This window comes from Manihot esculenta, chromosome 11 (assembly GCF_001659605.2).
Source record: "Manihot esculenta cultivar AM560-2 chromosome 11, M.esculenta_v8, whole genome shotgun sequence".
NCBI classification, from domain to species: Eukaryota; Viridiplantae; Streptophyta; class Magnoliopsida; order Malpighiales; family Euphorbiaceae; genus Manihot; species Manihot esculenta.
The window spans coordinates 10,126,416-10,196,410 of NC_035171.2; the positions used below are offsets into that span (position 1 = coordinate 10,126,416).

The window sequence follows — 69,995 nt, forward strand, 5'->3', positions numbered from 1 at the left end:
TCCCCTATGGGTCAGTGGACCCAAGTGTGACCCGTCAGTGGCAGAGGCAGTCTGCCAATGTAGTCCAGTTTTCATAGAGGGAAGATGCCTTTCCGCCGACCTCGTGGTTCTAGATTTGACAGATTTTGACGTCATTCTAGGGATGGATTGGTTATCGACCCATGGTGCTACCTTGGACTGTAGAGACAAGGTAGTCAGATTCAGAGATCAGGATGGGTCAGAGGTCGTCTTCAGAGGAGACAAGGGGGGTACACCTAGAGGTCTGATCTCAGCTCTTTAGGCTCGTAGGTTGCTTAGGAGGGGATGTCAGGGGTTTCTAGCTCATGTGAGGGAGTTAGATAGTCATGTCAGAGAGCCCGCCTCAGTGCCTGTGGTGAGTGAGTTCTTAGATGTTTTCCCAGACGAACTACCAGGGTTACCACCTGCTAGGGAGATAGAGTTCGAGATTGAGTTAATGCCTGGTACCAGACCGATCTCTATCCCTCCCTACAGGATGGCACCAGCTGAATTGAAAGAACTGAAGGAACAGTTGCAAGAGCTGGTAGATAAGGGTTTCATTCGACCGAGTACTTCACCTTGGGGTGCTCCGGTTTTGTTTGTGAGGAAGAAGGATGGATCCCTCAGACTTTGTATCGACTACAGACAGTTGAACAAGGTCACTACCAAGAACAAGTACCCTTTGCCGAGGATCGACGATCTATTCGACCAGCTAGCAGGAGCAGGTTGTTTCTCCAAAATAGATCTGAGATCAGGGTACCATCAGTTGAGGATAAGGAATGAAGATGTACCGAAGACAGCTTTCAGGACCAGGTATGAGCACTATGAGTTCCTTGTGATGCCGTTTGGGCTGACCAACGCCCCTGCAGCATTCATGGACCTCATGAACAGAGTATTCAGTCAGTATCTGGATCACTTCGTTATTGTCTTCATAGATGATATCTTAGTGTATTCCAGAAATGCAGAGGAGCATGCCCATCACCTGAGGACAGTTTTGCAGACCCTAAGAGAGCATGGCTTGTATGCCAAGTTCTCCAAGTGTGAGTTTTGGCTTAGGAGCATATCATTCTTGGGGCACATTGTGTCAGAACAGGGTATTGAAGTAGACCCCAAGAAGGTAGAGGCTGTAGCTAACTGGCCTAGACCCACCACAGTGACCGAGATCAAGAGTTTTCTGGGTTTAGCAGGTTACTACAGGAGGTTCGTTCAGGACTTCTCAAAGATTGCTGCTCCTATGACCAAATTGACAAAGAAGAATCAGAAGTTCATATGGACCGATCAGTGTGAGGAAAGCTTTGAGGAGCTTAAGAGGAGGTTGACTTCAGCACCGGTGTTAGCTCTGCCAAAAAGTGATGATGACTTCTCAGTATATTGTGATGCGTCCCGTGTGGGACTAGGTTGTGTGCTAATGCAAAATGAGAGGGTGATCGCTTATGCTTCTAGACAGCTGAAGAAGCATGAGCTGAATTACCCCACACATGACCTAGAGATGGCAGCAGTAATCTTTGCACTCAAGATGTGGAGGCATTACCTTTATGGGGTAAAGTGTGAGATCTTCACAGATCATAAGAGCCTGCAGTACATCCTGAGTCAGAGAGAACTGAACATGAGGCAGAGGAGATGGGTAGAGCTGTTGAGTGACTATGATTGCAAGATTCAGTACCATCCGGGTAAGGCGAATGTTGTGGCAGACGCCTTAAGCCGGAAATCACTCGGCAGTCTATCCCACATTTCAGCAGAGAGGAGGCCGGTGGTGAAGGAGTTCCACAGACTTATGAGTGAGGGATTACAGTTGGAGTTGTCTGGCACAGGTGCCTTAGTGGCTCAGATGAGAGTGGCACCCGTGTTTCTGGAGCAGGTAGCTCAGAAACAGCATGAGGACCCAGAGTTGGTCAGGATAGCCAGAACGGTTCAGTCAGGCCAGAGTAATGAGTTCAGGTTTGATGATAAGGGGATCCTCCGCTACGGGAACAGATTATGTGTGCCAGATGACATTGGTCTGAAGGGAGATATTATGGGGGAAGCCCATAATACCAGGTATAGTGTTCACCCTGGGGCCACCAAGATGTATCAGGATCTGAAGAGAGTGTATTGGTGGCCAGCTATGAAGAAGGACGTGGCACTGTTCGTGTCAGCCTGCGATGTGTGTCAGAGGGTGAAACTAGAGCATCAGAAGCCGGCTGGAATGTTGAATCCACTACCGATTCCAGAGTGGAAATGGGAGAATATAGCTATGGACTTCGTAGTGGGGTTACCGGCGACATCCAACAGATTGGACTCCATATGGGTGATTGTGGACAGACTCACCAAATCTGCTCACTTCATCCCTGTCAGGAGTGGTTACTCTGTGGACAAGTTGGCGCAGGTGTACGTAGATGAGATTGTCAGACTGCATGGGGTCCCGGTATCTATAGTGTCAGATAGAGGGCCCCAGTTCACCTCCAGGTTTTGGCGGAGTCTGCAGAACGCTATGGGTACCAGATTAGACTTCAGTACTGCCTTCCACCCACAGACAGACGGACAGTCAGAGAGGACCATCCAGACAATAGAGGATATGCTCAGAATGTGTGTGCTAGATTTTGGCGGTTCTTGGAGGCAGCATCTACCTTTGGTGGAGTTTGCCTACAATAACAGCTATCATGCTAGCATAGGGATGGCTCCATATGAAGCTTTGTACGGGAGGAAGTTCAGATCACCAATCTGCTGGGAGGAAGTAGGAGAGAGGACTCTTGCGGGTCCGGAGTTAGTAGAGCTTACCAGCAGGGTGGTACCCATAATCAGAGAAAGGATCAAGACTGCTGCAAGTCGGCAGAAGAGTTATGCAGATATCCGCAGAAGACAGCTAGAGTTTCAGGAGGGGGATTTGGTTTTGCTCAAGGTGTCTCCTATGAAAGGAGTGGTTCGGTTCGGGAAAAAGGGTAAGCTAGCTCCACGGTACATCGGTCCTTTCGAGGTGCTTCAGAGGGTCGGTAATGTGTCGTACAAGCTAGACTTGCCTGCTTCGATGGAGAGAATCCATCTGGTTTTCCATGTTTCTCTGTTACGGAAGTTCGTGTCGGATCCTGGAAAGGTTCTTAGTGAGCCTGATATGGAGATCCATGAGGATCTCACCTATGTAGAACAGCCAGTGCGGATCCTAGACACTCAGATCAGAAAGCTGAGGAACAAGGAAATCCCGATGGTGAAAGTCCTTTGGAACCACCACAATATTGAAGAATGCACCTGGGAGACACGGGAGTCCATGCTCCAGCAATACCCCCATCTGTTTTGAGGTGAGTGTTAGTTGTTCTATGTGTAGCATGTATGATATATTGTATGCTATGTTGTATGTTATGATTGATGCCATGCTTTGTATGTTAGTTGAGGAACATTCGGGGACGAATGTTCTTAAGGGGGGGAGAATGTAATACCCGGCTAGACTCCGGTATCGGAATCCCTACCGTCCGGTGGGACCTCGGATGTCGGAAACCTCTAGAAGGGTAAAACTATGATTTTATGAAATGTTTTCATGAATTTCATGTTTTTAAGTAAGTAATTAAATGAGTTTTTGCATGAAAAATCTTTGGAGGAAAACCCAGGTTCGGCCGCCGAACTTCGAAGTTCGGCCGCCGAACATGCATGCTTTCGGAGGGACTTTAGGCGCCCGAAAGCATGAGTAAGGGAAGTCCAGGTTCGGCCGCCGAACCTCATGTTCGGCCGCCGAACCTTGCATGCATGCGGAGGCACTTTCGGCCCCCGAACGTAGCCTGGCCAGCCACCTATAAAAGGGGCACTTAGCCGAAATGAGAGAGTTTTCTCCCATTTTCAGCCGCAGCAAGCTTCCGACCTCCCTCTCCCAAATCTTGTGTTTTTCCTTCAATCCCCACCATTTTCTTTGAGTTTTAAGATTCCACAAAGGTTTTTGAGTGTTTTTAAGCAAGTTTGGAGCTTGGAAGTCTTGGAGCTAAATCCCTCCATTTTCCGAGCTAGGGTCGTTCTTCCTCTCGATCTTCAAGAGGTAAGCTTCGATCTATGCTTCTTTTATGTTTTATGAAAGTTTTATGCAAGTTGATGGGGTAGAATGCATGTTTAGGCTTGTTGTTAGGTTTATGGGTTTATGTTGTGATTTGAACAATGTATGTTGGAAATGTGTTGTTTGAAGTGTTGTAGTTGGGGTATATTATAGTTTGAGACCCCTAGGTGTGATGTATGATGTGTATGCATGTGTAGAAACAAGTTTATGCATGTTTTGAGGCGTTTTGGAGGCTGTGGACACAAGGGAGCCAAGTTTCTGCCCTTCGGCAGAAACACAGGTTCGGCCGCCGAAGTGACTTTCGGCCGCCGAACCCCCTTGTGGAGGCAGTTTCGGCTGCCGAAGCCTGCCCCCGAAACTCAAGTTTCGTCTCTGTCTGGGAGGTTCGGCCGCCGAAAGTGCCGCCGAACCTGCATGACTTTCGGCTGCAGAGGGACTTTCGGCCGCCGAACCTGCCGCCGAAAGTGCCCTGTTCAGCCATTTCTTGCATGTTTTCATGTGATGTTTTCAGGATGTTTTAGGGGGTTTTTGGGGAGTATTTTAGAGTCATATTCAGGTATGTTTGGTCCCTCATTTGAGTCCACCTGTGTAGGTTCGGACCCGAGGAACCGAGACCCCCAGCAGTGAGCCAGCTGCTTCAGAGTCTCTTCAGAGCTAGCCAGAGGTGAGTGGAATAAACTTTAAGTTTTAAAGCAAATTAATGAAATATTTTAGCATGATTCACGCATCATGAATGCCATGAGATATATCAGGTTGATTGCATTAGAATTCACGAATATGTTGCATTGCATACTTTGTTGTTGATGTGGATGAATGTTGAATGATCCATTAGCCCTTTTATGTCATGATAGCCTATGTGAGTCCAGGTGTGCCTGCTACGGCTCTACGCCCCTGGCACTATGACTGATTATGGAAGTCCGGGTGTACCTGCTACGGCTCTACGCCCCCGGCATGTATAAGTAAGAAAGATAGGGGCTAAATGGTGACAAGTTCATCCTTGTTGTGAAATGTTTGTGTTATGGCGCATACATGAAAGCATGATTTAAATTGATGTTTTATTATTCTGCTCACTGGGCTCTAGTAGCTCACCCCACTCCCTTTATCCCCAGAGTTGCAGGTACAGGATAGATCGGGAAGTCGGCTAGAGTGAAGTTAAGTCATGTATGTTGTAATAGATAGTAGTGGACATGAATATGATGTAATGAGTAATTATGACCATGTAATGTAATGAATAATTTGATGATGTATTGAGGATTATAGTAGTGCTTGACCTAGAGGTGTGTGAATCCCCATTATGTTCAGAGTGTTTAATGAGTAATGATGTTAATGACCATGATTATCCAAGCTGATATGTATGATGATGATACCCCATTGGAGTATTTGATGAGGACTCCAGTGTGGGGTTTATGTATGATTTTGTGCATGCACAGGTTTTGCTTGGATAAGAGAAAAGAAAATTTTTTACAGATCATGTATATGTTGTTATGTATGGGATTCCACAGGTTTACAGGAGGTATGTAGGCTTGCTACGGGTCCCGGCGGCCTTAAGCCGATCTGGATCCTAGCGCCGGTAACGGGTCGGATTTCCGGGTCGTTACACCGGCTTCGCATATCATCAACCAATCCACGAAATTGTACCTGAGATACTCTACCATGAAGAGATGGTACACCCAAATAACGCCCAAGGTCAGAGACCAAAGGAATTCCTGATTTAGAGGATAAACGAGAGGTTGTAGATGTACTCACATTCGGAGAAACAAAAAGGCTTGACTTTAAAAAATTCACCTTTTGTCCAGAAGCATTACAAAAGACAGTTAAACAATTAATAATAACATCCAGCTGTTCTTCCGTAGCTTCAGCAAACAATACCATATCGTCGGCGAACATGAGATGTGAAATCAATGGACCATTGTTGGAAATAGGAAGTGGATGCCACTCCCCTTGTTCCACCGAATGTTTAATAATATTGAAAAGTTGCTCCACACAAAGCACAAAAAGATAGGATGATAAAGGGTCGCCTTGCCGAACCCCACGAGTGGGCAAAAAAGACTCCAACTTCTCATTGTTCCAAAGAACTGACATAGTAGCAGAATGAACACAATGTCTCACATTCGTTCTCCATAAACTGGAAAAATTAGCTTTCTCCAAGCTCCAATCAATAAAGCTCCATTCCAGCCTATCATAGGCTTTTTCTAAATCAATTTTCAAAGCCATAAATCCATTGCCACCGTTCATTTTCCCCATAGTGTGAAGAGCCTCTTGGTAAATGACTACATTATCCGTGATTTGCCGACCCGGAACAAAACTATTCTGCTCTGGTCCAATTAATGAAGTAAGGACTTGTTGTAACCTGTTCACCAAGACCTTCGTAATAAGCTTATAAAGCACATTACAGAGGCTAATTGGCCGAAATTGAGTAATAAATTCAGGGGTAGCCACCTTCGGTATCAATACCAAAACCGTCTCATTAATCATGCTTGGGAGCTCATTGCCTTGTAAACAAAAAAGAACAAAATCAATCACCTGAGTCCCAACTATTGGCCAAGCCTTCTTATAAAATTCAACAGTAAAACCATCGTCGCTAGCCGCTTTACCACTCGCCATCTGGTCCAATGCTAGCTTAACCTCCTCTGGAGAAAATGGTCTATCAAGTTCTGTAATTTGTGTCGTGGAGAGTATAGGATGGGCATACTGGAAAGGAATATCCAAAAGCCCACCCAAATCAGAAGTATACAAATTGCGGAAAAAATTGATGGCCATACCTTTAAGAACCGACGGATCAGTAACAACCTCCCCCAAATCATTCTTTAAAGCAGAAATACAGAATTTTTTCCGTTTGATAGTAGCTGCTAGATGATAGAAATGAGTATTCCGTTCGCCGTTCGCTATCCATTCCTCTTTTGATTTCTGAAACCAGTACATCTCCTCTTGGCGTAGAATCTCTTCCAATCTGCGTTTCAATTTAAATTCAAGCTTTACAAGGCTCCTTGTCCGGCTTTCAGCAAGATCTCTCTGAACACCACCTAACCTGCGTAAAAGCCTTCTCTTGTTAGCAAAGATATTACCGAACTGAGTCCTATTCCACTCTCCAAGCTGAATTTTTAATGTGCTCAGATTATGAATTAGGGAACGATTTGGATCCCAAGAGCATGCAACTACTTGATCAAACTGAGCATGTAGTGTCCAAGCTGTTAAAAACCGAAAAGGACGAACTCCAAAAGCTAGAACCCCTTGACATTTAATCACAATTGGGACATGATCTGAATGCAATTTAGGTGGATGTTCAACAATAGCATCAACATAATCCAGTCTCCAATCAGTAGATACAAAACATCGATCTAACCGAGCAGCTTGATAGGGGACATTTTCGCCACTTCTCTGCCATGTGAAACCACTCCCAACAAACCCCAGATCAATAAGAGAGTGCTTGAAAATCTAGTCTGAAAAATCCTGAGCTTCTGGAGGATTAGAAGAAGAATATCCACTTTGTTCAGATGAGTCCACTACAGAATTAAAATCACCCGCGACAATCCATTTAGAAATGGATAGACTATTTTCTCCAGAAAGAGATTGCCAAAGCTTCCTCCTTAAATAAATATCAGGGCTTGCATAAACTACACTAAACAACCATTTCTCTCCAGTAGAAAAATTAATTGCTACCGTAATGAATTGAGGATCGGTAACAACTAATTCAATTTGAAAACCATCTTCTGACCAAAGCAACCAAATACCACCACTAAATCCGACTGCCTCAACACGGATCCAATTTTCATACCCCAACAAACCACAAACTTCATCAGCCGCTTCTCCAGAAATACGAGGTTCCACTAAACAAAAGATGTTAGGATGATATAGCCTCTTGTATTCCTGAAAAGCGTTGCGAAAAGTAGATGATGCTGCACCATGACAATTCCAGGTTATAATTATCATTAAAATAAATATTAAAAAGAGCATCATCAGATTAATCTCACAAGGGTATCACATACGCTGTTGGTGCTCCAAAGGAGCAACCAAACTAGCAGAAGTCGCCTTATTCAACTCATTCAAAATTGTCCCAGCCACAATCAACGTGACATCATCCTCACTCCCATTGACTGTCTTCTGTCCAGGGACAATATTCGGGCTAGACGGATGAGGGAAAGATGGGTTACGAAAACCTGGTGGATTTGGAGGCACATGATTCAAGACACTCAACCCCACCTGATCTTCAGAAGAAACAACCCAAGATTCTACCCTCTCCTTCCCATTACCAACAACTACAGTATGCTCAACCTCTGCCGCTGCTTTCCTTGATAATCCAATTCTAGTATTAGGTTGTACTTCCCTAGAAGTCGTAGCAGAGGATGGAGTTATCTCGACATTAGCATTATTAGCCACAGCCTGACCTCCTCGTCCTCCATGAAATAGCCCTCTACCACCACGACTCCCTCTCTGGATTCCACCTCCCCTAGATACTACATTATTTGCCCGGTTGCTAGGACGCTCATCATGGACAGCCATGTGAATCTCCTGAGTGCCCAAACTACCATTATTCTGCTTCTCTGGTATGACCTCATCCTCTAAATTAAGTAAAGAGTCAAAACGATTTCCCATAGACCCATCTGCAACTACCCTTCGAACCTCATCTCTGTCAACTCTCTTAGGCTCAGGCCTGATACTTTGACGATTATCCCTACGTCGATCCCTCCGAACCAACATCCAATCCCCAAAATCCTCAGTAGCAGCGGGATTGATAGGCAAACTCTCAGGCATTTTGTAAGTCTCACGGTTCAGCTCATGACCAACAACAGCACCTTGCTGATTAACAGAATAAGGCTGATTAACCTGCATTGGTTTTATACTAGGACAATTTTCCTTCATATGCCCATACTTACCACACTCAAAGCACACCATATGCAAACCCTCATATTCAATCCGGCGAACTCTACGGTGTAGCTTGAATTTAGATAGAAGGGGCTTAGTCAAATCCAATTCCACACAAACTCTGGCAAAATGTCCTCGAGTCACAAGGTTAGTATTAGAGTCAACTTTAACAGGCTCACCTATTTTACGGGCAATGCGTAACAAAAGTTCCTCATCATAATATTCAATAGGCAAGCAAGGGAAACGAACCCATACAGTTAAACGTTCTAACACATCCTGAAAAGGGTCAAACTCCGGGCACCATTGACGAATAGTCAAGTAGTGGTCAGCAATAATCCAGGGTCCCTCCGATCTAGCAAAGTCCAAGTCCCCAGAATTAGCGAAACGGACCAAAAAGAAATTGTTATCCAAAGCAATAACATCCATTGGAGCAGAAGGTTTCCAGAGTTCTTTCAATCGTCTACACAAATATGTATAGCCTATTGAACTTCCAAAAAGTTTCACAATAAGGGAATTTTTCCAAGGTCGACACAATCGACGTTTATCCACACTCGAAAGTCTAATCACAGAGCAACGATCATCCTCATCATCCTCCTCACCATCCGAAACAAAATGAAACTCATCGTCTTCAGGAGCCATGTCACTCCCAGAAGCTCCCTGCAGTCCTGGACCGTTTCTATTCGTCACTACATCCTTAAAAGAAGGTCCATTAACAAAACCAAGGTTCACAGGATTATTCTCAGTCTCTATCATCGGATGGTCAGCTGAAGAATCAGGATCATCACAAATCTCATTCAATGAAACACCCATCTCACCATCTTTACGTTTCCTGCGTACACTACGCTGGAGAAGATCATCATCTTCCATCGAAGTCATTATCCTCTAGCTCGTGAACGACAGAGCAGCAGCAAGCGGTTGCGGCTGGGTGCGGCGTGCGGCGTCTCTAAACAAAAGACTTTTTCTAAATGATAATGATTTTGGATCTCCATTTAATTTTTATAATATAAAACATTTTGATCCTCAATTTTATAAAAAAATTTATTAATTAGCTCTTTGTATGGAGACATTTGAAATTTTTTATAATATTATTTAAAGGCTCAAAATGACAAATTAATTAATTAATAAATTTTAAAAATTTTAAAAATATTTTAATATATTTTTTAAAATTAAAAAATTAATTAATGAATTTTTACTAACATAACTAAATACTAATTTTCTAATCCGCTATGGTATTAATTTCAAATTCAAATCCGTTCGCTAAGTCTCGATTACTTAGCATTCTAACAGGTCATAATAAGATTCGGATGGGATATCCGTAAATTCCCGCGTTGCCATCCCTGTCTGCCGGCCAAATATAAATATTTGCAAGAATAGTTCTTGGATTTTGACTCGTTCATCTATTACCAATAATTTTAAACACATACTGCCGCTAATGCTACTTCATTAGCAGCAATCTGTTGATGCAAAATATTCCTTTTACCAGTAATCATTCTCTGCAAAACAACAAAATTCCGAAGAAATAAATCGAAAACTAATCCTCTACAAAGAACATAACGACCTGAATCATAACTATTCAAATCGAAAGCTTTGGTCCTCGAAAGCAACGATTATCTTAGATAATCTTCTTTACTGCATTATTCGTCTATAAAACTATGTATACTTTCCATTGAAGTAGCAGCCAAATGGGAAGAGGATTGTCTCTGCAATGGGCGTCTCTGCTCACTTTCTTGCTGCCGCAAATGTTATCAGAATCATCAGGTTTACCAATGAAGAGCTGTGAATCTAAATGCGGCGACATTGATATCGAATACCCATTTGGTATTGGAGCCAACTGTTCCATGAACGACTGGTTTGTGGTCGTTTGCAATGGAACTGCCGATAATCGGAGAGCTTTCATAAGCAGCATCAACCTGGAGGTGACAGACTTTTTATATGAAAGAAGCCGATTGCGAGTTAAAAGCCCAGTAGTTTCATTCAACTGCGACGAGAATCACTCAAACAGTGTAGTGGATTTAAGAAGGACTCCATTCACAGTCGCAAGCTACAACAGATTCACCGTTGTAGGATGCAAAGCTCGAGCTTTGCTGACCTCTGCTGAGCCAGACATTATAGGTTGCCAGCCGACCTGTAACAAAAAGCTTAAACCTCAGGGAAGAAACCCTCCATGCTCCGGCAACAGATGCTGTCAGACATCAATTCCTTATTATCTGCAAGTGTTTAAACCCAGTTTTCAGAAGGAGAATGGTAAGGAAGGCAAAAGGGTATGCAAGCTAGCGTTCATAGTGGAAAGCACCTGGTTCAAATCTAACATAAAAGATCCACATAAGGTGCAAGAGAGGGAGTATGTTCCAATGCTGGTGGATTGGAAGATCAATGCAACAGACATGGAATCTCTTGGAATTAATAAGGAAACAACGAATTGGTCTTTTAGGTATTATAATGGATTTGGTTTCCCGTATCCCAACAACAGCATGTTAATGTGCCGGCGAGGTTATGCCGGCAACCCTTATCTTCCCGATGGATGCCAAGGTACCTTAAAAATCTTTCTTTCTTTCTATATTCTTGGCAGAAAATATTTGTGGTGATACAAAATTGTCCTCTGGCAAACGCCTATAGCATAGAATAGAACTTTAAGAAAAGATCCATTAAATATCTAGGCTAAAAATTTCATTGCTATTAGGCTTTCTTTTGGGAAAAATAACTTCCTACTTGAAAATTGTTTTTTTAAGTAATTGTAAATCCTATACTTCAAATTAAGGAAAAACTTAATGAAAAAATGATATGGACTCACATTCATGTTGTTGGATCCAGATGTTGATGAATGCATGGATTTTGAAGTAAGAAGTCGGTGCAGTGGAAAGTGCATAAACACTCGTGGTTCATACAGATGCGAGGCCCAAAAATCATGGATTTTCATTTTAGGCAAGTCTTTTCTCTTCAAAATTATTTTCCTTTTCTATATAAAATTTGATTATTTGTTAGATTATAAAAAAGAAAATGTTTATACTAATAATAAAATCCTCTTGAAATCTGTGATATCTAGATTCTAGGCCGACTAACAAGCATATTGGTCGCCATTTTTGAACAGGTAGCAGCATGGGTTTTGGCTTATTAAGCCTGCTTCTTACTTCATGGTGGTTATCTAAATTCATCAAGAAACGAAAACGCAGCCAACGTAAGAAAAAATTCTTCAAGAAGAATGGTGGTTTGTTGTTAAAACAGCAAGTATGTTCAAGCAAAGACAATGTTGAGAAGACGACAATATGCAGTTTAAAGGAATTAGAAAAGGCAACAGATCGCTTCAACGTGAATAGAATTCTCGGCAAAGGTGGCCAAGGAACTGTTTACAAAGGAATGTTAGCAGATGGAAAAATCGTCGCAGTTAAAAAATCCGAGAAAGTAGACCAAACAAGAGTCGAACAATTCATTAACGAGGTTGTCATTCTGTCTCAAATTAATCATAGAAATGTCGTAAAGCTTCTTGGGTGTTGTTTGGAGACTGATGTTCCTTTACTTGTCTATGAATTCATCCCCAACGGAACTCTTTTTCATTATCTTCATCACCCAACTGAGGAGTTCCAATTATCGTGGAAAATGAGATTGCAGATAGCTATAGAAGTTGCCGGAGCACTTTCCTACTTGCACTCAGCTGCTTCAATACCGATTTATCACCGAGATATTAAGTCCACTAACATTCTCTTGGACGAGAAGTATAGAGCAAAAGTATCAGATTTTGGAACTTCAAGGTCAATTCCTCTTGATCACACTCATCTCACTACTCGTGTATTAGGAACTTTTGGATATTTAGATCCTGAGTATTTTCAGTCGAGCCAATTTACAGAGAAGAGTGATGTTTATAGTTTCGGAGTAGTTCTTGTCGAGCTTTTGACCGGACAACAACCGCTTTCTTCAGCAAGCTTACGAGATGGCGTAGGTTTAGCTGCACATTTCATTATGTCAGTGGAAGAAGATAAACTCTTTGATGTGCTTGATTCTCGAATTGTGGAGCAATGTGATAAAGAAGAAGTGATGGTGGTTGCTAGTGTAGCAAAAAGATGCTTGAACTTGAACGGAAAGCAACGACCTACAATGAAAGAAGTGATAATGGAATTGGAAGGGATTCAATTTCCTCAAAAAGATCATTTGAGTATTCTAAGAAAAAGTGATGAATTTGAATCCAATCTCTGGGATGGCTGCTCTTTCACCACTTTCTCTAGTTCTGATTGTTGTACAGATTTGCCTGTAGAAATCTAAGCATTCACATCAACAAAAATAATCCCTTATACAAAAGGGAGTAAAAATATTTGGTGAGGTCGAGTGTTCAATATTGTAAATTAAAATATTCGTTAAAAGTATTTTATCTCTTAAAATTATTATTTAGATAATTGTCATCAATCATATTTAAATTAATAAAAAAAATTGTGATCAGAATATTACAAAATTGAGGGGTGGAATAATATTATGATGTAATATATACAAATGACTCTTGTAAATGCTTATTGGATTATTATTTAGGTAAATTTTTTTTTCAAATTTTTTTTATCTATATTACTATAGGATGAAATTTTATTAAATTAAATATAAATATGAAGCATGCAATAATTTTTATTATTGTATTATTTGTTTATTGATTAGATATATATCTTAATACATGTAAGAAATATCATTAAATTCTCCGTTTGTTTAAAAAAATAATTTATATTTAAAAAATATTTTTTTAAAATGTTTTTTATAATAAATATTTTTATTTGTAATTTATTTTTTATTACTTAATTTTAATTTAAAAATAAATTTTTTAAATAAATTTATATATAAATATCTTCATAAAGAAAATATTTTTTTTCTCTTCAAAATAGGAAGTCATTTTTTTTAATAATTTACCTTTCTTGATTAAAAAATTATTTTCTATTAATTAAATTTTTTAAATATTCAAAACCCTAGAAAATATGAAAAATATTTTTTGCGAAACAAACGGAAACTAATATTTAAAATTTAAATTTAAATTATGCTTAAGTTGACAAATAGGGTGACTAAAATTGTTTAATTGTTATTAAATTACCATTTTTTTTTTGAAATCTATTAAATTACCATTATTAGTATGTTCTATTTCTTTGTAATTATTTAAATTAAGTTATTTTTAAGAGCGTTTGGTAAAGATTATCAAATAGTAATTATTATTTTTGCAATTTTTAACTTTTTATTAATGTTGTTTGGATATTAATAAAAGGAGAAGTTAATTTGTTATTATTTTAGTAATTTTTTTTCTTTTTAAATTATTCGGAAGTTATAAAGAGGGAAATTTTTTAAAGAATTTTATTAAAATTTTTATATAAATTTATTAATAAAGTTTATTTTTTAAATTAAAATTAAATAATAAAACATAAATTATTTGATTGAAAAAATATTTTCCAAAAATATTTTTCAATTTTTTACAAACAAACTAGATATTGGAAGTTCTGCAACAGTAAATTAATGGACTTTAATTACTGGCTCTGACATAAGCACAGAAGAAGCCCAGAAGCTGGTCTAAATCAAACTGAATCAAAGAATTTTATTCATTTGATTTCATTCAAATTGGTTGAATTTTAAACTTAAGCCATCAATTTCTCGACTAGGACTGGCAAAGAACAAACGGATACAGACATACATATATATCTCTCGGTGCATTGATTTCAGTGGCTTTGGCTTGCATAATACAACTGCAACATTTCTAAGCTCCGGTGATCCCCAAAGGCGGCGATAAAATCAATAAAAATACTTGGAGCTACGTCAATGGCTTTAATCCCCATAACCCAAATAAAGCAAGAGTTTCTTTAGCATCATTGCTGAACTGAAAGACAACTAATAATTAATCTTAAGAAGCAGAAGAAGAATGGCGTTGCAATTGGAGACCCTACTCATTGTCGGCTCACTGCTGTTACCGACAGCAGCTGCCACAACAGCCAAAGGAAGGCGGAACTGTGGAGGCAGATGTGGAGACATTGAAATCCAATACCCATTTGGTATTAGAGCTGATTGCTCCATGGACAATTGGTTTGTGATCGATTGCATTCAAACTGCAAACTCTACTACACCTTTCATAAGCAGTATCAACTTGGAGCTGCTAAATATCGACTATGCACAAAGCCACGTAATAGTAAAGGGTCCAATATTCTCCTACAAGTGTAGCCACCCCAACACTGGCCAAGCAGTGAATTTAACGAACACATCATTCGCCTTTTCAGTTTTCAACATCTTCGCCGTTGTGGGCTGCAACAACCGTGCTGTGCTATCATCTTCTCAGCTAGACTGTGTAGGATGCCAACCGACCTGCGAAGAGAATGTCAAGCCTCAAGGGTGCTATGGAAACAGATGCTGCCAAGCCCCAATCCCTCATTATCAACAGATATTTGCGCCTAGTTTTGAAGATTTGGATGATGAACAATGCAGGATGGCCTTCGTAGCGAGAAGACAATGGTTCAAGTATAACGTGCAAGATCCCTATAAGGTGCAAGAATTGGAATATGTTCCAATTCTTCTGGATTGGAAAATGAATGCAAAAGCCTTAGGATCGTTTATAATTGATGAGGATTCTTCCTACTATGATCCCATTGCTTACTATGACAAATCTGATTTCCCTTACCCCTACAACACAGCTTTAAGGTGTCGTGATGGCTTCACAGGCAATCCTTATCTACCTCATGGATGCCAAGGTAAGATTTTTTTTTTTTTTTTTTTTAAAACCAACGAAATAAATGAACAAAATAAAGTTCTTTTATTGTTTTTCCAATTTGTCAGAAAGTAATGAATGCAAGGATCCAATGGTGCGAAGTCGCTGTCATGGATTATGCATAAATACAAAAGGCTCTCACAAATGCGTGCTCAAGAGATCTTGGATCATTATTCTAAGTAAGCGTTTCGCTCTCCTCAATTTTTCTGGGCTTTTTAATTATAATTTCTTGCTTATGTCCAAAAAAGAAAACGTTTTCTTTCAGGTATCAGTGTGGCCATTGGAACATTGATTCTCCTGCTTAGTACATGGTGGTTATATGAATTTATTAAGAAAAGAAAACAGATAAAGCGTCGAAGAAAATTCTTTGAGCAGAATGGTGGTTTGTTATTGCGCCAACAACTCCGTCCAAGTCATGGCAACGTTGAAAGGACCAAAATCTTTAGTTGTAAGGAGCTGGACAAAGCCACAGATCACTTTAACGTAAGCAGAATTCTAGGTCAAGGAGGACAAGGCACCGTTTATAAAGGAATGTTGGTTGATGGAAGAATAGTTGCAATAAAAAAATCCATGAAAGCAAACAAAGCAAAAGTTGAAGAATTCATTAACGAGTGCGTCATTTTATCACAAATTAATCACAGAAATATTGTAAAACTTCTTGGGTGTTGCTTAGAGACTGAGGTTCCTCTTCTTGTCTATGAGTTCATCCCTAATGGAACCCTTTATCAGTATCTTCATCATCAAAACAACGAGTTTCAATTAACATGGGAAATGCGATTACAAATTGCTACCCAAGTTTCTAGAGCAATTTCATATCTGCACTCAGAAGTATGCATCCCGATTTATCATCGAGATATTAAGTCTACAAATATATTGTTGGATGAAAAATATACAGCAAAAGTTTCAGATTTTGGAGCTTCAAGGTATATTCAAATTGATAGAAGTCATCTGACTACTCATGTAAAGGGAACCTTTGGATATGTAGATCCAGAGTACTTTCAATCAAGCATGCTTACTGAAAAGAGCGATGTCTATAGTTTTGGTGTTGTCCTCGTCGAGCTCTTGACTGGACAGAAACCTGTTTCTTCAGAAAGAGTACAAGAAGGAATTGGTTTGGCCGCTTGTTTCATTCTTTCAATGGAAGATGATAAACTCTTTGATATAATTGATACGCAAATTGTGAACAAATGTGATAGAGAAGAGATTATTGCAGTGGCTAATCTTGCAAAAAGATGTCTGAACTTGAACGGCAAGCTGCGACCCACTATGAAAGAAGTGTCGATAGAGTTGGAAGGGATTCGATTATCTCATAAAGATAGAAATGTTCAACATAACGTTGGTAATGAAATTGAACCAAACCCTTCTAATACTTCATCTGCTTCGTCTGCTTCAAGTTCTAAGAGTCAAGTTTCAAACATATCATCTTTAAAGCAGCGACAGTGAAGGGCTAAGGAAGATATTTTAAAGATGTATAATATTCATTTTGTATATTATGTAATAAAGAATAACTTCATATTTTCTATATTTTTAATATTTTTTATATATTAATATTAATTTTTAAATTTAAAAATCAACAATTTTTTTTAAAGAAAAATCTATTGAATGAAATATTTGTGCAAATTATCGTAAAGAAATTTGTTAATTATTTTTTAATTGCTTGCTAAAATTTCATTTATTTATTTATTTTATTAAATTTAATTTAATTATTATAAAGATATTTCTACTCGTAGATTTAATTTGATAGTAAATGCATTTGAGTAAAGAGATTTGATATTTTACTCTCCAATTCTCAATCTCCAATTCTGATTTTAAAAAATATATATATAGTAAAAATAATTGTTTAGCAAAAAGATAGTAATAGACCACATCACAATGGAAATATCATAATTTAATTTAAAATGTCAAAAGTAAAATTATAATTTTGTAAATAAAATTAAAATGTAATTAGTTTATTGATGAAATTAAGAATACCTGAAATAAAAGCAACAGCAAATAGAACAAAAAGAAATAAGATATATAAGTTTTTTGTCACAAGTAAAAGATCTAAAAGCTATTCCACTAATTTAATATATCATATAATTCTCATCCTTGCATTTAATTTGACTGGTTTTGTTTAAAATCAGTGAATTCTATTGTAATTTGTTTGTTATGACAATTTATTTTATATTTGATTTTTTTTTAAAAAAATATGTATATAAAAAATAGCTTGTCATTTACTATTATCGCTTTAAATTCTATAGATTAATTTATATTAAAATAATATCAATAAATAATAATAATTTTTTATGTCATTAAAAATTATTAATATATAATTAAAATATAATTATTAATTAAAAAATAAATATATAAAAAATATATTAAACCTTCATTCATTTTTATTTTAATGTTTATAATTTTTATATTAATATTTTTGTATGGTGTCTAAAATTTTTATTTTTTGATAATCGCGCCATACTCTTTAATATAAATTAAATCATAAATTAAAAAGTTAATATATTTTTTATATTTTTATAAAAAAAAATCATAATCTTCCTATATTATTTATATCGAATTTATTTTTATAAAAAAAATTCTTTGTTAAAAATAATAAAAATATATATTTATTTGTGTTCGTGAAAGACAGCCTTTTCAATTATGAATTTTTTGGAATTTATAATAATTTTTTTAAATGAATAAAGTTTTTTTTTTAACTTAAAAAATTTTTATTTCAAAATAAACAAGAATTTTTTTATTTAAAAAGGATTGTGTCAAATAGAAGGAATATGTTTTATTTATTTAAAAAAAGTTTTTGTTGAATGGATATGGACGTATGGTCACCTTCAGTAGGGTTCAACATTTTTTGGAAATAATTATATTAAATTTTTCTTTGTTGGACAATGGAGTTGGAGTTACTACAAGGCTACGCCAGGTGGAGAGAGGCGATTGGAAAAAAATAATAATTTTAAAATAATAAACATATTTTTTTCTCACTTGTGAATCGCAGTTCAGCCGAATTGGCAACGTCCAGCTGCCAAGAACAAACCAATACCAAACATATATATTTTCTCCCCTCTAATCCACAATGCATCGATTTTAATGGCTTTATTTAGTTATTCTTCACAATACAGAATGCAAGATTCCTAAGGCCGGAGATCTTCAGCTGGCGATAAAATCAAGAGTTTTATCAAGGGCTTCAATACACAGACACTGTATAAAACCAGAGTTGCTTTAGCATTGCTGAACTGTAAGAGATTAATAATTAATCTGTTAAAACAGAAGAATGGTAGGCACTGTCGTTTTAGTGCTGCAAATAATGCTGGAATTAGCGAGAGCAGCTGCAACAACAGCTATACTAGGGCAGGGCTGTGGAGGCAGATGTGGAGACATTGAAATTCAATACCCATTTGGTTTTAGAGCTGATTGTGCCATGGACAAATGGTTTGTGATTGATTGCATTCAAACTGCGAACTCCACTTCACCTTTCATAAGCAGCATCAACTTGGAAGTGCTAAATATCAATTATACATACAGCCGCTTACTAGTCAAGGGTCCAATATTCTCCTACAATTGTAGCCATCCCAAAGCCGGCCAAGCTGTGGATTTAATTCGGACATCATTAACCTTTTCTGGGTACAATAACTTCACCGTTGTAGGTTGCAACAACCGTGCCGTGCTATCCTCTTCTGAGGCAGACGGCAATGGATGCCAACCAACCTGCGACGAGAATGTTAAACCTCAAGGGTGCTCTGGAAACAGATGCTGCCAAACCTCAATCCCTTATTTTCAACAGCTATTTGCACCCAGTTTTCAAGATGTGGATAATGATCAATGCAGGATGGCCTTCACGGCGGAAACACAATGGTTCGAGGCTAACGTAACAGATCCATACAAGGTGCAAGAATTGGACTACGTCCCAGTTCTTCTGGACTGGAAAATCAATGCAACAGCCTTGGAATCGCTTGTTATTGATGAGAAATCCACATACAATGATCCCATTGTTTACTATGACAAATTCGATTTCCCTTACCCCTACAACACTGTCTTAAAGTGTCGTGAAGGCTTCATAGGCAACCCTTATCTACCTATTGGATGCCAAGGTAAAGTGGCATCATTCTTCAGAAATATCAACTTTTGAAATCTTTTTAATCTTCCATGCTGAGAATATTCCTTAATTTTTTTTCCATTTTATTGTTCAAAATTTTCAGATATTAATGAATGCGAGGATCCAAAGGTGAGAAGTCACTGCCATGGATTATGCGTAAATACACAAGGCTCTTATAAATGCGTACACAGTAGATCCTGGATTACTATTCTTGGTAAGCCTTCTCTCTCCTTTGGTTGTTTTTGTAAGGGAAAATGAAGAACATGTTTAGTTTAATATGTTCTTAATGGCAAAAAAAAAAAAAATCCTAATTTGATTTTTTTTCTATATAAGCAGGTATTAGTGTAGCATTTGGAGCATTGATTCTCCTAATTAGTACGTGGTGGTTATATAAATTTATTAGGAAAAGCAAACAGATAAAGCTTAAAAGAAAATTTTTCAACAAGAATGGTGGTTTGTTGTTGCGACAACTCAGTTCAAGTCGAGAGAGGACCAAAATATTCAGTTGTAAGGAGTTAGACGATGCAACAGATCATTTTAGTGTGAACAGAATTATTGGTCAAGGTGGCCAAGGCGCTGTGTATAAAGGAACATTGTTGGATGGAAGAGTTGTTGCAATTAAAAAGTCCATGAAAGTAGACGAAGCAAAAGTTGAAGAATTTATTAATGAGTGTGTCATTTTGTCACAAATTAATCACAGAAATGTTGTAAAGCTACTTGGTTGTAGCTTGGAGACTGAGGTTCCTCTTCTTGTCTATGAGTTCATCCCAAATGGAACCCTTTATCAGTATCTCCATCATCAGAACGACGAGTTTCAGTTAACATGGGAAATGCGATTACGAATTGCTACCCAAGTTTCTAGGGCAATTTCGTATCTGCACTCAGAGGTATGCATGCCGATTTATCATCGAGATATTAAGACTACAAATATTCTGTTGGATGAAAAGTATACAGCAAAAGTTTCAGATTTTGGAGTTTCAAGATCTATCCAGATTGATAGAAGTCATCTGACTACTCATGTAAAGGGAACTTTTGGATATGTAGATCCAGAATACTTTCAATCAAGCTTGCTTACTGAAAAGAGTGATGTTTACAGTTTTGGTGTAGTCCTTGTTGAGCTCTTAACTGGACAAAAACCAATTTCTTCAGAAAGAGTAGAAGAAGGTGTTGGATTAGCTGCATGTTTCATTCTTTCAATGGAAGATGACAAACTCTTTGATATGCTTGATCCACGAATTGTGGACCAATGTGACATAGAAGAAGTTATTGCAGTTGCTAATCTTGCAAGAAGATGCTTGAACTTGAATGGCAAGCTACGGCCTACTATGAAAGAAGTATTGACAGAGTTGGAAGGGATTCGATTATCTCAGAAAGAAACAAGTATTCAACAAAATGCTTTCAATGAAGTTGAACCAAACCCTTCAGATGTTTCATCAACTTCCACAAGCTCATGTTGTGACAGTCCTCAAATTTCCATAAACATTTTCAAAGCCAACACAGTCTTTGAGCCAGTGAAAGAAGATAAAGCATTAACTGTTTAAGGTGTTAAGCCCGTATACCATTCATATATTTTACCTTCCTTTATTTTTGAGAACAACATAATTCTAATTTGTTTGAACTAGAAAGAAAATTTCAGAAAAAAATTTTTTTTCCAAAGATAGAGCTGCTACAACAACAAACCAAATCACAATGGAAATATCACAATTTAATATTGAAATGTCAAAAATAAAAATATGTTAAATTTATAACTTTGTAAAAAAATAAAATAAAATATTAGCTTATTGATGAAATTTAAAAATACCTGAAATAAAAACCACAGCAAATAGAACAAAAAGAAAAAAAAAAGATAAGTATTAGGCCCAATGTAAAAAGCTATTATACTATTTTGAGGGTGACTTTATCATATTATACTCATCTTTCCTTTTATTTTGATTGGATTTGTTTAAGATGAACCAACTGTATTCTATTATTATCTTAAAAAAAAAAAAAAACAAAAAACCAGATAAGTTTTTGTTGGAGGGTATGTCAGGTAAAAAATCTATGAAAAAAAAAATCAAACACAATAAATTGGATAAACAACACCATAAATAGGACACTTTAATTAAAAAATTTTCTAATGCTATCTCCGTAACACCATTTTTCTTTCGACTCAATTTTTATTCAATTAAAAATAAAAAATAAATATAAAATAAATTTTTATATAATACTCCTCATTTTTTAAGATTTATTCCAACAAATCTATAATTAACCAATAATTTACGAACACACTAAATAACATGTTATATAAAAAAAAATAATCAACTGATGCAATTAAAAAAATAAAAATAACAGTAAATAATCTAGCACAGCAATAAAATTAAAAACACCAAATTCACCATCCTAATTTTATTGCGGTTGCTTGACGTTATTGATTCCGATCTTGAGCCGTAGTTCTTCCATCTCTAGGCGATCAAGAGGTTTCATAAGAATATTAGCCAATTGTTCATGTATCTTCACATACTCCACTTCTATATCTCCACCTCTATATCTCCACGTTGCACATAGTCACATATAAAATGTTGTATCAATGTGCTTGCTTCTCTCATGATAAATTGGGTTTTTGGTGAGTGCAATGACAGACTTGTTATCAATTTTTAACACCACACTGTCCTGCTTCTCCCATTGTATTTCACTCAATAGTCTTGCTAGCCATACTCTTTGACACGTACTAGCACTTTCGGCCACATTCTCAGCTTCGCAAGACGATAAAGCCACCACTTTTTATTTTTGCAATACCCATGTAATTGGATTATTCTCAAGAAAATAAATTACACCTGTGATGCTCTTCGTATCATCAACATCACCTGCAAAATCACTATCATCGTATCCTGTGAGTTTCAAATCTGAATCCTTCCTATGTGTATAGTGGCATCCATAATTGATTAGGCCCTTCACATATCTCAGAATCTGTTTAACAGCAGTTATGTGAGTTGTAACGGTTAACAACACCAACTGAATATGCCAAGTCAGGTCTTACATTTATCAAGTATCTCAGGCTGCCTATTACACTCTTGTACAGAGTTGCATCAACCGGTGGACTATTATTAATTTTGCTCAATTTCAATCAAGCTTCCATTGGAACCTGGTGAGGTTTGCAATTGGCCAAACCCATCTTCTCAAGAATCTTCACCACATAACTTGCTTGACAAAGAATAATACCTTGTCGTTCTTGCGATACTTCGATCCTTTGATAATAGCTTAACAACCAAAGATTACTCATCTCAAACAGACTCTTCATTTGATCCTTGAAGTATGCGATATCATCTGTTCTTGAACCCGTGATGATGAGATCATCCATATAGACACCAACCAGAATGATCGCACCTTCCATGAATCTTGTATATACAGCATATTCAATTGGACATCTCACAAATGCAAGCTCATGTAAGCTCTTATCAAGCTTTGCATTCCATGCTCTGGGAGCTTGACGCAGACCATATAAAGCCTTGTTCATTTTTAACACTTTTTCTTCTAGACCCTTCTCTATAAACCCGGCCGGTTGCGCTACATATATATCTTCTTCAAGTTCACTATTTAAAAATGTCGACTTTACATCCATGTGATGTACCTGCCACCCATTATGCGTTGCAAGTGCCAAAAACAATCTCACTGTTTCTAATCTCACGACCGGGACAAAAACTTCATTGAAGTCTATGCGTTGCTTATGTACATAGCCCTTTACAACCAACCGAGCCTTATGCCTTACAATGTCTCCAAATGGATATTTCTTAATTTTGAAAATCCACTTCAAATCTATGGCTTTATGTCCCTTCAACGATTCTGTGAGCTCCCAAGTCCCATTCTTCTTAATGGCCGACACTTCCTCTATCATAGCTTGTCGCCAGTTTTCATTGTAAGCTGCTTCCTCATATGTTGTAGGTTCTTCCAATGACAAGAAATAGAGCCCAGCCTCATCTTCTATCTCCTTTGTTTCATCATAAATTTCTTATAATAATCGGTATCGCCGGACATCTCTTGAACTGGAATGGAATTCTAGGAAGACGACATTAGTGGTACATAGCTTGCAGGATCGCTCCACGCCAACATCGGATCGCAGCTGCCTGGCAATCACAACATGCTCCTTTCCGGATTGTAGCTCACTAACGTCTGCGGCACACTCCTTGTTAGGCTTGCGTTTTCTTCAGATCGCGTATCAGGATGAGCGATGCAATTAGCTTCATTTCCTACACCTTCTCCAAACTCATTATATATAGTTAGTTTTTCACTTGAACTGAATACAGTATCATTTGGAGTGGACTCCCAGCTCCATTGTTTGTCTTCTTCAAATAGGATATCTCTACTCACATGCACCCTTCCTATCTTTGGATTATAAACTCTGTAGGCCTTAAACCCGAGTTCATAACCAATAAAGACCATTGTATTACTTCTGTCTTCCAGTTTCTTGAGATGTAGAGAGGCGTCTTTCACGTGCCAGGCATCCAAACACACGCAGATGTTGTACATTGGGCTTTTGTCTCGTCCAGGCTTGATACAGAAGATAGACTGTTATTCGTGCCGCCTCCGCCCAGAATATGGCAGGCATCTCTTTGCTCTTCAAGAGACTCCTTGTCATCACCATGATCGTTTGATTTCGATGCTCAGTGACATCATTTTTTTAGGAGAGTATGGTGCTGTCAAATATCGTTTGATCCCAAGCTTCTCACAGTGTTTAATGAAAGCTTTTGACATAAACTCACTACCCCGATCGCTGCGAAATACTTTCAACTTGTGCTCTACTTCCCTTTCTGCACTTGCCATTAGCTTCTTGAATGCCCCAAATGCTTCATCTTTGCTCTTAAGCATCTCAATCCACATGTACCTACTGAAATCATGAACCAGTAATAAAAAATACTTGTTATCTCCCAGTGTTGTGGGCGTGATTGGCCCACACAGATCACCATGCATGAGCTCTAATGGTCTGTTGGCTCAATAATTAGCTGACTGAGGAAACGGGACATGCTGCTGCTTAGCAAGTACACACCCGTTATACAACTGGTTCACTTGTTCAATGTGCGGCATTCCATCCACCATTTTTGTATTAGTAAGGCTCCTGATAAGACACACTGGCTATACATATATGATGTTTACCACATACAACATGTAACGGTGACCTGCTTGACGGATTTGCGGTGCAAATCCGTCCCACATCGGGAAATGATAAGGAATTGAAATTGAATATAATAGCTAGCACGAAACTACTAAATAACTTGGGTTAACCATTTTGGGCCTAGTGGAAAGTGGGTCCAAAAGTTATTTGGGTCAGTTCGGGCCCGACTGTTTCAATTGGTATCAGAGCCACCCTGGGTCAAAAAAATTGTGCGGAGCTAGTGGGCCTGCGAGGAAAGGGCTACCCGTGAGAGACGAGACGAGAGTGACATCATTTTTTTAGGAGAGTATGGTGCTGTCAAATATCGTTTGATCCCAAGCTTCTCACAGTGTTTAATGAAAACTTTTGACATAAACTCACTACCCCGATCGCTGCGAAATACTTTCAACTTGTGCTCTACTTCCCTTTCTGCACTTGCCATTAGCTTCTTGAATGCCCCAAATGCTTCATCTTTGCTCTTAAGCATCTCAATCCACATGTACCTACTGAAATCATGAACCAGTAATAAAAAATACTTGTTATCTCCCAGTGTTGTGGGCGTGATTGGCCCACACAGATCACCATGCATGAGCTCTAATGGTCTGTTGGCTCAATAATTAGCTGACTGAGGAAACGGGACATGCTGCTGCTTAGCAAGTACACACCCGTTATACAACTGGTTCACTTGTTCAATGTGCGGCATTCCATCCACCATTTTTGTATTAGTAAGGCTCCTGATAAGACACACTGGCTATACATATATGATGTTTACCACATACAACATGTAACGGTGACCTGCTTGACGGATTTGCGGTGCAAATCCGTCCCACATCGGGAAATGATAAGGAATTGAAATTGAATATAATAGCTAGCACGAAACTACTAAATAACTTGGGTTAACCATTTTGGGCCTAGTGGAAAGTGGGTCCAAAAGTTATTTGGGTCAGTTCGGGCCCGACTGTTTCAATTGGTATCAGAGCCACCCTGGGTCAAAAAAATTGTGCGGAGCTAGTGGGCCTGCGAGGAAAGGGCTACCCGTGAGAGACGAGACGAGGTGGAGCCGCCCGAGGTACTAGCGAACCACAATACCTAAGGGTTCGGTCCTGGTTAGCAATTGTAATCGATTCAGTTGCAACGAGGACGTTGCAAATTTAGCGGGACCGAATATAACGGTGACCTGCTTGACGGATTTGCGGTGCAAATCCGTCCCACATCGGGAAATGATAAGGAATTGAAATTGAATATAATAGCTAGCACGAAACTACTAAATAACTTGGGTTAACCATTTTGGGCCAAGTGAAAAGTGGGTCCAAAAGTTATTTAGGCCAGTTCGGGCCCGGCTGTTTCACAATATTTTCTTGGATCTCCTCACTTTTGCAACCAATCTTTTCTGCTTATTAAAGAGATGTAGAAAGCCTCCCTCTATTACTGTTTTTTCCTACGTATTCATCCAGCTACCCAATACTCACAATATTATCTTTTAATTTCAGTATATAATAAACATTTGTGAGTATCATATGTAACGGTCAGCTGCTTGCTTCCGTTGCGAAGCTGTCCTACATCGGGAGATTGTAGAAAATTGAAATTGTATATAATAGCTAGCACAAAACTACTAAATAACTTGGGTTAATCATTTTGGGCTAAGTGGAAAGTGGGTCCAAAAGTTATTTGGGCTAGTTTGGGCAATGGTTGTTTCAATTGGTATCAGAGCCACCCTGGATCAGATAAATTGTGCAGAGCTAGTGGGCTTGCAAGGAAAGGACTACTCATGTGAGACGAGGTGGAGCTGCCTGAGGTACTAGCGAACCACAATACCCAAGGTTCCGGTCCTGGTTAGCAATTGTATTCGATTCAGTTGCGACGAGAACATCGCAAATTTAGCGGGACCGAGTGTAACGTCAGCTGCTTGCTTCCGCTGCGGAAGCCGTCCCACATCGAGAGATTATAGAAAATCGAAATTGTATATAATAGCTAGCACGAAACTACTAAATAATTTGGATTAATTATTTTGGGCCAAGTGGAAAGTGGATCCAAAAGTTATTTGGGTCAGTTTGGGCCAGGTTGTTTCACCATGTATTCTCCATTTTTATAACATGGATCCGCGGCCACAAATGTTCATAACTGATCCATCACCAAACCTCACTTTGCCATGAACAGTTTCATCAAGTTCAGCAAAATTTTTCTTACAGCCTGTCATATGGTTGCTAGCTCCAGTATCAAGGTACCATACACTATTTTCATACTCATCACTCCACTCAGGTTTCACCTTCTCTTCATTCAACAGAACGTCAATCAATGTCGGGTTATGAGAATGCACTAAGTCACATGCATCAGCCATTAGAAGTGTAGGTTCAATGTCATCTTATTTTTCCACAAGATGAATTTTTTCGTCCTTCTTGTTTGCATTGCAGTTAGACGCAAAGTGCTAAAACTAATTACAATTGAAACACTATACCTTTTTCATATCAAATTTCTAAGATCTCCGATTCTCATTGTTGCCACGTCCTTGTCCACGGCCACGCTTTGAGCCATCACGGCCATGCCCACGACCACGTCCACAAGCACCACCATTATCATGCTATTCGGCATATTCTCTCGGTGAACCAGCTCTCGAGCTCACCTTCTTCTCGCGCACCTTCCATTCTGCGCATGTCAAGAGTACATACTCACCTCCTTTTACGTTGCGACTGTGTAGGTATTCTTCATGAGTCTTGAGTGAACTTATCACTTTCTCCATTGTCTTACTCTTCAGATAACTAAACTCCTCAATAGTAGAAGCAATCTGAATGAATTTCGATGACACTGCATATAACTTTTTCTTCACTGTATACTCTTCGTCTAATTTTTTACCAAGGTCGCGCAGCTTGTTGACGATGGTAGACACCCTACCGGCGAAATTATCGATGGCTTTGTCATCTGCCATGTGAAGACTCTCAAACTCCCATCTCACCTCCATCACCCGAGCCGCCCCGAGGTGCATGGTTTCTACTGAATTTCATGCTTCCTTCGCAGTCTTCTTCGCTCCAACCTGCAACAATGTCTCTTCAGTGATTCCTTAGTAGATAGCCGCCAACGTCATTTTATCTTTGCACAGTTCTACAAGATCATTGGATGCAATAGCCTCCCACACGCCCTGGACCTCCATATATACCTCCATTTTAATTGTCCATGCCAAATAGTTGCTCTTAGTGAGCAATGGGTACTGGAGAGTAACACTCCCTTCTCGCGACGTCATCTACAATGCCATCGTGTCGGTCAAATCGACACTGCTGGACCTAGCAGAGCTTAATGGTGAATTGCTTCTTCTTCTCGATATGTACTTAGGCATACAAGAGCGAGGCTCTAATACCAAATATCAGATCAAAAATCCATGCAACAAAAAAATTTTGAAACAATAATCAAACACAACAAATCAGGTGAAGAAGACGAAGAACAGAACACTTTAATTAAAATTTTTTTTTGGTGTTGTAACAGCAATACCGTGTTTCGTTCACCTCAATTTTTTTTCAATTAAAAATAAAAAATAAATACAAAATAAATTTTCATATAATACTCCACGATTATAAAAATTTACACCAACAAATTTATAACTAACCAACAACTAATAATACACTAAATAATGTACTATGCAACTAATAATACACTAAATAACGTACTATGCAAAAAAAATAACCAACTGATGCAATTAAAAAAAAATAACAGTAAACAACCAGCACAGCAATAAAATTAAAAACACCACAGGCTATGGACGATGTAACTTCAGTGGGTTCAATTTTTAAAAAATAATTATATTAAATTCTTCTTTGTTGGGCGATGGAGTTGGAAAAAACCATGTTCTTGACAGATGCAGTTGCTATCAGGCCATGACAGGTTAAGAAAGGAGATTGAGAATTAATTTTAAAATAATGAACATAATAGTTTCTCTCTTGTAAATGGTATATTTCAGCCGAACAGGCAAAGGTGCCAAGAACAAACCAATACCAAACACATATGTATTTTCTCCCCTCTAAAAGACCACCGATACATCGACTTAATGGCTTTACTTAGTTAGACAGCATAACGCAACATGCAAGATTCCTAAAGGCCGGTGATATACAGTTGGCGACAAAAAAAAAAAAAAAACGAGACACTGTATAAAAACGAGAGTTTCTTTAGCATTGCTGAACTGTAAGAGAACTACATAATTAATTGTTAAAGAAGAAGAAGAAGAAGAATGGAGTTGAAATTGGAGTCTCTACTCACAGTCGTCTCCCTGCTGCAAATAATGCTGGAATTAGCGACAGTAGCTGGAACAACAGCTATAGGAGGGCAGAGCTGTGGAGGCAGATGTGGAGACATTGAAATCCAATACCCATTTGGTTTTAGAGCTGATTGTGCCATGGACAAATGGTTTGTGATTGATTGCATTCAAACTGCAAACTATACTTCACCTTTCATAAGCAGCATCAAATTGGAGCTGCTAAATATCGACTATGCACACAGCCGCTTACAAGTTAAGAGTCCAATATTCTCCTACAATTGTAGCCATTCCAAAGCCGGCCAAGCTGTGGATTTAACTCGGACATCATTCACCTTTTCTGGGTACAATGACTTCACCGTTGTGGGCTGCAACAACCGTGCTGTGCTATCCTCTTTTGAGGCAGACGGCAATGGATGCCAACCAACCTGCGACGAGAATGTTAAACCTCAAGGGTGCTCTGGAAACAGATGCTGCCAAACTTCAATCCCTTATTTTCAACAGCTATTTGCACCCAGTTTTCAAGATGTGGATGATGATCAATGCAGGATGGCCTTCATGGCGGAAACACAATGGTTCGAGGCTAACGTAACAGATCCATACATGGTGCAAGAATTGGACTACGTCCCAGTTCTTCTGGACTGGAAAATCAATGCAACGGCCTTGGGATCGCTTGCTATTGATAAGAAATCCACCTACAATGATCCCATTGTTTACTATGACAAATACGATTTCCCTTACCCCTACAACACAGCCTTAATGTGTCGAAAAGGCTTTATAGGCAACCCTTATCTACCTGTTGGATGCAATGGTAAAGTGGTATCATTCATCAGCAATATCAACTTTTGATTTTTTTCTTTTTTTTTAATTTGTCAGTTTGTGGTTCAAAATTTTCAGATGTTAATATATGCGAGGATCCAACGGTGCGAAGTCAGTGTCATGGATTGTGCCTAAATACGCAACACTCTTATGTATGCTTACCCACTGTACGCAGATCTTGGAATCCTATTCTAGGTAAGCCTTTCTCTCCCTAGACAGTTTTGTTAAGGGAAAATGAAGAACATTTTTCATTTAATATATAGTTGTCTTCTCTTTCGTGATACTAAAAAATTATTAAATTTAAATTTTCGATCAATATTTTGCATTTTTTCGAATTTATCATATTCTTTTAATTCTTAAATTAAAATATGCATATGAAACCTATAAAACTACCTTAGCACGAAAAGAATAAAAAATTTTTCAAATTAGATAAAAAATTTAAAAATAATTAAAACTGATGCATAACCGAAATGTATTTTCGAATTTATATTTTCAAACAAATATGTTATAGTTGACCCTTTAAATATCAAATAAATATATTGTTCAATACTTAAAATGTCGAATAACTAGTTTACTGATGTGTCAGACTTATTTGACACTATAAATTTAAAATAATTAGTTCGGCACTGTATAATTAAAATAATTATTTAAAATAATTAGTTCGGTACTATATAATTAAATAATTAGTTCATGAATATTAATATATTATGTCAGAATTAAAAAATTAAAGATTAAAACAAATATAAAAGAAAATTGAAGTTTAGGATTTTTTCTTTTTTTTTTTTTTTTGTTATTTGGCCTATTCTAAATTCGCATGTTCTGATAATTATGTTTACTAAGTATTGTTTTGTTAAGCAGGTATTAGTGTAGCATTTGGAGCATCGATTTTCCTAATTATTATGTGGTGGTTGTCCAAATTTATAAAGAAAACAAAACGGATAAAAAGTAGAAGAAAATTCTTCGAGAAGAATGGTGGTTTATTGTTCCGACAACAACTCAATTCAAGTCAAGGTAATGTTGAGACAACAAAAATATTCAGTTGTAGGGAATTAGACGATGCAACAGATCATTTTAATGCGAACAGAATTCTTGGTCAAGGTGGCCAAGGCGCTGTTTACAAAGGAACGTTGGCTGATGGAAGAATTGTGGCAATTAAGAAGTCCATGAAAGTAGATGAAGCAAAAGTTGAAGAATTTATTAATGAGTGTGTCATTTTGTCACAAATTAATCACAGAAATGTTGTAAAGCTACTTGGGTGTTGCTTGGAGACTGAGGTTCCTCTTCTTGTCTATGAGTTCATCCCAAATGGAACCCTTTATCAGTATCTCCATCATCAGAACGACGAGTTTCAATTAACATGGGAAATGCGTTTACGAATTGCTATCCAAGTTTCTGGGGCAATTTCATATCTGCACTCAGAGGTATGCATGCCGATTTATCATCGAGATATTAAGTCTACAAATATTCTGTTGGATGAAAAGTTTACAGCAAAAGTTTCAGATTTTGGAGTTTCAAGATCTATCCAGATTGATAGAAGTCATCTGACTACTCATGTAAAGGGAACTTTTGGATATGTAGATCCAGAATACTTCCAATCAAGATTGCTTACTGAAAAGAGTGATGTTTATAGTTTTGGTGTTGTTCTCGTCGAGCTCTTGACTGGACAGAAACCAATTTCTTCAGAAAGAGTAGAAGAAGGTGTTGGATTGGCTGCATGTTTCATTCTTTCAATGGAAGATGACAAACTCTTTGATATGCTTGATCCTCGAATTATGGACCAACGTGACATAGAAGAAGTTATTGCAGTTGCTAACATTGCAAAACGATGCTTGAACTTGAATGGCAAGCTACGGCCTACTATGAAAGAAGTATTGACAGAGTTGGCAGGGATTCGATTATCTCAGAAAGAAACAAGTATTCAACAAAATGCTTTCAATGAAGTTGAACCAAACCCTTCAGATGCTTCATCAACTTCCACAAGCTCATGCTGTGAAAATCCTCAAGTTTCCATAAACATTTCCAGATCCAGCCCAATCATTCAACCACAGAAAGATGAGAACGCATTAAGCCTCAACAAATATATGGTCGAACCTTAGGAGTGAGGATATGGCGAGTTGAATTTTAAATCAAATTGAATTGAATAAATTGAAAATCAAAATTTAAATATTATGAAAATTAAATCAAATTGATTTTAATAAAAATCAATTTAAATCGAATCGATTTTATTCGATTTAATATAGTTTAAAAACTTTTAAAATTTAATTAAAATATTTTAATTATAATTATAATCTAATCTTTTTATATTATAAAAAATAAAACTAAATAATTTTCCATTTTGAAAAGGAATAACTTGAATTTAAATAATTCTTGACTTATGAAATCTAGAACTTTATTTCTATATGTTTAAAATCAAATAATTTAGTTTCTTATTTTTATTGTATATACACACATAAAATCGGTTCGGTTCGGTCGGTTTTTTCAGTTTAAACCGAATACTGCTCATCCCTATATCTTTCAAGCTCCAAATAAATTAGAATTTTCCAACTTATTGATATTTTATATATTATGAAATACTAATATTATAAATAAATAAATAAATAATGCGACCAATAGATAACAGGATTTAAACAGACAAGTTAAAAAAATTATTTTTAATTATCATAAAGACATTTGCTAATAAATAAACCAAACCAGACGTTAATTTAAAATATCAAAAATAAAATTCTGCTAAAATTATAATTTTGTAACAGAAAATTAAAATGCTAGTTTATAATGAAATTTAAAAATACATGAAATAAAAGCGACAGAAAATGGAACAGAGAAATAAAATAATTAAGGTTTTGTTGAATGGCTATGGACGTATTTATCGTTACCTTCAGTGGATTTCAATTTTTTAGAAATAATTATATGAAAATTTTCTTAGTTGGGGACAGTAAGAAACGCAATTGAGAATTTATTTTAAAATAGTGAACATATTGGATTCTCTCTTCTGAACTGTAGCCCAGCCGCAAGATTCCTAATCCTAAGGGCCGGTGATCCACAGTTGGCGATAAAATCAGGGGGGAAAAAAAATGGAGTTTTATCAATGGCTTCAATCCCCAGACACTGCATGAAACGAGAGTTTCTTTAGCATTGCTGAATTGCAAGAGATTAATAATTAATCTGTTAAAGCAGAAGAATGGTAGTCACTGTCGTTTTTGTGCTGCAAATAATGCTGGAATCAACGAAAGTAGCTGCAACAACAGCTATACGAGGGCAGGGATGTGGAGGCAGATGTGGAGACATTGAAATCCAATACCCATTTGGTATTAGAGCTGATTGTGCCATGGACAAATGGTTTGTGATTGATTGCATTCAAACTGCAAACTCTACTACACCTTTCATGAGCAGCACCAAATTGGAGCTGCTAAATATCGACTATGCACACAGCCGCTTGCTAGTTAAGGGTCCAATATTCTCCTACAATTGTAGCCATTCCAAAACCGGTCAAGTTATGAATTTAAGTCGGACATCATTCACCTTTTCTGGGTACAATAAGTTCGCCGTTGTGGGCTGCAACAACCGTGCCGTGCTATCCTCTTCTGAACCAGACGGCAATGGATGCCAGCCAACCTGCAAAACAAATGTTAAATCTAAAGGGTGCCGTGGAAACAGATGCTGCCAAACCTCAATCCCTTATTTTCAACAGCTATTTGCACCCAGTTTTGAAGATGTGGATGATGATCAATGCAGGATGGCCTTCATGGTGCGAACAAAATGGTTCAAGGCTAACGTAACAGATCCTTATAAGGTGCAAGAATTGGACTATGTTCCAGTTCTTCTGGATTGGAAAATCAATGCAACAGCCTTGGGATCGGTTGTTATTGATGAGAAATCCACCTACAATGATCCTTTTGTTTACTATGACAAATTCGATTTCCCGTACCCCAACAGCACTGTCTTAATGTGTCGTAATGGCTTCATAGGCAACCCTTATCTACCTGTTGGATGCCAAGGTAAAGTGGTACCATGCATCAGCAATATGAACTTCTGAAATTTTTTAATCTTCTGTGCTTAGAATATTCCTTAATTTTTCCATTTTCTGCTTCAAAATTTTCAGATGTTAATGAATGCGAGGATCCAATGGTGACAAGTCAATGTCAAGGATTATGCAGAAACACACAAGGTTCCTATAAATGCATACCCGATAGATCTCGGAACACTATTCTAGGTAAGCCTTTTCCCTCCCAATAGAGTTTTTGTAAGGGAAAATGAAGAACATGTCCGGGGTTTTTCTTATATTTGAACAAATCATGCATTTGCCATAATAGTTATGTTTACTAAGTATTCTTTTGCTAAGCAGGTATTAGTGTGGCATTTGGAGCATTGATTCTCCTAATTAGTACGTGGTGGTTATATAAATTTATTAAGAAAAGAAAACAGACAAAGCGTAGAAGAAAATTCTTCAAGAAAAATGGTGGTTTGTTATTGCGACAACAACTCGGTTCAAGTCAAGGAAATATCGAGCGGACCAAAATATTCAGTTGTAAGGAGTTAGACCATGCAACAGATCACTTTAATGTGAATAGAATTATTGGTCAAGGTGGCCAAGGCGCCGTTTACAAAGGAACATTGGCTGATGGAAGAATTGTTGCAATTAAAAAGTCCATGAAAATAGACGAAGCAAAAGTTGAAGAATTCATTAACGAGTGTGGAATTTTGTCACAAATTAATCACAGAAATGTTGTAAAGCTACTTGGGTGTTGCTTGGAGACGCATGTTCCTCTTCTTGTCTATGAATTCATCCCCAATGGAACCCTTTATCAGTATCTCCATCATCAAAATGAAGAATTTCAATTAACATGGAAAATGCGTTTGCAAATTGCTATCCAAGTTTCTGGGGCAATTTCATATCTGCACTCCGAGGTATGCATGCCAATTTATCATCGAGATATCAAGTCTACAAATATTCTGTTGGATGAAAAGTTTACAGCAAAAGTATCAGATTTTGGAGTTTCAAGATCTATCCAGATTGATAAAAGTCATCTGACTACTCATGTAAAGGGAACTTTTGGATATGTAGATCCAGAGTACTTCCAATCAAGCTTGCTTACTGAAAAGAGTGATGTTTATAGTTTTGGTGTAGTTCTCGTCGAGCTCATAACTGGACAAAAACCAATTTCTTCAGAAAGAGTAGAAGAAGGTGTTGGATTAGCTGCATGTTTCATTCTTTCAATGGAAAATGACAAACTCTTTGATATGCTTGATCCCCAAATTGTGGGCCAATGCAACATAGAAGAAGTTACTGCAGTTGCTAACCTTGCAAAAAGATGCTTGTACTTGAACGGCAAGCTACGACCTACTATGAAAGAAGTACTGACAGAGTTGGAAGGAATTCAATTATCTCTGAAATATGCAAGTATTCAACAAAATACTACGAATGAAGTTGAACCAAACCCTTCGGATGCTTCATCTACTTCCACAAGCTCATGTTGTGATAGTCCTCAAGTCTCCATAAACATTTTCAAATCCAACCCAGACTTTGAACCAGCGAAGGAAGAGGGAGCGGAGCATTAAGTGTTTAAGGTTCGATCAACATATTGTTAAACCCATACACCATTTAATAAAAATTTTTGTAACTTAAACAATAGTGATTCTATGTACTCAAACTATACCGAGACGAATTCTGGTATATATCATAAATACAGTAACCAATAACAAACACAATCACACCCTCCAAGAACAAGAAAACAAGACCAATTAGGTTGGTTGTCTATGTGCTAGAAAAATTTCATTTTTCCTTTGACTGAAGCCTTTGCCAGTTCTACGCGGCAAAGTGCTTGCTGTTTTCCTGTCAATCCAGAACATGATCCAGTGGCACCTAAAGTAATAGCAAAGTAAAGATAGATTGTGCAAAGAAAAGCCAAAAGAACCAAAGCTGTTAAGAGGAATCGGTGCCTCTGAAGGAGAGTTGACCAACTACCCAACTCATCCCGGCTGAATTGTTTTCGGAGGGATGGAGACCTCAAACGAGGAGATGATAAAATGTTATCCAGAACCATACCCTTCTAAGCTGAAACTCCTAGGCCAACCTGAAATACCATACCAATTTGTGTTGATGCTGACAAGTAAAAGTACAAAAAAATCATAAGACGAAATTGAGGGAATTCAATATTGGATTATTATTTTGCAAAAAGAAAAGGGAAGTTTTGTCCCTGAATCAAGGACTATTGTTCAATTTACAATAACTAGCAAACTAATAGCTTGCTTTGGCGACCAGGGGAACAAAGACAGAATTTAAGACAGAAAGTTTATGTAAAGCAGCATTGAGTAAAATGTCAACAAAATCATATCCCTAGAAGCCTAGTGCAACTATATTTCGGAATCTAAAGTGTACAGGTGCACAAAAAATCACTGGCTTTAACGTGCTAATAATTAAGAGACCCCATTGAAGAAATGGGTGATATCTTATCTTTTAAGCATCCACAGAGGAATGATAAATATCATCTTTAGATGTTTACTTCAGTTACTAACTCTAACAATAACGATAACCAAAAATACTGGGAGAATCAGCTCTTCTCGACCTCTCCTTGCCAGTGGTCTAGCTAAGAAAAAGACCCAGGTAAAAAGGGACAATTTGGACAACCTTTAGCAAGGCAAATCAACCAACAATACCACTGCACCTTAGCCCTCGTTTGTATAACTTTTCAGGGAGGAAAGAAAATAAAGAGTGGAAAATAAAGAAAGAAAATAAAAATAGTAAAACAAGTCATTATCCGCCCATTGTTTGGATGTTAGGGAGGAAAATAAGAGGGGAAAGCAACTTTTTGAATTTAATGATTGTATTTGTAATTAAAATAAATATTTATAGGGATAAAAAGGTAATTATATTCATTTTCCACCCATTTACTCTTCAAATTGGAAATAAGTTGAATAGGAATTTTAATTTGTTATTTTCCATCTTTATTTTCCTTCCTCTCCTATTTTCCTGCAATCCAAACAAAATAAGAGAGGAAATATTTTTAATTTACTTTGAAATTTTCCTTCCTCTCTTATTTTCCTCTCATCCAAACATAGTATTAGTGTTAACAGAAAGTGCATAATTTGAGAGTTCAGACATATATGGGTGTTTGTGGCCCAGGAAAAGAATTGTTCACTGAAGGAAGAAGTATAAAAAGCCAAATGACAGTAACAAAATCACATTTTTGGATCAATTTTAAAACCAAATAATTTTCCTTTTTCCCCTTGTTGAGATGTTATAAAATTATGAAATCTTTGAAATTGAACCACATTATCATCGACCTGCAACCCGTTTCACAGAATCTATCCACCAGGTTCACATATAAAACATTGACCATTCTGCAATTGGAGAGAAAAGAAAAGGAAAGAAATCTAATTTCTTTAAATTCTCTTTCGGACAAGCATTAGAAGAGAGAAAAGAGGAGAAAAGAAGAGAAATTGCATTTGGACAACAATTAGAAGAGAGAAAGGAGAAGAAAAGAAGAGAAATTGCATCTCTCAATCCCTTAAAATGAACATTTCTCTCCAAATTGGAAATTGGGTGGGGGGGGGGGGGGAGTTAAGATTATTTGTATGGAGATTCTTTAATGCCCTTTCAACTAAAGGCATAATAGTCGTTTCTCTTTTTTTTTTCCTTAAAAGAGAAAAATTATATTTCTTTCCTCTTCTAAAAATTAATTCTAAAAACGTATCCAACAATGAGAAGGAAATAAATTTCTATTCTTTCTCCTTTCTCTTAGTTTCTCCTCTTAATTTCTCTTCATTTCCCCTGTATGGATCCAAACAAAGGGTTAAGGTAAATATCATAAATTGGTTTCCTTTCACTAAAAAAATCTACAAGAAACCACATTGAAAGAAATAATCAAACACTTTTTATATTCAAACCCAGATAACTAAACATCACATTGAACAAAACCCATTATTCGCATATCACCCGAAAAAAAAAAAGAAGCAGAAAGCCGGATTGAATTTGCTCATATCTGAAGGAAAAGCCAACAGAGAGAGACTTACTGTGAGAGAAAGGATCAAACTTTTCTCCTTATGCGTAATTTTGTTGAGATGGGAACTGAAATCTTGGATGCAATTGCGTTTTGTTCCGTTTGTCTCGGCTACGAAGGGAAAGGGATGGATGGCGGGGGCAGAGCATCCACGCTATTACCAGTACCAGGATTTAGAGAATGGAAAGAGAGATGCAGATGAGGAATGGAGGAAGAGCACCATATATAAGTGCACATTTAATTAAAGAAAATAATTAGTAAAAGGAAAAAGGTTGGAATTGCGTGAGGATGATTGTTGCTAAAGTTTATGTGTGAGAGGACGAAGGGTTAGACTTTTGGACGTTATTTGACGCTTGGAGGCGTCAAGGGCCGTCAAATGTAATCAGTGTTTGAGATCTGATTCAGATCAATTGCCTTTTCTGTTTTGTTTTTTTCTTTTTTCACGAAATGAGAAGACAATAATACCTTCGTCAATGTAAATAAATAAAGAAAACCAAAAAGCTAATAGCTACTGGCAGCACGAATCCTAAGCGTTTTTTGCTGTACATTTTCCTTTTTATATGAAATATCACCTTTACCATTAAACTTTGGAGCAATATCAATTCTTCATCCGGTTGATATTGAGAGTTTTCAATCATCTACTGTTCTATCTAAATAGAAAATAATTTTTTTTATTAGTTTAAAGAGTGCGTTGGAATTGTATTTAAATAAGAAAATTTTTAGCCAGTGAAGATTTTGTAGATATGCATCCATGGTAATTTTTATATGGTTGTGGTGCTTTTTCTTGCCTGTAAAATTGCTTCTAGGAAGCGATTGTCTCTGGCTCACATACAATACCTGAAATCCTGGTTGCATAAAGGCTAGAGGTGTAAGAAATGGATTGGGCTTCTACATCCTATAGATAAGACAAATGGGTTTCAGCAGCCTATATCGACATGGCACTCTTGGATGCTCGCCAACCTGCTTGTTTTGTACTTTAGCTATGTGGCTTTTCTAGTTTCTCTAGTTCTCCTTAACTAATCCTTAGCTTTTTCCTTGAGCCAATGCTTTTGTCTGGGTTCCTTTCCATGTCTATTGCTGTTCTCAATCAGTGTTTTAGGTTTCTATCGAACCAAGATTTATACAAAGTTGGAGGATGAGCCCAACCTTTACGCATATTTACATTTTAATTTAATTATTTTAATTTTAATTTAATTAATATAATTTTATATTTTAATATAATTTTAATTCTAATAATTTAACTCGCATATTATATGTATTATTGCTATTATTTTTTAATTATAAATTAATGTCTAAATGACTGAATATTAAACATTTACATAATTTTATATTTTAATTTAAATATTTAAATTTTAAATAAATTGGCACAACACTGCATGTAATTTTAATAAATTTTCAAAAATTAATATAAAATACTAAATGTAAAATTTTATTATTTTTTAAATATAAACTAATTTTATATATGAAAATAATATTATCATACTTCATTATTGTTAAATAATATATTTAATTTTAAAAATAATAATAATATAAAAATTAAATATGCAATCGATAATTTTAATAATAATAAATAATAAATAGATTTTATTTTATATTAATAACTATTATAAAAATTTTATAATAAATATGTTATTTTTGATTATTTTTATATATATCGTTATGAATTAAATAAGATATCCACTATAAAAATATTTATAATTATTATTTTAAAATAAAAGTTTTTATAATAACATATTGTTTTAAAATAAAATTCATTACTATTGAATATGTGAACGGAATATTATTTATCTTTGATTTTAAAAATTAATTAAAATTCATTCTAATATAAATATTAAATTAATTTATTTAAAATTTAAATATTTATATTAAAATATAAAATGACGTAATGATCAACTGATCTAATAATAATAAATATGCTATGTTAATTAGATTATTAAATTTAAAAATTAATAAATGAGATAAAATTACACTAAAATATAAAGATTGGACTAATTAAATTAAAATTAAAAGAATTTAATTAAAATATAAATACATGTAAATATTAAATATTTTTAATCAATTTATAAAAAATAAAAATACATATTATAATAAATTATTGTAAAAAAAATTAGATGAACAATATAAAATAAAAATAATTTAAAATATAAAATAAATATGCTATTAACAATCAGGAATAAAAATTAGGTGTACGAAAAATTTTGTTTAAAATGTTCAAAATTATAAACTATAAAAGAAATTAGACATGCAAAACTCAAATGAGATGCGAAAATTTTAATTTTATTAAGAATCTAGTGTCCACGGCGGATGATCATTCGGTCGGTTTGATTTAAAATCGAACCGAACTGAATAAATCGAAAATTAAAATTTTAGTATTTATAAAAATTGAACCGAATTGATTTTGATTAGAAATCGAATCGAATCGAACCGAACCAATCTGATTTGATTCAATTCGGTTCAGTTTGATTGGTTTCAATTTTTAATAAATTTTTTATTTTTTACATTTTATTTTTAATATTTTAAAATTAAATTAAAATATTTTAATATTAATATAATTTAATTTCTTTATATTATTGAAAATAACATATTATTATACTAATCAGTTCGATTCGATTTTTTTAATTTTTTCTGATAAAACTGAATCGAATCGAAATAACTGAAATTTTTAAAATTAAAAATTAAACCGAACTGAATTGAATAAAAAATTGAACTGAATTTTAAAATTAATTCGATTCGATCGATTTTTTCAATTTAAACCGAATACTGGTCAACCCATCCAGCAACCACCCCTCCGCTCCTGATTTCTTGCAAGCTTTTAGCTTTTGTTGTCAAACTCTTCCTTAGTAGTGCAAGGCAAGCGACTGTCGGAGTGGGCAAATACCGATTGGTTCGGAGGCAGCAGTGGCTTCTTAGCCGATCAACTAGGTGGGGTTTGATTGGTTTTCCCCCTCTCAGGCGTTATTGTAAGTTGGGCTTCCTTTTTAAGTCATGGGCTTTGTAACATAGGTTTTATATTTAAATGTGGTGTATCGTAGAATTCAGGCCTTTTCATTAATGAAATTTTATTTTTGAAAAATTCTAATAATAATCCAATTATTATCAAAAAAATAAATTAATAATTTATCTCTATAAGGTAAAATATGATGATATATGAGATTTTTTCTTTAATAAATAATTTTAAATTTCAACTTTGAGTATAAAGAATTTTAAGATTTAGAATGAAGTATTTTACTTTTTAAATATACTATTAACGTAAAGTGAATTTTGAAATTAAATTAATAATTTTATTTTTATTAATAAAATGTAATTTCTGAAAGTGAGTTCTCAGTGCTTTTGCAAATTTTTCAAAATTTGTCCGCTAGAGGCTTGTAAAGTTTCAGAGAGAGAAGAGTTTATTAGAGTGGCGCAGTGGAAGCACGTTGAGGTTTTCGAGAAAGTTGAGGTTTGCTGGAGGTGTCTCCTAAAGAGGGGGGTGATTCGTTATGGGCAGAAAGGTAAATTAGCTCTTAGATACATCGGACCCTTCAAGATCCTGTAAAGGATCGGGAATGTACCCTACGAGTTAGATTTACCTACTTCAATGGAGGAAATCCATTCGGTTTCCATGTTCCCAGGTTATGAGAATTCGTGTCAGATCCGAGTGAGTTTCTTAAGAACCAAAGGTGGAGATCGCAGGGAATCCCACCTATGTTGAGCAGTTAGTGCGGATCATAGACACACAAGTCAGGAAGTTGAGGAACACGGAATCCTGATGGTGAAAGCCTTGGAATCACCGTTTAATGGAAAAAGTATGCCTAGGAGACCGGGAGTTCGTACTTCAGCTAGTATCTGTGTCTCTCTTTGGAGAGAGATTTTAGACTTTGCTTGCTTGTTTATGTATGCTTGATGCTATGTTCTGAGAAGGCACGTTTGTTTGAACATTCGGGGACGAATGTTCTTAAAGGGGGGAAGAATGTAATACCCGGCTAGATTTCGGCATCGGGATCCCTACCTTCCGGCGGAATCTCCGTTGGAATCTGGAATTTCTGAAGATGCCAGAGTCTTCTAGGGGGTTAAAGTGTGTTTTCTAAAATGTTTTCACATGATTTTATGGTTTTAAATGGAAAAGAAATTGAGTTTTGAAAAGAGTAGGCTAAGGAGGCATTTTCCAGGTTCGGCCGCCGAAAGTCAAGTTCGGCCGCCGAACATGGGGCTGTTTCGGGAGTGCTTTAGGTTTCCGAAAGTATGAGGGCAGAAACCAGGTTCGGCCGCCGAACCTCAAGTTTGGCCGCCGAACATGCATGAGTTTAGGCGGCACGTTAGGCTGCCGAAGGTAGTCGACCAGGCCACCTATAAAAGGCCCTCAGACCGAAAATGGGCGAGTTTTCTCCCCATTCTCGAGCTCAGGTGTGTTCATGTCCTCCTCTAGTCATTTTCATGTTTTTTCTTCAAATCCTTCACGTTTTATAAGCTACATGGTTGTTTTAAAGAGTTTTAAAGCTTGGATCAAGGTTTGGAGAGCTTGGAGACTTCAAGGGCTTGGGTTCTCCATATCTCAAACTTTGGGTCGCACCAACCCTCGATCTTCAAGAGGTAAGTGTAGATCTATGCTTTCCTTTATGTTTTAAAGAAGTTTTAAGCAAGTTTGAAGATGTTTTGATGGTTGAGTATGGGTAGATATGCATGTTAGGGTGTATGTGGGTTTTATGCCCAATGTATGTTTATGTGATGTGTTTGAGCTAGTTTATGCATGTGGGAGAGTGTATGCATGATTGGGAAAGAGCAAGTGAGATTTTGGGATGTTTTGGTGGTTTTGGCCTATGTGGGTCATAAGCTACCTATGCATGCTTTTGATGTTGTCTTTGGAGTTTAATCTAGTTGTTAAGCTCCTTTATGCATGACTAAGGGTTTATGCTTGGTTTTGAGAAGTTTAGTCATGTTTTAAGAGGTTGGAGGCTTGTTTTGAGAGGTTGGGAGGCTTGTATGCACAAGGGCTGAGTTCTAGAAGAACTCAGGTTCGGCCGCCGAAGGTGGTTTCGGCCGCCGAACCTGCCTATGGTTGTATGGTTTGGCCGCCAAACCTTACCCCCGAAAGTGGTGTTTCGGAGCTGGAGCAGACTTTCGGCCGCCGAAGGTGATGTTCGGCCGCCGAAAGTGCCTGACTTTCGTCTCTGGAGAGAAGGTTCGGCCGCCGAAGGTGCCCCCAAACCTGCATGACTTTCGTCTCTGGAAGGGACCTTCGGCCGCTGAAAGTGCCCTGTCCAGCCCTTTCATGGGTGTTTTCTATGATTGTTTTGAGGATGTTTTAGGGGGTTTTTGGGGAGTTGTTTATGTATTGTTTAGAGTATGTTTGGCACCTCACTGGAGTCCACATATGTAGGATCGGACCCGAGGAACCAAGGTGCTTAGCAGTGTTAGCTGCTTCAGAGTCGGTCCAGAGCTAGTCAAGGTGAGTAGAACATAACTCTTTTAATATTAAAGAAATTGAATGTTCAAAGCATATTCATGCATCATGAATACCATGTTATGTAATAGGTTGTTGCATTAGAGATCACGAATATGTTGCATTGCATAGTACGATGTATGATGATGTGGATGAATATTGAATGATCCATTAGCCCTCAGTATGATGTGATATGACATAATATGACACGATATGATATGTATGGCATGATATGAGATGAAAAGACCAGGTGTGGCCGTATCGCCCCTGGCATAGAGTATGAAAAGACCAGGTGTGGCCGTATCGCCCCTGGCATAGAGTATGAAAGACCAGGGTGGCTGTATCGCCCCTGGCATAGAGCATTGTTGGACTTGTTATGAGATGAAATCTAGATGTAGAGGGCTAATGGTGACGAATTCATCCTTGATGTGTATTGTTTGTGATGTGATGCATGTCATGAAAGCATATGATATAATAAACTATTTTTCTCTTTAGTTCTGCTCACTGGGCTTTTTAGCTCACCCCTCTCCCCTAACCCTAGGTTTGCAGGGTCAGAGATAGTCAGGAGATCAGCAGGTTATGTCCATGGTCATGTTTATGTAATAGTTTAGTAGTGGACATGATGTAAGGTAGAGATATCTGTAACAGCCCGGAAACCGGTACCCTCTTTGTAACGGCCCAAACTGCTCGGCACTAGGATCCAGATCGGCTTAAGGCCGCCTAGACCCGTAGTAAGCCTATCCTGAACTCTGTGTACCTGTTAAAATCCCATACATGATCCGACTGGCCTACTGTTCTTTAAAACTTTTCTTTAAAACTACCAGACTTAACCTTTAAAACACTCTCTGTAGGTTCAATCGTATGAACCCAATGCTCAGATATACTAATCTGAACTAGCCCTCAGGGCTACACCAGTGATACTCTACCAAGTAACCTCCATGCACTATGCGCTGTGTCATAGAACCCACTCTGTAAGGGTCAGCATATCATAAGTTAACTTGGCTACCATAGAGTCACAGGAATCAAACCTGGTCTTCTCTATTGGCCTCTCTCTATGGATCATAGGAATCAAACCTGGTCTTTCCTCTGAACTGGTCTTGGGTCAAAGGAATTAATCCCTGTCTTCCCTCACAGTTATAATTCACTGGGTTTTCGAAACACAACATTTATTAAGCCTGGCTCGACTCATTTCTCATCAAGAAACTGAAAACAGGATACATGTATATACAAAGGATTAACATACACTATAGGCAAAAGCACATTCTATCTCATTAACACACTGTCTTACTAACTATCTATTACATCACTTTACACATATCTCTTTAATCTACATCATGTCCACTATTCTATTACACATGCAATACCGTAGCTAATGCCCTCTACAGCTTCTCACCTTCCCAGCTAACCTGAACCTGCAAAACTGGGATTAAGGGAATGGGATGAGCTATAAAGCCCAGTGAGTAGAAACATAGAAAACAGTTCATTCATACGCACTTTATATGAAAATGCATCACAGCTCAAACATTCACATCTTGGATTAGACATGACCTCAAAACTCCCTCGACGGGCTATTGATGTCGCCTTGGTCCAATCCTCTGGAATTAGACATGACCTCAAAACTCCCCACTAAGGGCTATTGATGTCGCCTTGGTCCAATTCCCACTATCACTGAATAATGCAATGCAACAACTTCGTGATTCTAATGCAATCACCCTAATATAAATCATAGCATCCATGATGCATGAATTATGCTCATACATTCTGTTACTTCATAAAACATTTAAGTTTAGTTCTACTCACCTCTGCTCCTCTAGCGGAAACCTGACTGACTCTGCAACTGCTACTCCTGACGACCTCCCTGAACTGTCGGGTCCAATCCTACACAAAAGGACTCGATTGAGGTGTCAAACATACTCTTATTAACTCACACACAACTTCCCAAAATCCCTCTACAAGCTCCTGAAACAAGCACACAAAGCATGCAAAAGAACAACTAAACAGAACACATTCGGCGGCAGGTTCGGCGGCCGAATGCCCTGTCCAGAGACGAAACTCGCATACTTTCGGCGGCCGAATCTCCACTTTCGGCGGCCGAACCCTTTCGGGGGCAGGCTTCGGGGGCCACAACACACTCCAGAGACGAAAGTCTCTAACCTTCGGCGGCACCTTCGGCGGCCGAACCTTCCCACCAGAGACGAAAGTCCAATCCGTCGGGGGCAGGTTTAGGCAGCCGAAACCACCTCCTCAACACGTTCGGCGGCCGAACCCTCCTTCGGCGGCCGAAGCTGGGTTCTCCAGTTAGGCAGAACCTAGCTCACCTCATGCACAACTTCCCCCAAACCTCACTCAACATGCATCCAAACACACATAGCAAACATATACTCAAATATATGCACAAAGGGGTCCAAAACTACCTAAAAACCCCAACAAACAACACCCATAACACACAAACATCCTCATGCATAAAAACCCTCAAAAACATCCTCACCATGCAATTCTACCCTGTCCCTCCATTAAAATTGGCTTAAACACTAGAAAACACAAGGATCCACACTTACCTCTTCTAGACCAAAGGCTGGTGTGATCCTAGCTTCAAAACATGGAGAAACCAAGCTCCTCAAGCTTCAAGCTCCACAACTTCCTCTTTTTACTCAAAACCTTCAAACCCAAGTAAAAACTCATGAAAACCTTATAAGATTTGAGGAAAACACCATGAAAACATCCAAGAAGAGCATAACCTCACCTTTGCCTACCAAGAGAGCTTCCAACACCCTCCATGGCCGGTCAAAGGGGCTTACATAGGTGGCCAACCGCCTTTCCTTCGGCTGCCGAAACTGCATGCAAAACCATGCAACATTCGGCGGCCTAACGTGAAGTTTCGGAAGCCGAACCTCTAGCACTTTCGGTGGCCGAACATTACCTTCGGCGGCCGAACCTGCATTCTGCCTCCTTGGTCTTTTCTCTTCAACACTCATTCCCTTTCCTTTCAAAACCATAAGTAGAAAACCTTGCTAAAACCTTGTAAAAACTTCAGTGTCCCGTGCAATGCCCCGCAAAATGAATCCGACATCCGAGATTCCACCGGACGGGAGGAATTCCGATGCCTGAACGAGCCGGGTATTACAATATGTATCGAAATGTAATATGTTATGATGTAAAATAATGTAATGTAATAGTTAGAGTTGTGCTTTGCCCTAGAAGTGTGGTTAATCCCTTTGCACATGGTCCTTATGTATGTTTTATTATGAGACAGGAAAAGCCAAGCTTAATGTATGTTGCCCCACGAGAGTAGTTGATGAGAACTCTAGTGTTGGGGGTCTATGATTATGAGTTGTGCATGCATAGGTTAAGCATGGTGTTTGAAAGAAAGAAAAAGTTTACAGTTTTATGTTTTAAAGTTTATGCTTATGTTGATCATGTATGGGATTATACCAGATGTACAGGATGTATGTTAGGCTTGCTACGGGTCCCGGCGACCTTAAGTCGATCTGGATCCTAGCGCCGGTAGCGGACCGATTTTCGGGTCGTTACAGAATGGTATCAAAGCCCTAGGTTCACATGGTCGGACCTATAGTGTGTCGGGCTCATAAAGGTTATAGAAGGGCAAGCACAATAGGAGAGATCATGTCCACTAGGATAGGATGTGGAGTCCTGTCTTGTATGATGATGTGAAATGCCATGATGATATGCATGTGCATTAATGTTATGCTATGTATGTAATGTATGTGAGGTAGGTTCATGTGTTTCCATATGAACCGTATGATGCTAATGTTTATGTGGTATGTTATGCTTTCAGAAGTCGAGATGAGAGGAACTCGTCGATCCGTAAGATTGACTGGAGCTCCGCCAGAGAATGAGGGCATGGATGCCCATCCCCCTGCTCTGCAGAGGGCAAGATCTTGTAGAACAAGCAGAGAAGGTACATCAAGGGACCTTAGAAGGTCTTTTGATGCAAGTCGGAGGAGATCAGTTCATGGTGGTATGTCAGCGGATGTGATGGGAGCAGAGGAGGATATCCAGAGAAGAGATAGTAGTCTAGGCATGAGTAAGTCAGAAGAGGATATGGGGGAGTCCCAAGGAGGTGCTCAGGCCTCGGGTTTTGTTCCACCACAGTATACACCCTATCCTCAGGGGCCAGGGTATCCGATGGGAAGCACGTCGGATTTCTCTAGCTATAACCCATACCCCACCTTTATGCCTTACCCTCCCTTTTACCCACCATACCCATAGTACCCCATATTTTCACCCTCACCCTTTTATCCAGGTCCAGCAAACCCTAACCCAGGGAATGCTGCACCTCCTCCTCCACCAGCAGAGCCATTTCTCCCTGATGCCCAAACACCCAAACCTAGCTCATCAGTTGGGGGTAAGGTAAAGATGACGGACTATCTGAAGTTGGATGCCCCCAAGTTTGAAACAGGTGATGACCCTTTTGAATACCTCAGAACGGTGAAGATGATAACTGATGAGTTGGGAGCAAGTGACAGTAGAGCCATTCAGATGGCAGGGTTCACATTGAAATGCAAGAAGGCAAGGGAATGGTTCAAAAACTATGTGGACCCAAGGTTGGAAAGCTTATCCTGGGAATAGTTTGCAAATGAGTTTGCTGGATGGGCTTTTCCAGGTAGTTCCAGAGAACTGAAGATGATCGAGTTTGAGCAGCTAAGGCAGACGGAAGAGATGAGTGTAGATGAGTTTACAGACAGGTTCCTGGAGCTGTTGCCGTTTGCAGGACAAGGTCTTGACACAGACCTGAAGAAGTCTAGGAGATATGTTATGAAGCTTCACTCCAGGTATTCCTCGTTGGTGCAATCAGCAGAAAGGGAGAGCTTCCATGCTATAGTGGATATGGCACGGAGAATGGAGGCTAGTGCCATCATCCAAGGAACAGTTAAGCAGTCTGTGGCACAGTCTTCGGGTCTCCAAATCCCGAGGACGAGTGATGCTAATCTCTCCTCTCTGGGCGAGGATGTCACGAAAAGTAAGAAGAGAGACAGAGGTCTCAGAAGGTCAAAGAAGAGCAAGTTCTGGAATCAGATAAAGTCTGGTCTGGGATTAGGAGGAGGCTCGAGCTCAGGCACAGAGGTTGCAGAGTGTGCAAGGTGCGGTAGGCCGCACAAGGGAGTCTGTCGGTTTGGGACTACAGCATGTTACAGATGCGGCCAGGAGGGACACATAGCTCGGGAGTGTCCTAAGGCAGCTTTTATGACACCGTCCCATCAGACAACTCCAGGCAGTATGGCACAACCATCAGCTCCAGCCATGTTTCAGGGTAGTGGTCGAGGCAGAGGAAGGGGTGCGGCCCCTTCTTCAGCAGGTTCCCTAGGTGAAGGTCCATCAGTTCCAGCTCGGATCTTCTCCATGACGCAGCAAGAAGCTAACACATCGGACATGATGGTGACAGGTAACCTCACTCTCTTATGTTTGATGTGTATGCTTTTATGAACCCTGATGTGTTTCTCTTTCCTTGTGGTTTCGAGAGTCGTAGATAGGTTGGGTTGATAGCTTATGGGTTAGGGTATTCCCTTTGGGTCAGTGGACCCAAGTGTGATCCATCAGTGGCAGAGTCAGTCTGCCGGTATAGTCCAGAGTATGTGTGAGTAGATGCCTTCCAGCTGGCCTAGCGGTTCTAGATTTGACTGTTTGACGTCATTCTAGGGTTGGATTGGTTCTTCTACTAGTGGTGCTACCTGAGTCTGCAGAGACAAGGTAGTCAGGTTCAGAGGTCAGGATGGATCAGAGGTAGTCCTTAGAGGGGGACAGAGTAGGGATACCTAGAGGTTCGTTATCAGCCCTGCAGGCTCGTAGGTTGGCCAGGAGAGGTTGTCAGGGGTTTCTAGCTCGTGCAGGAGAGTTCAGTAGTCATGTCAGGGAGCCTGCCTCAGTACCAGTAGTGAGTTCTTAGATGTTTTCCCAGACGAGCTGCTAGGTGTACCATCTGTTAGGGAGATAGAATTTGAAATGAAAGTGATGATAGAGACCAGACCCATCTCTACCCCTTCCTACAGGATGGCACCTGCAGAATTAAAGTAGTAGGAAGAGCATGTTGCAAGAGTAAGTGGTTAAGGGTTTTCATCCGACTGAGCACTTCGCCTTGGGGTGTTTCAGAGTGGTTATGAGAATGAAGGATGGATTCCTAAGACTTTGCATCGACTGCAAGTTGTTGAACAAAGTCACTACCCAGAATGAGTATTTGTTACCTTGGCTCGACGATCTATTTTTAAAACCAACTAGCAGGAGCTGGTTGCCTTTCCAAGATAGATCTGAAGTCCAGGTACCATCAGTTAAGATCAAGGAAGAAGATGTACAGAGAACAGTGTTTAGAATCAGATATGGGCACTATGAGTTCTAGGAATGTCGTTCGGGTTAATGAACGCCCCTACAGTATTCACGGACCTCATAAGCAGAGTTTTAGTCGATTTCTGGATCACTCCGTTATTGTCCTCATTGACGGTACCTCGGTAAGTCCCAGAAATGTAGAAGAGAATGCCCATTATCTGAAATCAGGACTGCAGATCCTGAGAGAACATGGCTTAGATGCCCAGTTCTCCCAATGTGAGTCCCGGTCAAGGAGCATATCTTTCTTGGGTCATGATATGTCGGAAAAAGGAAAAGTGTGGTAGACCCGAGAAAGTTGAAGTTGTAGCTGACTAGCCCAGGCCCATTGTAGTGACATCGATCAAGAGCTTTTCGGGTTGGGCAGGTTACCTACTGGAGGTTCATATAGAACTTCTTTAGAGTTGCCGCTCCTATGGTCAGATGGATCAAGAAGAATCAGAGGGTTGTGTGGTCTACTCAGTGTGAAGAGGGCTTTGAAGAGCCGAAGAAAATGTTGATGTCAGCACCAGTGGTGGCTCTGTCCGCCAATAATGAAGATGTCAGAGTGTCCTGTGATGCGTCCCGTGTGGGACTAGATTGTGTGTTGTTATAAAGTGATAGGATGATTGCTTATGCTTCTAGGTAGCTGAAGAAGCAAGAGTTGAATCATCCTACACATGATCTAGAGATGGCGATGGTAATCTTTGCACTCAAGATGTGGAGGCGGTACCTGTATAAGGTATGAGGACAGATCCTTACGGGTCGAAAGAGCTTGCAATACATCTTGAGTCAAGGGAGGAAAATCAGAGGCAGAGAAAAGGGGTAAGAGCTGCATAGTCAGAAAAAGAGAAATCAGAACTGCTGAGAGTCAGCAGGAGAGTTATGAAGTTGTCCGCTAGAGGCTTGTAAAGTTTCAGAGAGAGAAGAGTTTATTAGAGTGGCGCAGTGGAAGCACGTTGAGGTTTTCGAGAAAGTTGAGGTTTGCTGGAGGTGTCTCCTAAAGAGGGGGGTGATTCGTTATGGACAGAAAGGTAAATTAGCTCTTAGATACATCGGACCCTTCAAGATCCTGTAAAGGATCAGGAATGTACCCTACGAGTTAGATTTACCTACTTCAATGGAGGAAATCCATTCGGTTTCCATGTTCCCAGGTTATGAGAATTCGTGTCAAATCCGAGTGAGGTTCTTAAGAACCAGAGGTGGAGATCGCAGGGAATCCCACCTATGTTGAGCAGTTAGTGCGGATCATAGACACACAAGTCAGGAAGTTGAGGAACACGGAATCCTGATGGTGAAAGACTTGGAATCACCGTTTAATGGAAAAAGTATGCCTAGGAGACCGGGAGTTCGTACTTCAGCTAGTATCTGTGTCTCTCTTTGGAGAGAGATTTTAGGCTTTGCTTGCTTGTTTATGTATGCTTGATGCTATGTTCTGAGAAGGCACGTTTGTTTGAACATTCGGGGACGAATGTTCTTAAAGGGGGGAAGAATGTAATACCCGGCTAGATTCCGGCATCGGGATCCCTACCTTCCGGCGGAATCTCCGTTGGAATCTGGAATTTCTGAAGATGCCAGAGTCTTCTAGGGGGTTAAAGTGTGTTTTCTAAAATGTTTTCACATGATTTTATGGTTTTAAATGGAAAAGAAATTGAGTTTTGAAAAGAGTAGGCTAAGGAGGCATTTTCCAGGTTCGGCCGCCGAAAGTCAAGTTCGGCCGCCGAACATGGGGCTGTTTCGGGAGTGCTTTAGGCTTCCGAAAGTGTGAGGGCAGAAACCAGGTTCGGCCACCGAACCTCAAGTTCGGCCGCCGAACATGCATGAGTTTAGGAGGCACGTTAGGCTGCCGAAGGTAGTCGACCAGGCCACCTATAAAAGGCCCTCAGACCGAAAATGGACGAGTTTTCTCCCCATTCTCGAGCTCAGGTGTGTTCATGTCCTCCTCTAGTCATTTTCATGCTTTTTCTTCAAATCCTTCACGTTTTATAAGCTACATGGTTGTTTTAAAGAGTTTTAAAGCTTGGATCAAGGTTTGGAGAGCTTGGAGACTTCAAGGGCTTGGTTTCTCCATATCTCAAACTTTGGGTCGCACCAACCCTCGATCTTCAAGAGGTAAGTGTAGATCTATGCTTTCCTTTATGTTTTAAAGAAGTTTTAAGCAAGTTTGAAGATGTTTTGATGGTTGAGTATGGGTAGATATGCATGTTAGGGTGTATGTGGGTTTTATGCCCAATGTATGTTTATGTGATATGTTTGAGCTAGTTTATGCATGTGGGAGAGTGTATGCATGATTGGGAAAGAGCAAGTGAGATTTTGGGATGTTTTGGTGGTTTTGGCCTATGTGGGTCATAAGCTACCTATGCATGCTTTTGATGTTGTCTTTGGAGTTTAATCTAGTTGTTAAGCTCCTTTATGCATGATTAAGGGTTTATGCTTGGTTTTGAGAAGTTTAGGCATGTTTTAAGAGGTTGGAGGCTTGTTTTGAGAGGTTGGGAGGCTTGTATGCACAAGGGCTGAGTTCTAGAAGAACTCAGGTTCGGCCGCCGAAGGTGGTTTCGGCCGCCGAACCTGCCTATGGTTGCATAGTTTGGCCGCCAAACCTTACCCCCGAAAGTGGTGTTTCGGAGCTGGAGCAGACTTTCGGCCGTCGAAGGTGATGTTCGGCCGCCGAAAGTGCCTGACTTTCGTCTCTAGAGAGAAGGTTCGGCCGCCGAAGGTGCCCCCGAACCTGCATGACTTTCGTCTCTGGAAGGGACCTTCGGCCGCCGAAAGTGCCGCCGAAAGTGCCCTGTCCAGCCCTTTCATAGGTGTTTTCTATGATTGTTTTGAGGATGTTTTAGGGGGAGTTGTTTATGTATTGTTTAGAGTATGTTTGGCACCTCACTGGAGTCCACCTATGTAGGATCGGACCCGAGGAACCAAGGTGCTTAGCAGTGTTAGCTGCTTCAGAGTCGGTCCAGAGCTAGTCAAGGTGAGTAGAACATAACTCTTTTAATATTAAAGAAATTGAATGTTCAAAGCATGTTCATGCATCATGAATACCATGTTATGTAATAGGTTGTTGCATTAGAGATCACGAATATGTTGCATTGCATAGTACGATGTATGATGATGTGGATGAATATTGAATGATCCATTAGCCCTCAGTATGATGTGATATGACATAATATGACACGATATGACATGTATGGCATGATATGAGATGAAAAGACCAAGTGTGGCCGTATCGCCCCTGACATAGAGTATGAAAAGATCAGGTGTGGCCGTATCGCCCCTGGCATAGAGTATGAAAGACCAGGGTGGCCGTATCGCCCCTGGCATAGAGCTATGTGAAGTCCAGGCGTGGCCGTATCGCCCCTGGCATAGAGCTATATGAAGTCCAGACGTGGCCGTATCGCCCCTGGCATAGAGCATTGTTGGACTTGTTATGAGATGAAATCTAGATGTAGAGGGCTAATGGTGACGAATTCATCCTTGATGTGTATTGTTTGTGATGTGATGCATGTCATGAAAGCATATGATATAATAAACTGTTTTTCTCTTTAGTTCTGCTCATTGGGCTTTTTAGCTCACCCCTCTCCCCTAACCCCAGGTTTGCAGGGTCAGAGATAGTCAGGAGATCAGCAGGTTATGTCCATGGTCATGTTTATGTAATAGTTTAGTAGTGGACATGATGTAAGGTAGAGATATGTATCGAAATGTAATATGTTATGATGTAAAATAATGTAATGTAATAGTTAGAGTTGTGCTTTGCCCTAGAAGTGTGGTTAATCCCTTTGCACATGATCCTTATGTATGTTTTATTATGAGACAGGAAAAGCCAAGCTTAATGTATGTTGCCCCACGAGAGTAGTTGATGAGAACTCTAGTGTTGGGGGTATATGATTATGAGTTGTGCATGCACAGGTTAAGCATAGTGTTTGAAAGAAAAAAAAAGTTTACAGTTTTATGTTTTAAAGTTTATGCTTATGTTGATCATGTATGCGATTATACCAGATGTACAAGATGTATGTTAGGCTTGCTACGGGTCCCGACGACCTTAAGTCGATCTGGATCCTAGCGCCGGTAGCGGTCCGATTTTTGGGTCGTTACAATTAGCTAGAGTTCAAAGATAAAATGAGATTTATTTTATATTTTAGGATAAATTATATTTTAATTTTGAAATTATATCAAAATTAATATATATTTCTCTCAATTTTTAAAATCTAATAAATTAACCGACGTTTTTTTGTCGGTCCAACTGAAAATTTATCCTCCTTATTTTCATTAATTTTCTAAGCAATGACAGTTTTTGGAATAAATTATTCTTTTGCCCTTAAATAATATAAAAAAAATAATTCATATATCCTAATCTTTTAAAAATTAATGATTTAATTCATGAAATTTAACTTTGCTAAATTAAAAAAAGTACATTGTTAAGTAGAATTGGAGTGACTTTTAGTTTAACGGAATAAAATATATAAAAAATAAATTATTTATAATGATAGAAGAAATTTTTAGATTATTAATAAAATTTTCAATTGATAATTTAATAAAAAATCATTAATAAATAAATTATAATCTGTTATTAAAAATTTTAATTGGTAAATAAATTATTATTATTAACAGATTTTAAATTTATTAATAAATTAAGAAAAAAAATTTATTAATAAATATAAAAATCCGTTATTAATGGTTTACTATTTATTAAAAATTTAAATAATTTAAAAAAATAATTATTATTTTGATTAAATAATAAATTTTATTATTAATATTATTTTTATTAATTCAGTAATATTTAAAATTATATGATTATTATTATTTTTATTATTTTTTTCTATATAAAAAGAAAATAATAAAAAAATAATACGAGAGAAATTAAAATGAATGAAAAATATAAAGAAAATGAAGAAAATGAGAGAAAAAAAAAAGAAAATAGAGAAATTAAAAAGAAAATTATGGAGAAAAGACGAATAAAATAATAAAAGAAGGGAAAGAATGAAAGAAGAAAAAGAAAAAAAAGAAAAAAAATAAAATAAAATGAAAAAAAAAATTATAAAATAAGAAAGTGAAATTAAAAAAAAATAAATGTAATAAAATAGATTAATAATAAAAAAAGAAGGTATTATATTTATAAAACATGGATTAATAACATATTTAAATACAGATTTTTATTAAATTTGGATAAAAAAATAAATTTTCCTTTAAAAATTACCATTAATTTAAAATTTATTAATAAAAAAATATGAATGTTAAAAAAGTGAAAATTAAATATAAAATTTTATTTTAAATTTATCAATAAATTTATTAGCAGATAAATATGATATTTTTTTATTAATTTTATAAAATTTTATAAAGAATTTTTCAATTTATTTTTGTAATTTTTTAAATAAATTACCAACGAATTTAGATTCTCTTACTAATTTAAAAAAGTTTACCAATAGTTTGGATGGTCCACCTTGGAAATCAACGGCAGGCGTTTACGTGTCAGAAGGAAAAGCATAAAGGAGCATCGCAGAGGAGGGGAGAGGAGAGGACAAAAGCTGACTCCTTGCTAGACCGTGAGAGATTGCAAATTCCTCTTCTCGACTGTTATTGATCACAAAATATTCTGCCTTTTCCTCTCTCGGATTCTCATAGGTATTCGCAATCAATTTCCTCATTTTTGTATCCAATTCTTTGATTTCCAAGGAATTCTCTTCAACATTCATGTTCATTGGGTTTCCATCATCTTTCCTTGATGAACGCTATGAATTCTGTTTAGGGTTTTGATTTTAATTGTTGCACAATTGCTTGATGATGATTATATGTTGTATTTAGATTTGAAAGTCGGTTGATTGGTTGTCGAAGAAGATGTGGGCGGCTTCTTGCCTTGCGTCTTGCTGTGCAGCCTGTGCCTGTGATGCTTGCCGCACAGTTGTTTCAGGGATAAGCAGGAGATCCGCCAGAATTGCATACTGTGGTCTCTTTGCTCTGTCTCTGATTGTTTCATGGATTCTTCGTGAGGTCGCCGCTCCTCTCATGGAGAAGCTACCCTGTAAGTTTTTTTTTTCCCCCAATTGTAGATCATTAAGAAGGGATTGCATTGAATTCAATTGTTTGTGACTTTGTGTGTGTGTGTGATGCTTGTTATAATTTTTCTTCAAGCTTACTGCTTTAATTTTGATGCCAGTCCTGAAAAAAGATGATTGATCACAATGAGTTGAAGTCAAATTAGTCAATGAGCTGCTGCACACAAGTTTCAGATAGTTTTAACTGATTATTCTAATTTCGTTTTAATATGAATTCAGGGATCAATCACTTCCATAAGACACCCGATAGGGAATGGTTTGAAACTGATGCAGTGCTGCGTGTTAGCTTGGGAAATTTTATGTTCTTCACTATTCTAGCTGTTCTAATGGTTGGTGTAAAAAATCAGAAGGATCCTCGTGACAGTTTGCACCATGGTGGATGGATGATGAAAGTTATTTGTTGGTGCATTTTGGTAATCTTTATGTTTTTCCTTCCAAATGAGATAGTCAGCTTCTATGGTAATCAGTTTGACCATCCTTCGTTCCTTTTGCCTTGAATATTTAGATTTTGATTGTCTAATCTAATTCTTCTTTACAAGTCATTTCAAACTTTTAGAATCCAACTGCTAAATTTTGTATATGCAGAATCAATATCCAAATTTGGCTCAGGATTGTTTCTTCTTGTTCAAGTTGTACTTTTGTTGGATTTTGTTCATGGATGGAATGACAAGTGGATTGGATATGGTGAACAATTCTGGTTAGTTTAATCTAAAATATGCTGTGGCACCTTTTGTTTTGCTAACGCATTTTCTCCTTTTTCAATGAGTAATTTGACCATGCTTATTTTGCAATCTCACTTGTACAGGTATATTGCTCTGTTTGTTGTTTCACTTGTCTGTTACTTGACAACATTTGTCTTCTCGGGATTTCTCTTCCATTGGTTCACACCATCTGGACAGGACTGTGGCTTAAACACCTTCTTTATTGTTATGACCTTGATTTTCGTGTTTGTTTTTGCAATTGTTGCACTCCATCCTGCTGTAAGTTTACACTTCTGAATTCCACTATATTTAATAACTATGATTGTTAATCATTTTATATACCTCTCAAACATTTCCATGAAAGAAGAAACTGTATTGTAGCATGCACTCAATGCCACCACCTTTGTATCTGTATGTTGGTTAGTGATTTGTTTGGTTTAGTGTCAATTGAAGGTCAATCAGGTTGATGCAAATCAGAGCTGCTCAATTGGAGAACACAAAAATTTTCAGAAAATATCAAAAACTTTCCCTGTCATGTAAACTGTTCCCAAGGATTATGATTGGTTATGAATCAACACTTCCACTGTTTACATGTGATTCTATGTTTAAGAAAGATAGTAATTAGTAGACAAAGGTTGATTAAAAACTGGAATCAAAATGAGTTTTTACAGAAGCATAGTGTGTTCATATCTACTGGAGTAGTGATCTGACTAGTTTTTCTCAAAGCTTCCTGTTAGATTTCTAAAGTAGGTAACATATCCGAGCATGGGATTGTTCAAATTCAAAGTCTCCCCTCCACATGTTTTGCCAAAGCAGGTTCAGAAAGATTTCTGAATTGATGAACTCTTTGCAAACAAAGCATAGCTCAAAGCACAATTGATATACTGTTATTACATTTAATGATGTCCTCGAATGGCTTCTATAAATGATACTACAGAATTGAATGTGATAACGCTTTCCAGAATGCAACTCCACTTACCATGGTCCTCAGAAATATGCAATCTGAATTGCAAACATAACTATCCATTGCTCACAAGATCTTATGTTCTCAGTGAGTAGTGCCAGCAAGTGTTGTAGGATAGCTCATGCATGTATACTTACATATTTGGTAAAATTTCAATTTATTATTGTTAATAGCATTAATTTTTCAATTGTGATGTTTACATAGAGAATATAAGTGCATACTTGTACCCTTTGTTCATTCTTGTTATGAGGAATGCTATGATTTCTAAGTTTGTGCTGTTTCTTACCTTTTTTACCCAAAAAAAAAGGCGCTTGGATGTACTGTTTTCGTTCTTGGTATGAGAAGTGGTGATTTGTTTTCTCATGAACCATCTTTTCTGTGGAAAACAGGTAAGTGGTAGCATTTTCCCAGCATCAGTTATATCCTTTTACTGCATGTACCTGTGCTACAGTGGACTTGCCAGTGAACCAAGGGAATATGAGTGCAATGGTCTTCACAAACATTCTAAAGCTGTTTCCACTGGCACCCTCACCATCGGCCTGGTTACAACTGTTCTATCAGTTGTCTATTCTGCTGTACGTGCTGGGTCCTCTACAACTCTTCTCTCCCCACCAAGCTCACCCCGTGCAGGTAATATCTGGGAATTTTCTTCAAATTTCTAGATATCATTTGGATGATGCACTAAGGAAATATAATCAGAAATCTAATTGGACAAAATATTTTAGCTTGAAATTTTGTATATTGTCTGCAATTTTGCTAACAAGATGAGGGAATTGAATAATAGCAGCTTTGTGCACTTGGTCGTGAAAGGAATACAAACTTATTGTAGTATAGGCCCTGCTGTGTTTATTCCCCCTAGCTGATGAGGTTAGACATTTTATGCCATGAGGATGAGTGACGTCTTCTGTTGAGATCTGACAATTTAATTCCCTGGTGGGAGTTGCAGGGAAACCTCTACTGCCATTGGAGAACAAGACAGAAGCAGAGCACGATGACAAAGAGAAATCTAAGCCAGTCACATACTCTTATGCCTTCTTCCATATTATCTTCTCCCTTGCTAGTATGTATTCGGCTATGCTTTTGACTGGGTGGTCAACCTCAGTTGGGGAGAGTGGAAAGCTAGTCGATGTGGGGTGGCCATCTGTCTGGGTCCGGATCATTACAGGCTGGGCAACTGCATCTCTCTATCTTTGGTCTCTGGTTGCTCCTATTATGTTCCCAGACAGGGAGTTCTGAATCTCCTCTGGGTGATGTGAGATAATTGTGGAGGTTCAAGTCAAGGTACTCTGTATATGTGTGTGATGTAATGACTACTTTTAGACATGCTTATTAAATGGAGTTCTTGCATTCATGAATCATGAACCTGGAGTGCTGAAAGTTTGCCCATCCATGCGTTCTGACCTGTAACGCACTTCACATAAATTAGATATATTATTTAAATCACAATACTATCCATAACTTTGGCTTCATGATCTGGTACGGATTGTTGTCTATAGAAGCACTGATCAGTTTAAGGGATTATTGAGGACTTTACTGTTTGCTGATCAGTTTAAGGGATAATTTATTTTTCTATCAATTCTATAATGTTAAAAATAAACCATTTTTAATAAATTTACTATAGTGGCTTTAATAAGATTTTAAAATTAAAGAAAATAATTTCCTATTTTAAAAATAACTACTTCAAATATCAAAAAATCTTAAAAAATATTCTTAAAATTGTATTTCTTGTTAAACAAACATAGCCTTAACATTAATAATATTTTTCTCAATATATCCAAACATGACTCCACCTTCCCCAAGGAACATGTATTATTGTTCTTTTCATCTTCTTGTAGTCCTTAACGTTCATAGCCGGATAAAATATGGTGAAGTTGAAGTTGCTTATCTGCCTAATTGAAAACAGAATTTAGGCGAGTTTTAGGAAGGGTAATTAATGTCTGCATTTATTACCAAAAAGCATTAGCATTTGCTGATCATTGTACCAAATTCAGTCGATTTGCAAATGACGCGATCATGATCATGGATTATCATTTAGTCATGAATATTTATAGGGTTAACGTTGTGAAGGTAATTTTATTAGAAAGAGAAGCTGCTGCTTCAGACAAGATAAATTACAGTGGTGTGAATGCACAAAAAATATAATATTTAATTTCATAGAAAAATTCATTCCTTAATTTTTCATAAAATATTTTTAAAAAATTTACCAATTAATTCTTTTATTAGTTACTTTCCTATAATATGAAAAAAATTATTAACTTTTTAACTTTATAAAAATATCTATCAAATAATTATTTTATATTAAAATCATTTTAAATTTTTTTCATATGTTCTCATATTTAGTGGAATGAGTAATTAATAAATATTTTAAAAGTATTTTTCAAAACTAATCAACTAACTATCAAGTCTTTCTATACTACAGAAATTAAATAATAATTTTTTTCATTACTAATTCCAACAAAAACCTAGTTTTTGTATCTCAATCAAATATTAGCTGCCATAACACAATTCAAAATAACATTTTAAAGAATCATTTACCAAAGTTAACAATTTAAACACTACCAAAGATGCCGATGGAGAGACGGATCCATCTATCAAATAATAATAACAATAAAATAAATAAAAACAAAATAAATAAATTGACAAAAAAAAATCCATGAATCCAACCGAATAAGGTTCTCTGCTCAATCCTCAAAATCTCCAGCATTTTCCAACAGGTAGTTAGCAGCCAATTCCTCATTGCGATCACAAGCCAAAAATGCCTCGACGACAAGGGCTCTATCAAATCCCATTGCCTCAAGCTATAAAAACAATAATTCAACTAATTAGTAAATTCAGATAGCAGGGAAAAGCCATATCTATAAGGACAAAAAATACAAAAGGCAGATGCCCATGATGCAATGACAATGCAGATACCCTTTCAATAGCCTCCTGTTCAGCAGGGGTCACATTGATAGCATGAGGCATCTCTTGGTCGACCTGTTCAAACATTTCCCTGAGCAAAAAAGAAAGAAGGATTTGTCGTAACGTCATATAGTTTTTCGTGCAATGAGAATTTATTTGGACATCTGCATCACATATATTTTTCGAACTATGGAACTGGACCTTGTACTAACTATTCACGATATAGTGGTTGCAGCACAGATGACAATGATGAACAAAGAGTTCTGTTCAACAGCAAAAATATGGCTTTTTACTAATGCCCCAATTAAGTACTCACCCTTCAGACCCTTCAAGAGGTTCACTTAATAACTGAAGAAATTCTGCATGATGTTCTTGAATTATTCCTAGTAAATGAGGGTTTTGCTTCCCTAGCTCCTGAAGCATGGGCTGTCACAAAAGCAGTTAGATTGATTAAGATATAGCGAGATTCATGATGGGGAAAAAGGGCAGAGGGAAAGAAAGGGAAAAAAAATAGAAGACCTGTAAAATTTGTGGATTTGCCTGAACCATCGAACGCAGTGTTTGAAACTAAATAATACCAAAAAAAAGTAATGTCATCATACAAATTCAGCATTAATCAAGCAGCATCATTATGATATCGAGAAATTGTAATTAACTGAAATATTGCATGCAAATTAAATAACTTCTGTGTCCACCACAATGTTTACCCAGGTGGCAAGCAGACATGGTATAGTTATTCACTTAGGTCATGGCTACTTTTTCTAACTCTAGTCATGGGCCTCAAAAATTCACCATGGAATTATGTCCTTTCATTGACTACACTAAACCAAGACAGAGTGGCATTGTTAGGAGGAAAGAAAAAAGGCCCATAAACAGAAGAATATTTAAGCATATTCAGGTTTTAATGCATTAAAACAGCAATCAATGCTCAAAAGAACCACACCTGTTGATTACTTCGAAGGAAATCAAGGGACCCAAGTCCCTCACCACCATCGCCACCACCAGCAGAAAGTGTCTCCTGCCGAAGTTCCACAATGAAACATTAACATGTATAATACATGATGAAAGTCGTTAAAAAATCTGAAATAATACCTGAGGAAACATATTCAGGGGAGACGTATTGGGTGCTCCAGAGCCAGGTGGAGCTCCTGCTGCACCTGTTTCAGTTGCCTGACCTGCAGGGAAATGAGCCACTGGGACAGCAACTTCCACTGTTTCTGGAATACCCTGAAGACCAAACAACTTGATTAGCTAGTCTCACAAAGATTGCTGAAGAAAATATATTGAGTTTGGACATACAGAGTACAAATAATCCACTGCTCGCTCTGGATTGTTATAAGCTGCTCTAAGTGCACGAGTAACAGTTTCTATATCCCAGTTCCCACCTCCTATATCCATTATTTGTTGAATCATCTGGTCAAGATTATTATCAGCTACTAAGTTCGAAGCAGCTTGACCATAGGTATCAGTTTGTGCACTGCAATAAAGATAACTTCTATCAAGACATTATATTTTTATTTCAATAATTTATTTCATAGCATATGTATTTTCTAAGTTTAAAGGGATAAAAGGACGAGGTAACTGTAAGATTATCAACAAATTCTATTTCACATTGCAGGCCCACCCAAAAAAAAAGGGAATTGATGTCAGCAGCAAAAGCAAAGAACAAATGTCTTTACCTGATACACTCATTACCACATTAAAGAAAATGCAGAAAGTAAGAAATATTCCATGAAATCGTCATATGAAATTTTCTTACATGTCAGATATCATAGGAAACCATTCATCCTTTATTTCTATTCAACATGAACGCCTAATTGCCTAGGTTATGTGACCAGAAGCAGCATCCTATACTAGACACCCCCGATTTACACACTTTTATCTCTTGAAGATTCTCATCCAGCCTATTAGAAACAAACAACTGGTTCAATTCAATTAATTTCCATTCATATAATCCAATCCAACTAATTTTGTAATTATATTTATATATCCGAATAGATTTTATTATCTTATAAACCTCTTGTTATACGGCGATAAGATGCTTTAGAGGGTGTTTCTTGTTATTTGATAGTGGATGCCACCAAATTTATACCAAAAAAGAAAACACCATCTTTTGCTGAAATAGTAATTCTATCAAAAACATCATTTCATATTGAACCATCCCGGAACCAAAATAACCGGTATTATAAGCACTAAACTGTATCGAATCAAACCTAATTTACATTTGTTGTTTTCATTCGATTCCAATTCTTTATCAAAAATTGAACCAAGAGCATCCTAGAACCATAACGAACCAGAACAAACTAAAAAATCAATTTTCTACATTTGTTTTTAGATGTATTTATAATTTTAATAAAATTATATATATATATAATTTAATATTATCTTTTTATTTTTGTACTTTTTTAAAAAAATTGATCATAAATGTATTAAATTACTTTATACGTCTTAATTATACAAGTGAATCACATATTAGTTATGTTAGGTATACTGAGCAGATTATGTAAATAGGAATCTCTATGTTAGTGTCTTTGATTAGGAAGATTATATTCATTATAATGAGGAAAGATTTGTATACCTATAATTAAGCTCGCTTCCTATTTACTATTTATAAAAATCCTTTTTAAACCCAAGGCTTGAGGGAATAATCAAGTATCTGAATTCAAGCAAATCCTTCTCCTCTTTGTTTTTCTTCATGGTATCAGAGCTAGGGTTGGAAGTCCTTGCTCTCACTTTTATGTTTTCAATGCATTATTTTCCAAGAATCTAGTAATCTCTTCTAGAGAGGAAGGAAGGAGTTTCCAATCTCACCACCTGTCCATCAGAAGTGCCACCCACGGCGATCCCCAGTCAATGTCCTGTTTCTCTTCCTCCATGTGTGTTTGGTTATAGCAGCTTTGTTCAAAATCTCACCTCTAGGAATGACAAACTTCAACCAAAATCACTCAAATGAGTTTTCTTGGCATACTCTCATCTTTAAAAAAGGTTATAAGTGTTATGATTCAACAATGCAAATACTTTATTTTAACATGTTCAATTTAGAATATTAAAAGAGAGAAGAAAATAACATAAGAAGATTTTCCTAATCCGGTTATGAAAGCCTATATCCACAGATTTAAAATCTCGAGGGACTACATCTTTATTGAATTGAATTGTCTCACACATTATACATAGACCTCCCTGTCTACATCGAAAGATCCTAGACATATATTACATAAAATCATAAATTAAGGAATTCTCCAAATAAAAGAAATATATTAAATCTTTTTTTATTTTAGGAATATAAATTATTCTATCTATTTAGGAATCCAAATCCTATATTAAATAGGAATGACTTTCCATAACATAAATGATGTTACCTTCTTTGAAACTTCTCCATATTTCTCATGCAACTCACTTAAGCAAAATGTCATATCTAGAGCTCCTCCCATTCCTACTCTTCCCATCCCAAAGACTCTTCAGGTTTACTCAAGATGGCCTCCATCCAATCCTTCACCAAATAATGCAATTGATGTTTCTTCTAATGTTACAGGTCCACAAACTGTAATAATTGACTCATTGCCTACTTCACCACTCTCCCTTGCTCCGGTTGAGCTCTTAGCAAATAAAACGAATCTTCGCATTGCTCTTAAAAAAGGTATTCGTTCTACTCGTAATCCTCATCCTAGTTATAATTTCTAGGTTATCACTGTTTGTCACTTTCCTATCATGCTTTTGTTACTAATTATTTGCTCTTCCCATACTTAAGACTATAGCAGAAGCACTACCTCATCCTGGTTGGCAACAAGCTATGATTGAGGAAATGATTGTCTTACATGAAAATTGTACTTGGGAGATTGTTTCATTACCACATGGTAAAACTCTTGTTCGATGTCGTTGGGTGTTTACAATTAAGGTAGGACCAAATGAGAAGTTTGATCACCATAAAGCTCAGCTCGTGACCGATACACACAGATCTTTGGCCTTGATTATAGCGACACTTTTTCCCCTGTGATGAAAATTGCCTGCAATTGCCTTCACATCTCTATGGCAGGCTAACAGCTATGTTTCATTGGCCTTTATATCAATTGGATATCAAAAATGCATTTTTATATGGTGAATTCACTGAAGCAGTCTACATGAATCAACCTCCTGAATTCATTGCTCAAGGGAGTCTGGTTGGTGTGTCAACTAGGTCGTTCTCTTTATGGACTAAAGCAATCTCCAATGGCATGATTTGATCATTTTAATACCGTCACTCAACAGTTTGGCATGCTTTGAGGTGAAGATCATTCAATTTTTTTACAAGCACTATGCTGATGGGGAGCATGTCATTTTAATTGTTATCTTGATGACATTGTTATAACAGGTGATGGTCATGAAGGCATTTTTCAACTTAAACATCTAACCAACCATTTCTAGTAAAAAAACTTGGGTAAATTGAAATATTTTTTAGGCATTGAGGTAGCACAATCTAGTAATAGCGTCGTTATTTCCCAAAGGAAATATGCCTTCAATATACCGGAAGAAATCAGTAATGGTAGATTGTAAACATGTTGATACTCCCACGAACCCAAATGTTAAACTCGTCATAGGTCAAGGGGAGCCTTTGAAAGACTAGGTCGATATCATAGGCTTGTTGGTAAGATCAATTATCTAACAATCACGGCCTGACATCTCCTTTGTTGTTAGTGTGGCTAGCCAATTTCTCCACACTCCTTATGAAAGTCATCGGAATGAAGTCATTCACATTTTTATATATATCAAAGGGACTCCGGGACAAGGTTTGTTGTATAAAGATAAGAGAAACTAGCAAATTGTTGGATATTTTGATGCTGACTGAGCAGGATCACCTTCTAACAGACGATCCACTTCAAGGTATTGCATTCTAGTTGAAGGTAATTTGATATCCGGAAAAAATGAAAAACAAGATGTGGCTAAATCAAGTGGGGAAGCAGAATATCCAGCATGGCACTCACCACACGTGAACTTATATGGCTAAAGTAGCTGTTTCAGGAATTAAAATTTGGAAGAAATGAGCAAATGAAGTAGATTTGTGACAACCAAGCCACACTACACATCAATTCAAATCCAGTGTTTCATGAAAAAACAAAACACGTGGAGATAGATTGTCACTTTATTAGACAAAAGATTGAGTCATGGGTGTCTTGCTACAAGTTTTGTCAATTCAAATGATTAATTAGAAGACATCCTTACAAAATCTCTTCGAGCGTCTAGAATCGAGTATATTTAGGAGCATACAATAAGTGAACTCCAGCTTGAGGGTATTAAGCAGATTCTGTAAATAGGATTCTCTATGTTAGTGCCTTTGATTAGGAAGATTTATTCATGCTAATTAGGAAGATTTGTATACTTTTAATTAAGCTTGTTTATTATTTAGTATTTGTAAAAATCCTTTTTAAATCCAAGGCTTGAGGAAATAATCAAGTATCTAAATTCAAGCAAATACTTCTACTCTCTATTTTCTTCAAGTTATATAATATACTTTTATATATTAATTACACATATATCTTTTAATAAAAAATTATATAATTAATAACTACATATAAGATAATATAATATTTTGCTGAGAGTTATATATAATACATTTTTGAAATTAATATTATTATTGTTTAAAAATTAGTATTATTATTTCTATTTTCGTTTTGATTTTACAAATTGAAAATTATTTAAATAAACATAAGAATATGGTAATTTTATGTGCATTAAATAAGAACTTGAACTAAAATTAAGGTTAAAATAAAAATGAAATAAGAACAAGAATTGTACCGAAATTGCTTAAAATCGAACCGGAATCGAAACTGAAATTTGGTTCGACTCCTAATAATCAAAGAACCGAAGTTCCGGTTTTGATTCAGTTCTTAGCTAAAAGCGTAATAAAACTAGAACCGAATACCCCTAATTCCAAACATGAGAATCAGATCAAATAGAATTAATTTTAACTCCTGATTTCTAGAGCAAATATGCTTTCATTTTCGATCAAAACGACATCAGCAGTGCAAAAGCTAGGATAAGGAGCAGTTGTTTAACTTCTAATCTTTCACTTGCTTTCTGACAAAATCCATGACCTTCAAGTCATACAATGCGCTAAATCTAGCCTTACTGCTGCACCAAGACTTTATGCTTCTCAAGTAATTTACCAGCCAAGGTTAGTACTCTGAAAAATTTTACCAAAGAGGTAAACATGAAAAGAACAAAATCTTTTCCAAATTTAACACGAATTCACCAATTAAACTAGCAAAAGGAAAAAAAGAACTTCATATAGAATGCAAACTTGGAAATTTATTCTACCAATCTACTCTGTAATATTGGTGCATCACAAAGCAAAACAGACCAAGATTTCCAGTATCAAGGGCTAGATTTTCCATGGTTTGATCATACACATTTTTGCCTCTGAAGTTAACTCTGCTCATATCATCTAATAGTATACAAAATAAACAAAATGAAAGTGATACAACTCTTACGTAGCTGTTGCTGTTTCAGAAGCAGATGTGCTCTTTGAGACCCTGCAATAACCAATTTAACAATATATGGCATGAGTCTACCTGATGTCAAAATGTTTAAGAAAGAGAATTCCCATATGAACTCACGGTGCTTGAACTGCAATTGCAGGAGTTGAGTTTGATGTAGGTGTAATTGTAGGTGCAGCAGCCGGCTGTCATAGACAAAAGGAAACTTCTTTAGCATGTGTACATGAGTGTGTGTAAGAGAGAGAGATAGAGAGAGAGGAAAGAAAGAAATATCATTCAACAACAAATACAACAAGAAGATTACCTGGGTAGAAGAGCTCCCAACTGATGTTTTACTCTGTCAAGACAGAAAATAATTGGAAGAATACAGTAAGGATTCAGCATCGGCAAGAGGGATAATCAAGTTCTCATAGAGAAACCTTGTCACTTTTGAATATTTATGCAAGAAGAAGCATAGTTAAATTAATTACAAAATGCCCTAGCTTCAAAATTTTACCTAAACTAACCAACCATATGAAAAAACAGGATAAATTGAAATACACACTATCAGTGTTTTCCCTATTTATTTTTACAACTTATATTCCTTCGGTCCAATAATGCTTTAGATCTTCAATTAGCTAGCTGTAAATTCACCAAGAAGGTAACAATACAATATTAACATAATGAAAAATGTCATTTCAATTACAAATTACCCCCTTTTACCATTAACCTATTAAATGAATGAGGGTACAAAAGTTAAGGAGATTTTAAGTATGCACTTTTGAGAGCTACAATCTATTAGATATATTGTTCTTAAGAAAATTTATCATTTAATGAATGCTGCAAATTGAGAAGCAAAAGCTAAAAGAAAAGGAAGTATCATCAAGTAAAGGATATGCACCACTTTATTTGCAGTTAGTACTAGTGACTTTTCCTATATAACAACAGTATTAGGGGAAAAATGTTTAAAGAATATAACAAAATAGTTACTGCATTGAATGATTAAGAATTTTATAACCATTGATCAAAAGGAAGGAAAAATTAAGATTTTAACCACAAACAAGAGCAGAACCTGAGCAACAAAAGAGGACTTGAATAAGACAATTGTGATGGAGTGGCAAAGACACCACCATAGAAGTGAATGGCATGTGTTGCTAGTTGCTACTCACTAAATCTATCAGATCATAATTTTTTTCTTTCTTTTTTTTTTTAAGTTTTTATAACAACAATTTAAATTAAAAAAAACAGGACATCATAACCTAAAGGATAAGAAATCCTCAAATGCTAACCAACATAAAGAAGAAGAAACATATAAAGATAAGATTAGAAGAATAACACCATCATATCAAGTTCAACAACACCATCGTATCGTAGCATAGAATCTCATCAATTCTAACACTCCCCCTTGATGAGATTCTTCGTAGAAGCCAAAAACTTCCTTAGAAGTAGAACAGCTTGCAACCAGCAACTCATGAACATATTCAAAAACACACACACAAAGGCACTCACACAAAGTATCAAAATACAAAACAATTCTTGAAATTGCACTTCCCTCTCCAAAGACAATGTCGGCAAGGAAACATCAACACAAAATCTCTCTCCAAAGGCAAGATCAGTGAGGAAACATCAATACAAAACAACTCATAGAATTGAAAAAAACACACCAATCAAACACAAATGAAGGTGTGTACAGTGCACAGTACCAACGAATAGTGCCATAAACAGTATCATTGAACAATACCGTGAATGGTGTCAATGAACAGTGCCCAAGTTTCAAAGAATTGAAGGCTCTGGTACCATGTTAAAGTTAGAATAATAAAAAGAAAAAAAATGACAAGAGAAGATGTATGTGGTTCGGCTATGAGAGCCTACATCCATGGATACAAAACCTCAAAGGACTGCATCTTTATTGAATTGGATTATCTGCTCATAATACAAAGGCTTTCCTATTTATAATGGAGGATCCAAGAAACCAATGGTATCAGGGATTCTTCAACTATAATAGAAATATATAAAATCTCCCTATTTTAGGAATATATAGATATATATTATTCTTTATATTTAGGAATACAAATCCTATATTAAATAGGAACCATAACACTCCCCCTTTATCGTAACATAGAATGTCATCAATTCTAATAAGATTAAAGGATAAACATGTTCTTGGAAAAGGAGCACACTGCTCTCCACCCAAGTACTCCATCATACAAAATAAACAAATACTCCACGATACAAAAAAAAAAAAAAATCAAATCCAAGGAATTTGACCATATTTTGTTTGAGAAAGACCTTTCTGATTCAAACCAACAAAAGCTTCTAAAGACTCTATACTTGCACCGTTCTCCCCCAAAAACCAATAGACAAGTTCAAAATGGTTAGAGTGGAGAGAAAGAGGCTAGACTAATTATAAAAGTGAAAAGAACAGAGAAAATAGGCTTCAAAATTTTCCACTTTAAGCCTATTGCATTCTGCACATAAACTTTTTGCTTTCAAATGATCGCCACCATGACAGACTTAATTAGTGGAACAACATGTCAGTTATGCAAAGAAGAAATATTGATCTTCAGACAAGGGAGAGGCCGAGAGAGAAGGAAAAAAAAAAGGCAAACAGTGAGTTTCTACTAATTTTTTTTTTAAATGCACAATAAGATTATTGTTGCAAGGATAAAGAAAATGGTGTCGATGTATCTAGAATCAATATCCTTCCAATGATGGCATATGAGAACCCACACATCAAGAATAGGTGGAATCAAATTATAGCATTCTGCCCCCTTTTATTTCCTTTTTATGCTACAAACTCAGATAATTAAACTACAAAAGGTATGCCCATAGCAATTAAAACATTAAGACAATAAACAAGGTAACAACCATATCTATTTGGATTCCGGAGAACATTTGTTTTACAATAGGATTTAGCATGAGGCTGATGGTATAATTTTTAAGCTTCATGAACTATAAGCAACCAGAAACTACTACCATTATACTTTTTTCCCTACCAATCTTCTGTTTTCTTTCTTTTTTTTTCCTTTTGCAAGTGTAGCAAGTCATATAATTAAAAGGAAAGTGACTTTTTTAAAAAAAAAAAAGGATAGTGACCCAAAAAAAGAAAAAAGTTGTGTGCACTTTTCAATTTTGTCAAATCGTTTTAATTTTATTAATTGTTGCCATAAATTATAAATTTGTATCTACTAAAATCTTCAGGTTTTAATTCATCACAATTACAAATTGAAATATCCTAACACATCAACTACTAAACCATCAATCAATGACTCAATGCACTGCATATGATATCTCTATGGAAAGTTGCCTAACCAATTTAAAATCTTTAAATAACCATTTATATCATTTGCAAAGAA

At 37.1% G+C, this 69,995-nt stretch overlaps 9 protein-coding genes across 9 annotated transcripts in view; 6 read left to right on the top strand and 3 right to left on the bottom strand.

Annotated features, from left to right (window-relative positions):
- The first annotated feature begins 10,333 nt into the window (after positions 1-10,333).
- On the top strand, positions 10,334-13,327 carry LOC110625583 (wall-associated receptor kinase-like 8). The gene is made up of 3 exons (XM_043961690.1): positions 10,334-11,401; positions 11,684-11,794; positions 11,961-13,327. The coding sequence occupies exons 1-3, from the start codon at positions 10,555-10,557 to the stop codon at positions 13,124-13,126; spliced, it is 2,124 nt and encodes a 707-aa protein (XP_043817625.1). The 5' UTR covers positions 10,334-10,554; the 3' UTR covers positions 13,127-13,327.
- A 1,382-nt stretch (positions 13,328-14,709) lies between these two features.
- Positions 14,710-17,028, top strand: LOC110625584 (wall-associated receptor kinase-like 8). Its single transcript, XM_021771220.2, has 3 exons — positions 14,710-15,564; positions 15,650-15,760; positions 15,847-17,028. Exons 1-3 carry the CDS (start codon positions 14,745-14,747, stop codon positions 17,022-17,024), a joined length of 2,109 nt encoding a protein of 702 aa, XP_021626912.1. The 5' UTR covers positions 14,710-14,744; the 3' UTR covers positions 17,025-17,028.
- Positions 17,029-18,848: 1,820 nt separating this feature from the next.
- Positions 18,849-21,246, top strand: LOC110625585 (wall-associated receptor kinase-like 22). The gene is made up of 3 exons (XM_021771221.2): positions 18,849-19,657; positions 19,766-19,876; positions 19,999-21,246. The coding sequence occupies exons 1-3, from the start codon at positions 18,874-18,876 to the stop codon at positions 21,201-21,203; spliced, it is 2,100 nt and encodes a 699-aa protein (XP_021626913.2). The 5' UTR covers positions 18,849-18,873; the 3' UTR covers positions 21,204-21,246.
- Positions 21,247-27,260: 6,014 nt separating this feature from the next.
- On the bottom strand, positions 27,261-27,743 carry LOC110625586. Its single transcript, XM_021771222.1, has 2 exons — positions 27,408-27,743; positions 27,261-27,365 (listed from the first exon to the last, which is right to left on the bottom strand). Exons 1-2 carry the CDS (start codon positions 27,741-27,743, stop codon positions 27,261-27,263), a joined length of 441 nt encoding a protein of 146 aa, XP_021626914.1.
- A 1,229-nt stretch (positions 27,744-28,972) lies between these two features.
- LOC110625587 (wall-associated receptor kinase-like 22) lies at positions 28,973-32,042 on the top strand. Its single transcript, XM_043962160.1, has 3 exons — positions 28,973-29,835; positions 29,922-30,038; positions 30,702-32,042. Exons 1-3 carry the CDS (start codon positions 29,001-29,003, stop codon positions 31,937-31,939), a joined length of 2,190 nt encoding a protein of 729 aa, XP_043818095.1. The 5' UTR covers positions 28,973-29,000; the 3' UTR covers positions 31,940-32,042.
- An 809-nt stretch (positions 32,043-32,851) lies between these two features.
- LOC110626938 (wall-associated receptor kinase-like 22) lies at positions 32,852-35,448 on the top strand. Its single transcript, XM_021773133.2, has 3 exons — positions 32,852-33,838; positions 33,943-34,053; positions 34,186-35,448. Exons 1-3 carry the CDS (start codon positions 33,022-33,024, stop codon positions 35,397-35,399), a joined length of 2,142 nt encoding a protein of 713 aa, XP_021628825.1. The 5' UTR covers positions 32,852-33,021; the 3' UTR covers positions 35,400-35,448.
- Positions 35,449-35,492: 44 nt separating this feature from the next.
- Positions 35,493-35,884, bottom strand: LOC110626939. The gene has a single exon (XM_043962009.1). It carries the CDS (start codon positions 35,882-35,884, stop codon positions 35,603-35,605), a length of 282 nt encoding a protein of 93 aa, XP_043817944.1. The 3' UTR covers positions 35,493-35,602.
- A 19,149-nt stretch (positions 35,885-55,033) lies between these two features.
- On the top strand, positions 55,034-58,758 carry LOC110626648 (probable serine incorporator). Its single transcript, XM_021772685.2, has 7 exons — positions 55,034-55,193; positions 55,374-55,590; positions 55,844-56,083; positions 56,210-56,321; positions 56,430-56,604; positions 57,679-57,919; positions 58,236-58,758. The coding sequence occupies exons 2-7, from the start codon at positions 55,407-55,409 to the stop codon at positions 58,523-58,525; spliced, it is 1,242 nt and encodes a 413-aa protein (XP_021628377.1). The 5' UTR covers positions 55,034-55,193; positions 55,374-55,406; the 3' UTR covers positions 58,526-58,758.
- Positions 58,759-59,755: 997 nt separating this feature from the next.
- The window catches only part of LOC110625499 (ubiquitin receptor RAD23b), an 11,194-nt gene continuing 954 nt past the window's right edge, over positions 59,756-69,995 (bottom strand). The window contains exons 3-12 of the mRNA XM_021771113.2: positions 66,965-66,997; positions 66,781-66,845; positions 66,655-66,696; positions 61,490-61,667; positions 61,283-61,417; positions 61,134-61,208; positions 60,710-60,757; positions 60,507-60,616; positions 60,203-60,281; positions 59,756-60,087 (exon numbers count right to left, since the gene is read on the bottom strand). Coding sequence (XP_021626805.1) covers positions 59,971-60,087; positions 60,203-60,281; positions 60,507-60,616; positions 60,710-60,757; positions 61,134-61,208; positions 61,283-61,417; positions 61,490-61,667; positions 66,655-66,696; positions 66,781-66,845; positions 66,965-66,997 — 882 coding nt within the window. The 3' untranslated portion in view covers positions 59,756-59,970. The remainder of the gene's footprint in view (positions 60,088-60,202; positions 60,282-60,506; positions 60,617-60,709; positions 60,758-61,133; positions 61,209-61,282; positions 61,418-61,489; positions 61,668-66,654; positions 66,697-66,780; positions 66,846-66,964; positions 66,998-69,995) is intronic.

Bases quoted from the DNA above. Each gene is read 5' to 3' on its own strand.
- LOC110625585 (XM_021771221.2), top strand. From the start codon at position 18,874: ATGCTGGAATTAGCGAGAGCAGCTGCAACAACAGCTATACTAGGGCAG. The intron at 19,658-19,765 runs GTAAAGTGGCAT...CAAAATTTTCAG, and splicing joins TCTACCTATTGGATGCCAAG to ATATTAATGAATGCGAGGAT. The intron at 19,877-19,998 runs GTAAGCCTTCTC...CTATATAAGCAG, and splicing joins ATCCTGGATTACTATTCTTG to GTATTAGTGTAGCATTTGGA.
- LOC110626938 (XM_021773133.2), top strand. From the start codon at position 33,022: ATGGTAGTCACTGTCGTTTTTGTGCTGCAAATAATGCTGGAATCAACG. The intron at 33,839-33,942 runs GTAAAGTGGTAC...CAAAATTTTCAG, and splicing joins TCTACCTGTTGGATGCCAAG to ATGTTAATGAATGCGAGGAT. The intron at 34,054-34,185 runs GTAAGCCTTTTC...TTTGCTAAGCAG, and splicing joins ATCTCGGAACACTATTCTAG to GTATTAGTGTGGCATTTGGA.
- LOC110626648 (XM_021772685.2), top strand. From the start codon at position 55,407: ATGTGGGCGGCTTCTTGCCTTGCGTCTTGCTGTGCAGCCTGTGCCTGT. The intron at 56,084-56,209 runs GTAATCAGTTTG...TTGTATATGCAG, and splicing joins TGAGATAGTCAGCTTCTATG to AATCAATATCCAAATTTGGC. The intron at 56,322-56,429 runs GTTAGTTTAATC...TCACTTGTACAG, and splicing joins GGATATGGTGAACAATTCTG to GTATATTGCTCTGTTTGTTG.
- LOC110626939 (XM_043962009.1), bottom strand. From the start codon at position 35,884: ATGGTTCTGGATAACATTTTATCATCTCCTCGTTTGAGGTCTCCATCC.
- LOC110625583 (XM_043961690.1), top strand. From the start codon at position 10,555: ATGGGAAGAGGATTGTCTCTGCAATGGGCGTCTCTGCTCACTTTCTTG. The intron at 11,402-11,683 runs GTACCTTAAAAA...TGTTGGATCCAG, and splicing joins TCTTCCCGATGGATGCCAAG to ATGTTGATGAATGCATGGAT. The intron at 11,795-11,960 runs GCAAGTCTTTTC...ATTTTTGAACAG, and splicing joins ATCATGGATTTTCATTTTAG to GTAGCAGCATGGGTTTTGGC.
- LOC110625587 (XM_043962160.1), top strand. From the start codon at position 29,001: ATGGAGTTGAAATTGGAGTCTCTACTCACAGTCGTCTCCCTGCTGCAA. The intron at 29,836-29,921 runs GTAAAGTGGTAT...CAAAATTTTCAG, and splicing joins TCTACCTGTTGGATGCAATG to ATGTTAATATATGCGAGGAT. The intron at 30,039-30,701 runs GTAAGCCTTTCT...TTTGTTAAGCAG, and splicing joins ATCTTGGAATCCTATTCTAG to GTATTAGTGTAGCATTTGGA.
- LOC110625584 (XM_021771220.2), top strand. From the start codon at position 14,745: ATGGCGTTGCAATTGGAGACCCTACTCATTGTCGGCTCACTGCTGTTA. The intron at 15,565-15,649 runs GTAAGATTTTTT...CCAATTTGTCAG, and splicing joins TCTACCTCATGGATGCCAAG to AAAGTAATGAATGCAAGGAT. The intron at 15,761-15,846 runs GTAAGCGTTTCG...GTTTTCTTTCAG, and splicing joins ATCTTGGATCATTATTCTAA to GTATCAGTGTGGCCATTGGA.
- LOC110625586 (XM_021771222.1), bottom strand. From the start codon at position 27,743: ATGGAGGTGAGATGGGAGTTTGAGAGTCTTCACATGGCAGATGACAAA. The intron at 27,366-27,407 runs GTGAGCTCGAGA...TATGCCGAATAG, and splicing joins GGAAGGTGCGCGAGAAGAAG to CATGATAATGGTGGTGCTTG.